A 72,089-nucleotide genomic window follows, 5' to 3' on the forward strand; every position below is an offset into this window, starting at 1 on the left:
AATTGAGTCACAGTTAGAGATTTTTGACATTTGAAAATGGGCAGATGCACATCTAGGAGTCAGGATGGATCATTTGTTTAGATAGATAGATACAGTGGCGCTTGAAAGTTTGTGAACCCTTTAGAATTTTCTATCTTTCTGAATAAATATGACCTAAAACATCATCAGATTTTCACACAAGTCCTACAAGTAGAGAAAGAGAACCCAGTTAAACAAATGAGACAAAAAATATTATACTTGGTCATTTATTTATTGAGGAAAATGATCCAATATTACATATCTGTGAGTGGCAAAAGTATGTGAACCTCTAGGATTAGCAGTTAATTTGAAGGTGAAATTAGAGTCAGGTGTTTTCCATCAATGGGATGACAATCAGGTGTGAGTGGGCACCCTGTTTTATTTAAAGAACAGGGATCTATCAAAGTCTGATCTTCACAACACCTGTTTGTGGAAGTGTATCATGGCACGAACAAAGGAGATTTCTGAGGACCTCAGAAAAAGTGTTGTTGATGCTCATCAGGCTGGAAAAGGTTACAAAACCATCCCTAAAGAGTTTGGACTCCACCAATCCACAGTCAGACAGATTGTGTACAAATGGAAGAAATTCAAGACTATTGTTACCCTCCCCAGGAGTGGTCGACCAACAAAGATCACTCCAAGAGCAAAGCGTGTAATAGTCAGCAAGGTCACAAAGGACCCCAGGGTAACTTCTAAGCAACTGAAGGCCTCTCTCACATTGGCTAATGTTAATGTTCATGAGTCCACCATCAGGAGAACACTGAACAACAATGGTGTGCATGGCAGGGTTGCAAGGAGAAAGCCACTGCTCTCCAAAAAGAACATTGCTGCTCATCTACAGTTTGCTAAAGATCACATGGGCAAGCCAGAAGGCTATTGGAAAAATGTTTTGTGGACGGATGAGACCAAAATAGAACTTTTTGGTTTAAATGAGAAGCATTATGTTTGGAGAAAGGAAAACACTGCATTCCAGCATAAGAACCTTATCCCATCTGTGAAACATGGTGGTGGTAGTATCATGGTTTGGGACTGTTTTGCTGCATCTGGGCCAGGACAGCTTGCCATCATTGATGGAACAATGAATTCTGAATTATACCAGCAAATTCAAAAGGAAAATGTCAGGACATCTGTCCTTGAACGGAATCTCAAGAGAAGGTGGGTCATGCAAAAAGACAATGGCCCTAAGCACACTAGTCGTTCTACCAAAGAATGGTTAAAGAAGAATAAAGTGAATGTTTTGGAATGGCCAAGTCAAAGTCCTGACCTTAATCCAATGGAAATGTTGTGGAAGGACCTGAAGCAAGCAGTTCATATGAGGAAACCCACCAACATCCCAGAGTTGAAGCTGTTCTGTACGGAGGAATGGTCTAAAATTCCTCCAAGCCGGTGTGCAGGACTGATCAACAGTTACCGCAAACATTTAGTTGCAGTTATTGCTGCACAAGGGGGTCACACCAGATACTGAAAGCAAAGGTTCACATACTTTTGCCACTCACAGATATGTAATATTGGATCATTTTCCTCAATAAATAAATGACTAAGTATAATATTTTTGTCTCATTTGTTTAACTGGGTTCTCTTTATCTACTTTTTGGACTTGTGTGAAAATCTGATGTTGTTTTAAGTCATATTTACACAGTAATATAGAAAATTCTAAAGGGTTCACAAACTTTCAAGCACCACTGTAGATAGATAGATAGATAGATAGATAGATAGATAGATAGATAGATAGATAGATAGATAAAAACTATATTTTGAACCCTTTATATCTCATAATTGTGCCTTTTTATATCCTGGAGGTTTTTGACATCTGCAACATAACATGCAGGGAGTGAAAACACTGGTGCTTTTCTTCATTGTATAAAATACCTAAGATTATTTTAAGATTATTGTTCCTACTTTCATGATTAAAAATTATCTTAGGAACATCATATGTGGTCCCTTTTACAAAATCTTGTTTTACACTTTAGTGCATATTGTGGCCGTGGTTGGCAGCTGGGTGGCACAGCATAGTTTAGCAGATTCATCATTATCCCAGGCCACATGGCAAATAGGTGCCTCAGCCCTTTTTTGCACACAGCAATATCACAGTTCCGATCTGTCACCCTTCACTTGCCGTAATGTGAGAAAGCAAGACGTGTTGCGCCTATTATCACTTCCTGGCAAGGCTGGCACGCTGATCCCCCTTCCCCAGGGAGCCAAGCAATATGGTGGCGTACGCTCACAGCTTACCAGCTAGGGCACCCGCTGTCACAACATATCAATGCTATGTCCACCATCCGGTCAAACAGAAGCAAAACACACACACACACACACACACACACACACACACACACACACACACACACACACACACACACACACACAAATGCACATCACAGATACTTAACATAGAACAAATATAAGAGATAGGATAGAAAAATAAAAAGGTACACAAAATTATGCTAATATTTTCATAACACAAGTACAGGGTGTTTAAAAAAATTGATATCTCACAATCTAATAACTTTGCCAATTCTCGTTCAGATCTCACAATCTAATAACTTTGCCAATTCTCGTTCAGTTGACCTCAAATTTTAACAGCATGTGTGGAAACAGGTCCAAATTTTATGTTTAATGTTTTTTGTTTTTATCTTTATTCACTGGAAAAGAAAACACATTTTGTGTGTTAGAGTACGCTCGAACACAGTCGAACAAGACTGTGCAGTGTGCATTTATGAGAGAATTCTCTAAAAATGCTCCAACTGCAATGCAGATTTGGACACGGCACAAAAAGTTCAAAGAGGAAGGCTGTCTATGTGTGTCTGTGTCTCAGGCAATGCACATATTGAAAATTTGTGAAATCGTTCATGGACTCCACATACCTTTGAATTTCTCATTCAAATTTTGAGGAATAAATCTTATATTGCTCAACATTAAGCCTGTTCAGTTTCATTTGCCTAGACTATGTAGTTTCTGGGATATTTACATCTCAAATAACATAAAATTTTTTGAAACACCTTGTATAACTACAGAAAAGCAGTGATACATTTTGTGATGCAGTATAGATATGATCAATGATAGATATGATTGGTAAAACCAAACAGTCAGTCAAATTTGTGGTCTATAAGCAATACCTCATATTTATATCCTCATTTTCAGTGCTGAGGCTAATATGGAGAATCTTTGATCTGATTTTTTTTTTCCCCGACAAGAGCTAGTAATCAAAATGGAGCTGTGGTTTTATATTTTACTGAAACTGAGTACATAGGGACAATTAGACTGAACAATTAGATTAAAAACTAATTCAGATTAGAGCTCATTTCTTGTTCTTTGTCACTTTTTGGTTCAAACTGTTTACTTTTTTTTATTTTGTACTTTAAAGATCCATCCATTATCCGGAACCGCTTATCCTGTGCAGGGTCGTGGGCAAGCTGGAGCCTATCCCAGTTGATTATGGGCAAGAGGCTGGGTACACCCTGGACAAGTCTTCAGGTCATCGCAGGGCTGACACAGAGACAAACAACCATTCACACTCACATTCACACCTACGGTCAATTTAGAGTCACCAATTAGCCTAACCTGCATGTCTTTGGACTGTGGGGGAAACTGGGACAACTGGAGGAAACCCACGCAGACACGGGGAGAACATGCAAACTCCACACAGAAAGGCCCCCATCGGCTACTGGGCTCGAACCCAGGACCTTCTTGCTGTGAGGAGACAGTGCAAATGTGGTAATTTTATACCCTTAATGTAACCACACTATTAACATATTACAAACATTAAAATTATTGCCGCAATTGGCTTTTCTTGTTTATGGTATGGACAGACGTGCACGGCAACTTAAAGTGGTGCTCATCTTAATTAAGATTACAAAACAGACTGCAAATGCAGTGATGCTCCTGTCTACAAAGCCAACAAAGCCAGGTCTATTCACAACAAAGCCCACACTGATTTTAAAATAGGTGCAAGTCATACATTCTTTTGACATTTCTGAGATGTTACCTAGTGTGTGTGAGATTAACCTGGAACTCTTGGAAAAACCGTGGTGGATTCTTGGTTTTCCAGGTTGCATCTACTCTCTACCACCACTTGCTGAATTTAGAGGCAGTAAGCAGAGGAAAGTGTTCATCCCAATTTTGTAAATCCTGATTATCTTTAAAATTGTTCAATTAAAATGTGTGACCATTGAAGACTATCTGAAGTACTTGTCTTGGTCACTTGCAGGAGACTTTGAACAGGACATGTTACACTTCCTTCCCATGATCAGTGTGAGTTTTGAGTTGTGCATCAAGGCAGGAAATGAAGTCAAACAGAAATCTTTTTGCCATGGTCTTAGCTCCTTGTTGACATAAGTGGAATGCTTCCACACAGCAGGTAACCCAATCGATAATGACGAGGACATGTTTATTTCCTGGAGAAATTTGAGGCTCATTGATGCACCAGCCAGGTAACTTTTCTCTTCCCACTGAACCTGCTGTCTTGGAAATAGTGGTGCTAGTGGGCAGACTAAAGAGCTGTTTTCCTTTCCAAAATGACCAGCTTGGAATAGTTAGCTAACATATAACCTTTGGTTTAAGGGAAATGGTTTGCTAGGTTGTAATCTCACAGCACACACAAGCACTGAAGTTTTCCCTGAGGCTCTGCACATCTCTGGGGCTGTTAGATGCAGATAGAATGCTAACTAGTATAAATAGTCAAAGTTCCTACCACACCAACGCCTGATCTTCCCAGGCATTCTTCCATTAAGTACTAACCAGGCCCTTAAGACATATTGGGTGGCACAGATCTCCATTTCAGTAGCCCTCAGCCTCTCACCTGTTATCTAGCTAGGGTTACAGGGGGCTGGTCCTCTGGTAACCACAAGAGTTTAACTCCCTACTCACATCTGTATTGCAGCATGCCTCACCAGATGGCAGTAGGTACCATTTTTATGATGGCCTTTGGTATGATCCGACCTTGAGTAGAACTCATGATCTCCTGGTTAAGAAGGGGACACACTACAGTTGTGGTCAACAGTTTACATACAGTGACATGAATGTCATCTTGGATATGAATGTCATGGCAATATTCGGGCTTTCAGTAATTTCTTTGAACTGTTCTTTTTCTGTGGCAGAATGATTGTACAGCATACATCTTTAATTAAAAAAAACACTTGAATTTGGTTCAAAAGTTTTAATTTTCTTTGGGTTTTCTGAAATCAACACAAGGTCAAAATTATACATACAGGGTCAAAAATTTACATACATTCACTTACATTATTAATTCAGAGATGCTGAAACTTCAAAAATGTCTCTTATCTTGCCAAGGCTGATGTCTCTTAACCTCCTGTTAGTGATCATGATTGACTACAGCTGGTAGTTTCTCTGTGCCTTCATAAAAAGGGTTTCTTTACAGCACTCACTGGATTGACCAACACACAGTAAAATGGGAAAGTCCAAGGAGCTCAGTGCAGATCTGAGAAAGAGGATGGCAGATATACACAACTCCGGAATGTCTCTTGGAGACATTTCTAAACAACTGCAAATTCCAAGATCAGTTAAAACAATTGTATCCAAGTTATTGTGAGGTGTAGTCACTTTGCCAAGCCACTTTGCTTCAAGAAAACCCAAACTGTCACCCTCAGCTGAAAGGAAATTGGTTTGGATGGTCAGGAACAACCTGGGAACCACCATGGCACAGCTCTGCCATGAACTGGAAGCTGATGGATCACTGTCTATAGTTCAGATCACCATGGACTAAGAGGCTGCTATCCAAGAAATAACCCCCTGCTCCAAAATTGACACCTTCAAGCTTAACTAAAGGTTGAAGCTGACCACACAGATAAAGAAAAAGCCTTCTGGAGGATAGCTGTATGGTCAGATGAGACAAAGATTGAGTTGTTTGGCCACAATGACCACCATGTACAGAGGGACACTGTACCAGCTGGTGGTGGTGGTAGCAGCATCATGCTCTGGGGCTGTTTTGCTGCCAGTGGAACTGGTTCATTGCACAAAGTGGATGGAATAATGAAGGAAGAGGACTACCTCAGAATTCTTCAGCATAAACCATCAGAAACTTGAGCACGACTCAGGACTTGGGAGTTACAACAGAACAATGAACCCAAACACACATCAGAGCTGGTTGTGGAGGATAAAGCAGCCTAACATTAAGCTTAAAACAAGTCCTGACTGCAACCCTATTGAAAATGTATGGACCGTGCTTATAAGTTGAGTTCATGCCAAGAAAAAAAAATGTAATTGAACTCTACCAATTCTACCATGAAGAGTCATGAAATATCCAACCAGAATTCTGCCAGAAGCTTGTTCATGGTAAACAAAAATGTTTGGTCAAGGTGAATCTTGCGAAGAAACATTTTACCCAAATATTAGGTGTGCGGTATGGTATGTATATTTTTGACCCTGTGTTGATTTCAGAAAACCCAAAGAAAATTAAAACTTGTGCACCAAATTCTAGTCTTTTTTTTAATTAAAGGTGTATGCTGTACATTCTGCCACAGAAAAAGAACAGTTCAAAGAAATTACTGAAAGCCCAAATTTTGCCATGACATTCATATCCAAGATGGCATTCATGTCACTGTATGTAAACTTCTGGCCACAACGGTAAGTACTAGGCCAGCTCGTGGTAAATAGTTACCTTAAATAATTACTAAATATTAACCTAAAGTATAGTGGGGTGAACAAGATTATAACTCTTTGGTTGTTTCTGGTGGTTTTTTTTTTTTTTTACCTCCACCAACTTTGTTGGAGTAGATTATGTTTTTGTCTCATTACTTGTGAAAATCGGAGATTTTTGCCAGTTTGTTGATCTGTCCCTTTGTTTGTTGGTGCTCTAGCATCATCATTTCTTGACCAACCTTCACCAAAATGCACAGGACAACTCACTAGGGTCACAGAAAGACATCATTAGTTTTTGGTTGGTCAAGGTCACCAAAGTCAAATCTTATAAAAACACCTCATCAGCCATAACTTCCATTTCTTTGTGATTTTTGCAAGTATTGTCTGTTTCTGAAACAACTCAAAAAATAGTGAACAGATTTTGATTACATTTTGAGGAAAGGTGGGCCATGGGCCAAGGAAAAATTGATTAGATTTTGATGCAAATCCGAAAATGTGGCTTGGTGGAGGTATGCTCTATCAAGTGCCCTTCTAGTTTGTTTATTTGTTTGGTTGTTTCAATTTGTTTTGTTATATTTTGTTTTGTATTTTACCAGATATGTATTCTCCTTGTATTTAGTTATCTAAACTGTATATGTTGCTCTAAATCCTGTCAAAAAAGTTCAGCATGAACTGGATAGTGGTAGGACAGTAACTACAATGACATATTAGGTGAGAAGGGTCAACTTTAGAACACAAAAATACAAGAAAAACTCACCAACACCTCCTGTTAGTCAACATAAGTTCTCTAGCTCAACAATTTCACAACTGGGTAAAGATACAAACCTCCAAGGAAGACAAATCAACTGACTCCATTAGTCCTGAATTCTTTTTCCTGTTATAGTGTTGTATCACACTGTTTCACTCTCACACTTTTTCCCTCTCTCCTGATTGGTAGCAGCACCATGTAGCTGGACTTCCTTTATGGCTAAAGTTAGAGAGTAATGATGCTTGATGCACCTGAGCTGGCATCTGCCATGTCTGTACATATTTCCTGCCAGATCCTCTCCTAACTTGATCACTTTTTTTCTTTTTCATTTTAATATATAAGCTTAGCCTCAATCCTGTGGTTTACTTCATGCTCATAGTTGAGTTAAGCATGCAAAGTGATGATTTATCAAATCAGTATTTTGACTTTCAGGCATAATTATGTACTTACTAGCGCATCTCAAAAAATTTGAATATAGTGAAAAAGTTTATTTTTTTGTAATTTAATTCAAAAGGGTAAACGTTCATATATTCTATGTTCATTACACAAAGTGAAACATTTCAAGCCTTTTTTTGTTTTAATTTTGATGATTATGGCTTATAGCTCATGAAAATCAGAAATACAGTATCTCAGATTATTAGAACATTTCCTAAGGTCAATCAAAAAAAGGATTTACAATACAGAAATGTCCAGCTTCTGAAAAGTATTTTAGTTTATACACTCAATACTTGGTTGGGGCTCCTTTACCATGAATTCCTCTTGATAATACTCCACAGATACTCTATGGGGTTTGGGTCAGGCGAGTTGGCTGACCAATCAAGCACAGTAATATCATGGTCAGCAAACCATTTGGTAGTAGTTTTGGCACTGTGGGCATGGGCTAAGTCATACAAGAAAAGGAAATCGGCATCTCCATAAAGCTTCTCAGCAGATGGAAGCATGACGTGCTCTAAAATCTCCTGGTAGATGGCTGCATTGACTTTGGAATTGATAAAACACAGTGGATACCAGCAGATGACATGGCACCCCCAATCATCACAGACTGCGGATACTTCATACTGGACTTCAAACACACTGTACCTCTCCACTCTTCTTCCAGACTCCAGGACCTTGATTTCCAAATTAAATGCAAAATCTACTTTCATCTGAAGAGAGGACTTTGGACCACTGAGCAACAGTCCAGTTCTTTCTCTCCTTAACCCAGGTAAGATGCTTCTGATGGTGTCTCTGGTTCAGGAGTGGCTTGATATTAGGAATGTGACAGTTGTAGCCCCTTTCCTGAAGACGTCTGTGTGTGGTGGCTCTTGATGCACTGACACCAGCCTCAGTCCACTCCTTGCGAAGCTCTCCCAAGTTCTTGAATTGACTTTTCTTGACAATCCTCTCAAGGCTGCAGTCATCCCTGTTGCTTGTGCACCTTTTTCAGCCAGCCTTTTCAACAATGACCTTCTATGGCTTACCCTCCTTGTGGAGGGTGTCAGTGATCATCTTCTGGACAACTGTCAAGTCAGTAGTCTTCCCCATAATTGTGGTTGTGTGTACTGAACTAGACCGAGAGATACACAGTATTAATACTGTTTTATGGGTTGTACAATATGGAAACCATATTGTTAAATTAAACCAAATTTCCATTTGCATCATTAGCCATTCTCTCAATTAAAAAATTAATAATAATAATAATAATAATAATAATAATAATAAAAACTGCAGATGGGAGTGGCCAGTTCTGTGGGTGATCTTCTAACAATGCAGAAATTAATGAACAAGGACGCAGTCAGTTCATTTGAATAATGACCAACACAATCAAACAAGAGCAGCACAAGGTTTGCGCTGTCTGTCCTTTGTGTATAAAATGGCATGTTTTTGTTTAACGGCTTGACACTACTGGAAAACAAAATCAAAACTCAGACACCTAAAAAAAAAACCTCTGAGGTGTGAACTACGTGTATGTGCTTTAAATAACGTGAATCGAGAGGTCAGAAAATTGACTTCATAACTTGCTCTGAATATGTATAACTTTTCATAGGCTTAATTCCTCAATTCTGAATAAAGCCCACTGTGCACAACAAAGTAACTGGGTAAATTATAAATGTAGACAAATAAAGAGACACATTCCTTCAATTGTCATATGCCTGATGTGTTGTATTTGATTGAAACATGAAGAAGATTAAAAACATAAAGTAGGAAGTTTATCACAAGTTCTCCGTTCATGCCTTCAGTATGCCAAAAGATGACAAGATTAACTGTTCCAGCAGACACTGTCTGCTAGATGTTAACAGAACTCACACAGCTTTGGTAGAAAGGTCAAGAGGGAAATGTGTCAAGTAGGATCTTCTGCAAAGACTGGGTGAGCCACTACACCAGGAGTCACCTTTTAAAGGCTGTTTGTATTTGTTGACAATACCGAATGCATTCTCAGGTTTCCCTATCGATCACAACTAACCCATGCTGGCACCTTAAACACTGGTGAATAACAGTGTGTGTTTTCTGAGAATGTGATTCACAGCAGAAAAACACTCCTTTTGCCTGCACGACCTGAGCTAACTCGTTCTTCCAACATGGCCTACCCTTGCGAACCTTGTGAGTGTGACCCATGAGAGAAGGTTGGTGATGAGGGTTTATAGCCCTGCATCACAGATCAGAAGGTTTAGGCCTGAAATTGATTTAATGGCACCTGATATGATGGGGAAGGGGCTGTCAGAAGGAGGGAAACAATAAAAAGGGCGGCTAGCAATCTACTGATACATCATATACCCCATATTTGGCTGCTGAAACTCCCATTAGCAGTGATAAGATGAAGGGATGACACATCTTCCCCTCAGGGCCCAGTACAGATTCCCAGTGCATGAATGAACACCTTGCATTTACACACACAGGCAGGTTTGGACAAACACCTACCCACAAATATAACACTATTTATTTATTTATTTATTTTTTATTTTTTTAAAGGGTGGGGGGCTAAAGTTCCTTATGAAGCTTGAACTATATATGGCTATCCTCAGATCAGTATCATTGTTTTTGCTGTTGTTACTGCTGCTGTTCTTGTTTTTTTTTCTCTTTGTTTTGTCTTTCTTTCTTGGTAATTTTACAGCATGTCACAGCCAGTTTTCATAAAGCAAAGTGAGGCAGCAACAATTTGCAACTCGTGGATTGCTATTGCATCATCTTATAAGGTGGAGATTACAGTAAATGCAGACTAAATCTGGAATGGGACGTAAGGCATATATGGGTGTGACGGTCAGGTGTCAGCAAACTTTTGGCCTTATAGTGCATGCAGTATATTGATTATTATATATAGCAGCCTTTCTCAACCGGGGTGCCGTCTGACTTCGTTAGGGGTGCCGTCAAAAAATTATATATTCTAACACTGAAATAAATAAAATGAATTAAAATTCCAAAAAATGGTAGTTACACTAATGCAGATCATTGCTGCCTCATGCATCATCAAAATTTGTCTCACGGCCCCCTTTCCCATGTCACAACGTCACTGCAGGGGCGCAGATAGGATTTTTGAACTGGGGGGGACTGAGCCTATGGAAATCCAAAGTTTACACATTATCATCACGCACAGAAATTGCAAAACTGCAAAACTAGTTTTAAAACCGCTAAGTTCCAACTGTTAAACATAGCAAGAGGCTGGGCTACGTGTGTGTGTGTGTGTGTGTGTGTGTGTGTGTGTGTGTGTGTGTGTGTAAAGTGTAAACCAGTGCATCCTGACTTTCTAACTATGCCTGTGTGTTGCGTGAGCGGCAGTCAGTCAACAACTCTTCGCAAAGTTTCCTTATGAAACAATATGCTCGCTGAAATTATGGCAGGGAACGCCAGATTAAACATTAAAACTGCCTTCTGAGCACTGTATCTACAGGCTACCACCGAAAGAAGGAGGCTACCAGAAAGGCATCTCTACTCCGTACGATTTTACTTTCACTACGACATTACTTTGAACAGACTATCAAAAAATTGCAAGGTGATATGATAAAGTAAGGCACAGTTTACTTACAGTCTTTTTTTTTTTGAAAAAACGATGCAATCGTTTTCTGCCTTTTGGCACCCTTCATCATGCCGTGTTGGGGTCCTGAACTAGGAGCTGTCCCCGATATGCCTGTCAAACTTGTTGTGGGTAACCATAGCAACCAAGCTCGAGCTCGCAACCTGTGCAGTCTGCGCAGTTGCAACTATGTATGTACTGCTGCGCACCTCAATAAACCAAATGGTAAGTAGTCTTTTGATTTTTCCGTGAGGTTTGCCTTATGCAAAGAAAGACAGCATAGACGTTTTTTCCTCCCTATAAGGGGGGGGGGGAACCGAACGAGGTGAATTTAAATCTGGGTGGGACGAATCCCCCCCGTCCCCCCCTCTATCTGCGCCCGTGCGTCACTGCCGGGGTCAGCGTATGGTCAGCATGACTGCGTATATTTTATATGGGGGTGCCTTGAGAATTTGCATACTTCTGAAGGGTGCCGTGACTGAAAAAAGGTTGAGAAACGCTGATATACAGTAATACACCCCATGGTATTCAGTAGACATCACACACCCCATGCCTGTTTTGTTAAATTAGGAAAATAACACAGTAACATGGAATACCATAATTATTCAGTTCATGCAGAAAAATTGCAGCCATTCTGTTTTCAGTACAAGAAAACATATACCCCATTCCCACTCACAGTGAAAATGGTAAATTTCCATTGTTATGCTGTAACAGTGTCCTATGGGAATGGGAGAAAAATGGCAAAGTTGAAACGTTAATCTATCCCCTGACAACTTAGTACCATTTACAGAAATATTTTGTCATGGCTCCAGTGGGAATTGTAACCATCAGAATTACATGTTGTGACTGGTTGTGATATTGCTAGCGGTGACATAAATGATGATGATGTAGTGATATTGCAACAGAGCCACTCAAAATAACAAGCAAAGAAAACATAAGCAGATACAGTGGGATTGCTATAGCCAAGAAGAAGAAGAAGAAGCCTTTATTTGTCACATGTACACTCAAGCACAGACACATAAACACAGTGAAATTTAACCCATCATCTGAACACACACACATGCACACACAATTGAGCAATGAGCACACACACACATACTCAGAGCAGTGGGCAGCTATGCTACATGGGGCAGCCATGGCCTGAGGTTGGGCTGAAATGCCCTTGAGTAAGGACACCTAACCCCCAACTGCTCCCCGGGTGCTGTAACATAGCTACCCACTGCTCTGGGTATGTGTGAGTGCATGTGTGTGTTCACTACTTCAGATGGGTTAAATTTCATTGTGTGCTTAAGTCTGTGCTTGACTGTACATATGACAAATAAAGGCTCTTGACTTGGCTTCTTCTTCTACAGTACCCAGGGAGCAGTTGGGGGTTAGGTGCCTTGCTCAAGGGCACTTCAGCCCAACCTCAGGCCATGGCTTTGGACTGTGGGGGAAACCAGAGCACCCAGAGGAAACCCACCCAGACACGGGGAGAACATGCAAACTCCACACAGAAAGGCCCCTGTCAGCTGCTGGGCTTGAACCCAGAACCTTCTTGCTGTGAGGTGACAGTACTAACGACTACACCAGCGTGCCGCCCTAGGGGGATATAAGGGAATGTGTATCCCACAGGGGATACGTTCCATGATCTAACAGACAGCTGAGACCACGGATAGGAGCAAACCTTATGTAAAGCTTGTTTTTCATGGACATACATACCTATGATAAAATTTTTTATAAACTGCACACAATTTGACATCAAAAACAGTAAGTGTCAGTACAGCCTGGAACTTCCAGATCTTAATCTGTGCCGTTGCGCTCTGCTCTGCATGTTTCCCCATTCTCCCCACGCTGCGTCAGCACACCTGCTATATGTTTGTCACCAGCTCCTCTATATAAACTCACCTAGGAGACTCACGCAGCGTGGATAAATACTAGTTGTATGTTTTGTCTTGCTCACGCTCATGTTCTCATTTATGCTCACGCTCTATTCCTTGACTTTGTTTACATTTCTGGATCATGATTTTTGCCTGCTGTTTTTTGGGACTTCTCATTGTGATTTTGGCTTCGGACTTTGTTTACGTTTTGATTACGACTTTGCTTGCTGTTTTTTGGGACTTCACGCCATCTTCCGGGAAATCACTAAATTGGTTTTGGACTGTGCTGCTGGGCCTGTCACCTGCCTGCCTGCCTCACGTATCAACTCTTCAGGTATGCTTCCTCTCATTTCCCGTAGTTGCACATTGGGTCCTATCTGTTTCCGTGGCCTTTGGGTCGTGACAGAATTTATCCACCACCACTATGGACCCAGCAGACTACAACCCCGATTCCAAAAACGTTGGGACAAAGTACATATTGTAAATAAAAACGGAATGCAATGATGTGGAAGTTTCAAAATTCCATATTTTATTCAGAATAGAACACAGATGACATATCAAATGTTTAAACTGAGAAAATGTATCATTTAAAGAGAAAAATTAGGTGATTTTTTAAATTTCATGACAACACATCTCAAAAAAGTTGGGACAAGGCCATGTTTACCACTGTGAGACATCCCCTTTTCTCTTTACAACAGTCTGTAAACGTCTGGGGACTGAGGAGACAAGTTGCTCAAGTTTAGGGATAGGAATGTCAACCCATTCTTGTCTAATGTAGGATTCTAGTTGCTCAACTGTCTTAGGTCTTTTTTGTCATATCTTCCGTTTTATGATGCGCCAAATGTTTTCTATGGGTGAAAGATCTGGACTGCAGGCTGGCCAGTTCAGTACCCGGACCCTTCTTCTACGCAGCCATGATGCTGTAATTGATGCAGTATGTGGTTTGGCATTATCATGTTGGAAAATGCAAGGTCTTCCCTGAAAGAGACGTCATCTGGATGGGAGCATATGTTGCTTTAGAACCTGGATATACCTGTCAGCATTGATGGTGTCTTTCCAGATGTGTAAGCTGCCCATGCCACATGCACTAATGCAACCCCATACCATCAGAGATGCAGGCTTCTGAACTGAGCGCTGATAACAACTTGGGTCGTCCTTCTCCTCTTTAGTCCGAATGACACGGCGTCCCTGATTTCCAAAAAGAACTTCAAATTTTGATTTGTCTGACCACAGAACAGTTTTCCACTTTGCCACAGTCCATTTTAAATGAGCCTTGGCCCAGAGAAGACGTCTGCGCTTCTGGATCATGTTTAGATACGGCTTCTTCTTTGAACTATAGAGTTTTAGGTGGCAACGGCGGATGGCACGGTGAATTGTGTTCACAGATAATGTTCTCTGGAAATATTCCTGAGCCTATTTTGTGATTTCCAATACAGAAGCATGCCTGTATGTGATGTCTAAGGGCCTGAAGATCACGGGCACCCAGTATGGTTTTCCAGCCTTGACCCTTACGCACAGAGATTCTTCCAGATTCTCTGAATCTTTTGATGATATTATGCACTGTAAATGATGATATGTTCAAACTCTTTGCAATTTTACACTGTCAAACTCCTTTCTGATATTGCTCCACTATTTGTCAGCGCAGAATTAGGGGGATTGGTGATCCTCTTCCCATCTTTACTTCTGAGAGCCGCTGCCACTCCAAGATGCTCTTTTTATACCCAGTCATGTTAATGACCTATTGCCAATTGACCTAATGAGTTACAATTTGGTCCTCCAGCTGTTCCTTTTTTGTACCTTTAACTTTTTCAACCTCTTATTGCCCCTGTCCCAACTTTTTTGAGATGTGTTGCTGTCATGAAATTTCAAATGAGCCAATATTTGGCATGAAATTTCAAAATGTCTCACTTTCAACATTTGATATGTTGTCTATGTTCTATTGTGAATACAATATAAGTTTTTGAGATTTGTAAATTATTGCATTCCATTTTTATTTACAATTTGTACTTTGTCCCAACTTTTTCGGAATCAGGGTTGTACGATGTGCTTAAATCTGCATTGGATAAGCAGGGCTCTGTCCTGGGGTCTCATCAATGAGAGATCATAGGTGTTCGCCAAAGCATGTCTTCCATCACTGATACCTTACAAAGATTCTCTGCAAAGATGTAGGGCCTCCAGGCTTCAATCGCAGGCCGACCAACATCAGTTCCACCCAGTCAATCTGCCACTTTGACCTTCACCCGTGAGCCTCAACTACCCGCTCCTCAGCCATACAATGGCACCCCCAGCATGTGCCATTCATTCCTCTCACAGTGCTCCTTGGCCATGGAACTTCAGGCATCTGCCTTCCCATCTGAGAACCCCTGAGTAGCTTATGTCATCACGCTTTTAACAAGAAAGGCACGGGAGTGGGGAACAGCCATTTGGGATGTGAGGGCACCTTGCTGTTCAAATTTCAAGAGATTCTCTAAGGAGATGCTGAAGGTTTTCAACTGTTCCCCCAAGAGCAGGGAAGCAGCAAGACAGCTAATGGGGCTGAAGCAAGGTGCCAGCTCCATTCATGATTATGCCATTGAGTTCCGGACTCTTGCTGCAGCAGTTGACTGGAACGCCAGCGCCTTGTACGATGCCTTCTCTCATGGACTAAATTATGCCATCCTGAATGAGATTGCACCTTATGATCTGCCTGACACCCTGGATGGCTTGGTAGTCCTGGCCAGACAGGTAATTGCACGTCTTCTGCTGCGCAACCAGAGAAAGGATTGGACATGGAACCGAAGAACCGAACCCAGAACTGTCACCCCTCCAGCGAAAGGTGCCACCCCGACAGAGTCAGAGCCCATGCAATTAGGCAGAACCTGGGTAACTCCCGAGGAGAGAAGGCATCATCGAGAGACTAACTCCTATTTTTATTGTGGACAGTCTGGACATTTCATCTCCGGCTGCCTTGTAAAAAGCTCTGCCCCACCAGTAGATTTGGGGATATGGGTGGGTGTTTCTATACATACTTCCCCCACTGTTAGGTCAACATTGACAGTTGAGATTTCGTTCCAGAATAAGGTCCAGTCTGTTCAAGCCCTTGTCGATTCTGGTGCCGATCAGAGCTTCATCAAGACTTCCTGGGCAGAAGAAATGGGCATCCCTGTGCATCAGCTAGACTGCCCCCTTGTCACCCAAGCTCTGAACAGGGCTGAACTCAGCCCCATCTCCTGTGTCTCTGACCCTGTTACATTGAAAGTTTATGGTAATCACGTTGAATCTATTATCTTTTTCACCATGAACGACTCCATAGAGATTATTGTCCTAGGTCTTCCCTGGTTGTGCCTCCACAACCCCCACATTAATTGGAGCAATGGGAACATTCTCTCTTGGAGTACTCATTGCCTGGCCTCTTGCCTATCATTGGCTCAGACTCCTCTGGCCCCTCTCATCACCAGTCCTGATGAGACTATTGATTTTTCTAATGTGCCTCCCGAATATCTGGACCTTAATGTGGTGTTCAGTAAGGCTCGCATCACTTCCCTTCCTCCACATCGACCCTATGATTGCGCCATAGAACTGCTACCCAGAACCACACCTCCCAGGGGCCATATTTACTCTCTTTCCCCCTTGGAGTGGGAGGCCATGGTCAAATACATCTCAGAGTCCCTAGTGGCTGGCATTATTCGCCCATCATTCTCCCCAGCTGGAGCAGGATTCTTCTTTGTGGAAAAGAAAGACAAGTCCCTCAGGCCCTGCATTGACTATCGGAGACTTAATGCTATCACTGTCAGGAATCACTACCACTCATGTCCACTGCCTTCAAATTACTTCAGGGCACACAGTTTTTGTTTGTTTGTTTGTTTGTTTGTTTGTTTGTTTGTTTGTTTGTTTGTTTGTTTCTTTTACCAAGCTAGACCTCTGCAATGCTTATCACCTAGTATGGATAATAGAAGATGAGTGGAAGATGGTGTTTAACACTCCTACAGGCCACTATGAATATTTGGTTATTCACTTTGAGCTCACTAACACCCCCTCTGTCTTTCAAGCCCTGATCAATGATGTCCTGCGAGACTTCATTAACCAGTTCGTTTTCATTTACCTCAATTATATCCTAATCTTTCCCCCACATTGGCGGTCCATCAGTCCCATATCAGACAAATCCTGCAATGACTTTTAGAAAACCAACTCTTTGCCAAAGCTGAAACGTGTGAGTTTCACAAGCACACAGTGTCCTTTTTGGGCTTTGTGATTTCCCCCATGGTGGTCCAAATGGACCCCGATAAGGTCAAAGTGGCCCTTGAGTGGCCTGTTCCTTCTTCCCGTAAGGAACTGCAATGCTTTCTGGGGCTCACTAATTTTTTCTTGAAGATTCATTGAGAACTATAGCACCATTGCCACTCCTCTAACAGAACTCATCCTCCAAGCATCCCTTCTCTTGGGCCAACCATGCTGAGAAAGGCTTCTCTTAAGACCAGATTCACCACAGCACCTGTCCTCATCATTCCAGACTTCGCTATTCGGTTTGTTCTCAAAGTGGACGCCTCTGACACTGGTGTCAGGGCTGTTCTGTCCCAGAGGTCTACCAAGGATAATAAAGTACACCCCTGTACTTTCTTTTCTCATTGTATGACCCCAACCAAATGCAACTATGGCATTGGGGATCACAAATTGCTATCAAGCTGGCCCTAGAAGAATGAAGGCATTGGTTGGAGGGGACTGAGATTCCATTTATCATCTGGACCATAAAAATCTCAAGTATCTCAGGACTGCCAAATGCCTCAATGCCCACCAAGCCAGATGGTCTCTGTTTTTCTCCCGCTTCAATTTTGCACTCTCCTTTAAGCCTGGTTCCAAGAACATCAAGCCAGATGCTCTTTCCAGGCATTTTTCTCAGAACTCTCAACAAGGTACCACTAAGCACATCCTCCCTGCCCATTGCCTTGTGGCTGCCTGACTCGAAATGGAAACCACTATCCAAAACACCCTGTCCAGCAATCCAGGACCAGGCATTGGCCCACCCAACTGTCTGTATGTGCCCTCCAGTGTGCGCTCCCAAGTACTTCAGTGGGGGCACAACTCCCTCCTAGCCCGTCACCCTGGGGCAGCCCGAACCTTCACTGTCCTCAGGCAACACTTCTGGTGGCTGACCATGTGGCAAGACGTTAGGACCTTTGTGGCTGCTTGTGACATCTGCTCCAGGAACAAGACTAGTAACCAACTGGCTGCCGGACTATTAAGGCCCCTATCTGTACCACACCGTCCTTGGTCCCTCATTGCAGTGGATTTCATCACTGGCCTCCCCAGCTCCAAGGGCAATACTTGCATCATGACGATCGTCAATCGCTTCTCTAAGGCAGCTCACTTTGTTCCCCTCCCTAAGCTGTCTTCAGCTAAAGAAATGGCAGAACTCTTAATCTACTACATGTTTAGGATTCATGGTCTGCCTACAGACAGTGTCTGACAGAGGTACCCAGTTCTCCACTCACTTCTGGAAAGTGTTCTGCAAGTTTATTGGGGCCACTCCTAGCCTTTCCTCGGGTTACCACCCCCAGAATAATGGGCAGACTGAGTGCACCAATCAGAAGCTGGAGGTTGCCTTACAGTGCCTAACCTCTGGCAATTCATCTTCCTGGAGCCAGGTGCTCCCGTGGATCAAATACACCCACGACAGCCTTCCCACTGGGCTGACTCCCTTTCAGTGTTGCCTTGGCTGCCAGCCCCCTCTTTTCCCTGAGCAGGAGGAGGAGGCATCTGTTCCTTCAGCTCAAGCCTTTGTCCAACACTGCTGCAGAGTTTGAGTATGTGCCAGATGTCACCTATTGCACGCCAATCATGCGTACAAGAAGATGGCAGATCGACATCGCAGGCCAGCTCCTGCTTACCACCCAGGACAAAAGGTCATGCTTTCCACAGCCAATCTCCCTCTCAGGGTCCCCTCACACAAGCTGGTCCCCAGGTTTGTTGGCCCCATCCCCATTTCTAAGGTCACTAACCCCATGACGGTTAGATTGACATTACCCAGGTCCATGCAGCAGCTCCACCCATCTTTTCATGTCTCTCAACTGAGACCCCGGTCTCCAGCCCCTTCTCCCCTCCTTCCAAGACACTTCCCCTTCCCAGGATCATCGATGGCAGAGAGGCCTACACAGTTAGGAAACTACTAAAAGTCCATTGAAGAGGTCATGGACTACAGTATCTGGTCGACTGGGAGGGCTACAGCCCAGAGGAGAGGTGTTGGGTGCCAGCACGTTTTATCCTCGACCCTGTGCTCATCAGTGAGTTCCACCGCAAGAACCCAGGAGCCCTGTCTGGGACACCCAGAGGCATCCGTAAAGGGTGGGGGTACTGTCACAGTCCAGCCCAGAACTTCCAGATCCTGATCTGCACCGTTGCGTTCTGCTCTACATTTTTTCCCCATTCTCCCCACGCTGCGTCAGTACACCTGCTATGTGTTTGTCACCAGCTCCTCTATATAAACTCACCTAGGAGACTCACACAGCGCAGATAAATACTCGTTGTACAACCCCGATTCCAAAAAAGTTGGGACAAAGTACAAATTGCAAATAAAAACGGAATGCAATAATTTACAAATCTCAAAAACTGATATTGTATTCACAATAGAACATAGACAACATATCAAATGTCGAAAGTGAGACATTTTGAAATTTCATGCCAAATATTGGCTCATTTGAAATTTCATGACAGCAACACATCTCAAAAAAGTTGGGACAGGGGCAATAAGAGGCTGGAAAAGTTAAAGGTACAAAAAAGGAACAGCTGGAGGACCAAATTGCAACTCATTAGGTCAATTGGCAATAGGTCATTAACATGACTGGATATAAAAAGAGCATCTTGGAGTGGCAGCGGCTCTCAGCAGTAAAGATGGGAAGAGGATCACCAATCCCCCTAATTCTGCGCCGACAAATAGTGGAGCAATATCAGAAAGGAGTTCGACAGTGTAAAATTGCAAAGAGTTTGAACATATCATCATCTACAGTGCATAATATCATCAAAAGATTCAGAGAATCTGGAAGAATCTCTGTGCGTAAGGGTCAAGGCCGGAAAACCATACTGGGTGCCTGTGATCTTCGGGCCCTTAGACGGCACTGCATCACATACAGGCATGCTTCTGTATTGGAAATCACAAAATGGGCTCAGGAATATTTCCAGAGAACATTATCTGTGAACACAATTCACCGTGCCATCTGCTGTTGCCAGCTAAAACTCTATAGTTCAAAGAAGAAGCCGTATCTAAACATGATCCAGAAGCGCAGACGTCTTCTCTGGGCCAAGGCTCATTTAAAATGGACTGTGGCAAAGTGGAAAACTATAGTTAGTTTTTTTTTTTCTTTTTTATCAGACATCTAATTTTTGGGTTTGTTTACCTGACATGTTTCGACGTACAACTTCCGTCTTCCTCAGAGTGTCACCGGATGTTAATTGGTGACGCATCTTTTATCAGCTGCTGTTTCTGAAGGCGTGGCCTTCCTGTCTGGATTGACAGGTCGGTCACGCCTTATACTGTCTGTTCGTCCCCTGCAAGATGTGACTCCAGGTATGGGAGAGCATGTATGCTCCCTCATCCCGGTTGATGGTCCTCGGGCTTCGCTTACGGATCTCTATGGCCTCCCTGATCCAGCGCTGATGTTTGTTATCTTCTGTGCGGATGACTCTGGCATTCCCCCAGTCCATAATGTGGTTTTCCCTTTTACAGTGATCTGTTATAGCTGACTTATAATTTTCCTGTTGTGCCTTTTCTTTTATTGTTCGGGTTTGTCTTGTAGCTGTCTCCTTTTCGCACTCTTTCTTATGTTCATGTTTTCTTGTGTTGAAACTCCTTCCTGTCTCCCCAATATAAGTTTTATTGCATAATTTACATGGAATCTCATATATGGTGTTGCATCTGTTGTCCGGATGTATTCTGTCTTTGGGATGCACCAGGATCTGACGGAGTGTTGTGTGTGGTTTGACCGGTGTGTTAACATTGTGTTTCCTCATTACTCTTTGAATGCGTTCAGTTATTCCCCTGATGTATGGTAATGTCACTACTCCCCTGTGTTCTTGTTTGTTAGTTTGTTTTTTCTCTTTCTTCTGTGTTTTGTTGTTCTTAACCTGTTCCGCCCCTTTGGATATTGCCCATTGTGGATATTGACATGCCTTCAGTGCATGTTGTATATGTTGTTCCTCCTGTTCTTTGTCCTGTGGATCTGTAATTATTGCTGTGCGTTCATGTAATGTTCTAACTACGGATATTTTGTGCATTATGGGGTGTTCGGAAGTCCAGTTTAAATATTGGTCGGTATGTGTGGGTTTTCTGTGTACTTTTATTTTGATGTCCCCATCTTCTGTGTGTTGTATTTTTAAATCCAAAAATGCTATTGACTGCTCCGTTTCTTCTTCATGTGTGAATTTTATATTGCCGGTATTGTCTATGGTGTTGAGATGGTCGGTGAGCTGTTGAGTGTGTCCCCTCTTTACTTTTTCCAATATGTCGTCCACATACCGTTTCCAGAGTGTTGGCCTGTATTCTGCTGGTATTGTAGTGAGTGCTTTCTGCTCCAGATCCTCCATGAAAAAGCCGCACATGATGGCTGATAGTGGGTCTCCCATGGCAAAACCTTCCTTCTGTCTGTAGATTGTATTCCTGAACTGAAAGTATGTGGATGTGGCGATGAATTGAAGGAGCTGAGTGATGTCTTGTACGGTGAGGTTTGTGCGTTTCCTGAGCGTCCTGTCTGTTTTTAATTTGTCTTGTACTATCTGTATGGTGGCTTCCGTGGGTGTTCTGGTGAAAAGAGATATGACATCATGTGAAATAAAAACTTCATCTTGCTGCATTTTGATGTTTTTTAGTTCTTCTGCCAGATGTTTTGAGTTTTTGCAGTGTTGGTCTGTGAGTCCTAGTAATGGTTTAATTATTTCGGTGAGTGCTTTTGATAAGTTGTATGTGACTGAACCAATGCTATCTACTATGGGGCGTAATGGTGTTCCTGGTTTGTGTATTTTTGGTGTACCGTAAATCCTGGGGATGACATTGGCTGTGGGTACTAAATGATTGTAATCCTGCTTATCTATTTTATTTTCATCGAGTAGTGGTTTGAGTAGTGCTTTAAGTTTCTTTTTCTTGTCTTCTGTTGGGTCTTTTTTTAATATTTCAAATGCGTTGTCGCTGAGTAATTCATTCATTTTTCGTTCATATTCATCAGTGTCCATAATAACTACTGTTCTGCCTTTATCTGCTGGGAGGATTGTGATATCTTTATTTTTAGCTAATGTTCTCATTCCTGTCAATCCAGACAGGAAGGCCACGCCTTCAGAAACAGCAGCTGATAAAAGATGCGTCACCAATTAACATCCGGTGACACTCTGAGGAAGACGGAAGTTGTACGTCGAAACATGTCAGGTAAACAAACCCAAAAATTAGATGTCTGATAAAAAAGAAAAAAAAAAAAAAAACTAACTATATTTAATATAAGACATAATGAACGTAATCGAAAGAAAGTGGAAAACTGTTCTGTGGTCAGATGAATCAAAATTTGAAGTTCTTTTTGGAAATCAGGGATGCCGTGTCATTCGGACTAAAGAGGAGAAGGACGACCCAAGTTGTTATCAGCGCTCAGTTCAGAAGCCTGCATCTCTGATAGTATGGGGTTGCATTAGTGCGTGTGGCATGGGCAGCTTACACATCTGGAAAGACATCATCAATGCTGAAAGGTATATCCAGGTTCTAGAGCAACATATGCTCCCATCCAGACGACGTCTCTTTCAGGGAAGACCTTGCATTTTCCAACATGACAATGCCAAACCACATACTGCATCAATTACAGCATCATGGCTGCGTAGAAGAAGGGTCCGGGTACTGAACTGGCCAGCCTGCAGTCCAGATCTTTCACCCATAGAAAACATTTGGCGCATCATAAAACGGAATATACGACAAAAAAGACCTAAGACAGTTGAGCAACTAGAATCCTACATTAGACAAGAATGGGTTAACATTCCTATCCCTAAACTTGAGCAACTTGTCTCCTCAGTCCCCAGACGTTTACAGACTTTTGTAAAGAGAAAAGGGGATGTCTCACAGTGGTAAACATGGCCTTGTCCCAACTTTTTTGAGATGTGTTGTTGTCATGAAATTTAAAATCACCTAATTTTTCTCTTTAAATGACACATTTTCTCAGTTTAAACATTTGATATGTCATCTATGTTCTCTTCTGAATAAAATATGGAATTTTGAAACTTCCACATCATTGCATTCCGTTTTTATTTACAATTTGTACTTTGTCCCAACTTTTTTGGAATCAGGGTTGTATGTTTTGTCTTGCTCACGCTCTGTTCCTCGACTTTATGTTTCTGGATTACGATTTTTGCCTGCTATTTTTGAGACCTTTCATTGTGACCTTGGCTTCGGACTTTGTTTACGTTTTCGGATCATGATTTTTGCCTGCCGTTTTTTGGGACCTCTCATTGTAACTTTGGCTTCGGACTTTGTTTACGGTTTGATTACAACTTTGCTTGCTGTTTTTTGGGACTTCACGCAATATTCCGGGAAATCACTAAATTGGTTTTAGACTGTGCTGCTGCACCTGTCACCTGCCTGCCTGCCTCACATATCAACTCCTCTGCTACACGTCCTCTCATTTCCTGTAGTTGCACATTGGGTCCTATCTGTTTCCGTGGCCTTTGGGTCGTGACAGTAAGTAATAATAAAATAAGACAGTGATACCAATATACAGTAATAAAAATTTTGTGAATATGGTCTCTGTTTTTTGAATGAATGTAATTCAGACATTACCACTTAATTTTTTTTTATCATTGTTGAGGCATGGAGACGGATGCAAGTGTGGAAACCTTTTTACACAGGATAGTCAAAGCAACAAAAAAACACCAGTCATGAAAACATAACAGTAGAAGAGAAACAGAAAACAATGAACATTGGCATGGAAAATAAAGAAAAACACAAGAAAACTAACGGAAGCCGGGGTTTAAATAAGGAGAATAATAAGTGAAAAAGTGAAAACAGGTGTGTGTGGGTAATGTTCTTTATAAGCAGGTTGTGTGGTTCGAGGGGTCATGCCTGTATACTTGAACGAGTCAGCTTATACAACAGTCTGTTTGCTTGAACAAAACAAATGTTCAGAAACAGGAAGAGAACTCTCTCACCAGAGACATGATGCAGCTCGACTCGTGCCATGTTGCTAACTAGCTAATATCTCAGTTTGGGCTTTTCACAACAATGGACTTGCCACCTCATGAATTATGTCATATCCAGTCTCGCATGTTTGGCGCTCTGTAGCATTCTGTTAAATACAGTCAGGTGGGATACACAACATCTGTTACTTTTCCGTTATGGAAGACTGAGTGGGAATTAATTTTTTTTATCTATTCCATGTTTTAAGCTCATACATTAATGGATTTTGTATGTGAAAGGGGCAATAGGAATGGTCTATGACCAGGTGGGGGAAACGTGAGGAATACCCCCCCCCCCCCCCCCACACACACACACACACATAAACAGCTTGGCTGATGGATAGGGAGTGGCAGAAGGCAATGCCAGAGCATGACAAGATTGAACTTTGGGGCATCTCTCCACCCGACAGCTTAAACAAGCAGAGGGCACCAGGCGGTCACCAGGGGCATGATTGAGGTCACCCATGGATAGCGCAGTATATCAGAGGGAGAAGGAAGGGAGGAAAAGAGAGGGGGAGGGAGACATATGGGGTATCACAGCATCACTGTAATGTCAGCCCATGTCATTTGTAATCAGCATTGGCTGTAATTTTCTGAGCAATTAGAGCGCTTATATTGAGAGAGCAGGCTGACAAACAAAGCCCTCTTGCAACCATGCAGGCAGTCACACATCTCCATGGCCAATCATACACTGCAGCCTCTGGTGTTGCCTGCTACAGCTACTTCTTTTTTTTTTTTTTCAAATATATTTTTACACCATCATCCTCATGATCTCCTGTCTGCTACATTCCACTACTTCACTGAGCCACAAACTACATTGTTTTTACCGAATACCAACGTCTCTCCTACCCTTGTATTTTTCTGACTGTTACATTTTTATCGAATGGCCGTATTTTCCCAGTCAAGATTTCTATTTCTTTCTTTTGATTCCAGCATTTGAAAAAATAATATTATTTTCATCATGGGTGGAAATACTGAAAATACTTGAGTAACTGTACTTCATTTGTACACTTGAGTATTAATTTAACATTTATATTTTACTGGAGTGTTACTGAAATTGAATGCTTGTATCTTTACTTAATTACATTTCTCAAAAAAATACACTTCTTACATTTTTATTTAGACCTTTAATGTACTTGATACAGATCACACTGGTTTCTTCTTTGGTTTCTTCAGTGGTCTCTCATTCAGCCAGTGACTGTATGCCAATATCAATGAAGCATTTCACATTCAATCATTTTCATTTAGCATCTTATAATAGAAAAAGCCCTATCAAGAATCATACCAGTACAGTGCTTATGAAAAGTCTACACTTTTTAACATGGGTATGTTAATGTTGCTGGGTTTTGTGATATAAAAATGAAACCAAGATAAGTCATGTCGGATCATTTTCCACCTTCGTTATGATTTTAATGCAAATTAAATGTCAATGATAATTGATATAGCAACCGACAAAATTCAAAAACACACACACAAAAAAAACCAATAGCTTGCAATGACCTGGTTGCATAAGTGTGCACTTCCTTTTATAATGGTGCATGTGGCTCAAAATGAACCCATCACTTTCAAACTCAGGTTCAAAAGTACAGTCATGGGAAAAGAAAGTACACTCTCTTCACTTCTATGTTTTAGTTATCAGGGCCAAAATAACAGTGGTGTGGGCTTCACCAACTTCTATAAAAAATAAAAAAATAAAAAAAAAACATCAGGTGACAATGAAAAAAAAAGATTTCATCCATCTATTTGTCCCTTATACCGCTTACCCTACTGAGGGTCACAGGTGAGCTGGAGCCAATCTTAGCTGACTTTGTGTGAGAAACAGAGTACACCCTGAAGAGATCACCTATCTATCGTGGGGCACAAGAGATTTCAATATGTAGTCATTTTTCCCCCAAAAAAGTACAACCCCAATTCCAGAAAAGTTGGGATGCTGTGTAAACTGTAAATAAAAGCAGAATGCAATAACATACAAATCACAGAAACCCTATATTTCATTGAAAATAGTACCAAGACAATACATCATATGTTGAAACTGAGAAATTTTATTGTTTTTTGAAAAATATATGTTCATTTTGAAGTTGATGTCAGCAACATGTTTCAGAAAAGTTGGGACGGGGCATGTTTACCACTGTATTTCATCACCTCTACTTTTAACAACACTCTGTAAATGTTTGGGAACTGAGGAGACCAGTTTCTGTAGTTTTGAAAAAGAAATGTTGTCCCATTCTTGCTGGATATACGGTTTCAGTTGCTCAACAGTTCGGGGTCTCCTTTGTTTTATTTTGTGCTTCATAATGCAACAAATGTTTTAAATGGGAGACAGGTCTGGACTGCAGGCAGGCCAGTTTAGCACCCGAACTCTTTTACTATGGAGCCATGCAGTTTTATGTGCAGAAAGCAGTTTGGCATTGTCTTGCTGAAAGAAGGAAGACCTTCCCTGAAAATGATTTTGTCTGGATGGCAGCATATTACTCTGAAATGGGTATATATCATTCAGCATTAACGATGCCTTCCCAGATGTACAAGCTACCCATGTCATGTGCACTAATGCACCCTCATACCATCACAGATGCTGGCTTTTGAACTGTGCGCTGATAACAAGCCGGATGGTCCCTTTCCTTTTTAGTCTGGAGGCTGTGGTGTCCATGACTTCTAAAAAGAATTTCTACTTTTGATTCGTCAGACCTCGGGATAATTTTCCACTTTGCCTCAGTCCACCGTAAAAGAGCTTGGGCCCAGAGAAGGTGGTGGCGTTTCTGGATATTGTTTATATCTGGTTTTAACTTGCATTTGTGGATGCAGTAATTAATTGTTTTCACAGATGATGGTTTTCTGAAGTGTTCCTGAGCCCATCCAGTGATTTCCACTACAGACATGTCTGCTTTTAATGCAGTGTTGCCTGAGGGCCTGAAGATCACAGGCATCCAATGTCAGTTTTCAGCCTTGTCTCTCGCATACAGAGCTTTCTCCAAATTCTCTGAATCTTTTAATGATATTGTGTACCATAGACGTGATCCCCAAATTCTTTGCAGTTTTATATTGAGGAACGTTATTCTTAAATTGTTGCAGTTTGTCCATGCAGTTTTTCACAGAGCAGTTAACCCCTCCCTAGCTTTACTTCTGAGAAACTCCGCCTCTCTGGGATGATCTTTTTATAACCAATCATGTTACTGGTCTGTTGCCAATTAACCAAATTATTTATTTATTTATTTATTTATTTAAGCATTTCACAACTTTTTCATTCTTTTGTTGTCCCATCCCTACTTTTTTTTTTTAAATGTGTTGCTGACATCAAATTCAGAATGAGCATCTATTTACAAAAACCAAAACAAAAACCAATAAATTTTCTGTTTCAGCATTTTGCTATGCTGTCTTTGTACTGTTTTCAGTGAAATATAGGGTTTGCACAATTTGCTAATCTTCACATTCTGTTTTTATTTATGTTTTACACAGTGTCCCAACTTTTTTGGAATTGAGGTTATAAATCAACATTCAGGAACCAGGTAGGAAGAAAAAAGTACACCCTATAATAGATTAACACGTAGAACCACTTTTAGCAACAATAACTTGAAGTAAACATTTTCTGTAAGAGTTTATCTGTGTTGGGTATTTTGTTTATGAATGTGTATTTTTGAACAGAGACGTGTCTGAAGGTCTGTTTTAGTGTCAGATCGACTCATACCACACTCAGAAATAGTAGAATTAAAGTTCATGATTATGCTTATTCATTCAGTTGAATCTTAGGTCATGGCTTCATAAAGGCTATGAAATACACTGAAATATATTGAAATATACTATGGTAATGATTAATATTAGTTTTATAGATCCCGTAATTAATGAATACATTCCGTGATTAATGTTAGTTTCATAGTTCTAGATTAGTTTCATAATGACATTATAATTATAATTAAGATCTCATGATTCTAAGGATTTTTAGTTTAAGAGCATTAACCTAATTTAGTTATAAGTTTAATCCTGTTAGTGGTTTAATTGTTCTCTCTCTTTCAGACATATTCTCATTGTACTTGTGGTTAAGTTGTTCTTTTTTTATGTTTATTCTCTTATAACATTCATTATTAAGAGCTGATTGTTATTTGTTAATTACTTATGTTGATGGAATCAAGATAATCAAGATGTAATTTACTGACTGACCACACATTCATGTGTTAAGAATTATTCATGTTAATTATTAAGAATTAGTACGATCCTTTCTGTGCAAACTAGTGTTTTTTGACCTTCTTCGTAGGCAAACATTAAACATTATCTATGTTTATACATTCCAAACTATTCCACGAAGAATCAGACATAACATCTATCTGTACCTTATTGTCAGCAAAAATATGTTATTATATTATTATGATTGATTCAAGATCATTACACACTTCTACATAGACACACACACATAGACACACACACACACACGAAGACAAAACATAAACACAGCAACACTATAAGACATTCCCACAACTGTTTTCATTCAGACGAAGTGACTGGGCGAATAAACTGACATGTGAACAACTCCCTTGTGTTCCCTTGTCTGTGTTCGAGCTGTTGATTCGTCTACCTCGGGCCCGAGGGAAAGGCATTCACGAAGGAATCCAGGGTCTCTTTCTGGGCGAACCCAACAATTTGGTGTCAGAAGTGCGATACTGCCAACCAGGTGAGTAAATTTAATTTTAATTTATAATTTGATTGGTTATAGGCTGGTAAACCTCGTAATTTGTTTACGGGACGGTGAGCCTCGTGAAGACACTTCAAGGGGGAGAACTGTCACGAGAAGAGCGCGCTTTTAATCTTTGATTCCTTCGTGCGGCCATGGGGGGTAGTTGTGGTAGTAAAGAGGTACTCAGACCCGATTCTGAAGACACTCCACGGGATTGGATGAATCGATGTGATTTGGGATTCTATACTGCTCCTTGGCTGGACCTTCTAGCTGATTGGTCTATGAAACAATTTCAGTCTCGGTTAATTTATCCTCGTGCAGGGACTTTTAGACCAGAGTATCTCATTTCGGCACACAAACAGATATATGAAGGATTTGGCAACCCAGAATGGGACTATGATTACATGACCAAAGGTTATTTAGAGTGGATTAGAATGAAGCCAATTTGGGATCATTTTCGTAGAATTAAAGAGACGAAAGAACAAAAGAATTCAATACCACGTCCCAAGCGTAATGCAGAGGTGAAACCTGCTTTATTTAGATCCCTAGCCTCTGCTCCTCCGCTGGTATCCGAGGAAACAAGAAACATTCCTGTAGATACACCGGCGAACGCTTCATGTCCCGCTGATAACGTTCCTAGCGTATCTCATAACACAGGCGCTAGAAGGAAAACTGTAATGAGCAGAAGAAACGAGACGAACGGCTCTAATACGGATTCTGACAATGAAATAAACACAGCTTGTGTGTGGGCGCGAAGAGGAAAAGGATTTAAGATCTATCCGCCTTCAGCATCAGAATTAAAAGACATTATCAAGTTATTGCCTTCGATAAACAACCCAGTCAATTTCGTAGACATGCTCGTAAGAATGTGCAGGCACAAACAAATGGTTGGTGCGGATTATCGTCTTCTCATGCATGCTGTTCTTGGTGATAAATATGATGAAGATGCATTACTAGCCGCCGTCCCTTGTCTAAAACCGGAAAATGACGACTATGCCGTGACGGAGGTTAAGGAGGAGGAAAACGGGCAGACTACGACCAAACAAGTAATGAAGTTTTACTGGAAAGATATTGATAGAGCCCAAGCAATGTCCAGCCGGACCTAAGGTCATTTCAAACTAAATTTTAACACAGAATAAGCTAAGAATCACTATTTCACTAAACTTACATATACCTACATATATCCTGATTTAACCTACTGATTCATATTCTGATCATAATCTACATATAATAAATTTTTTGACCCAACAATCTGTCTCTCACATAATTTTAGAGAAAATTTTGCCCACTCTTCTTTACACCATTGCTTCAGTTGATTGATGTTTGAAGGCATTTTTTTTATGCACACAATATACACACAACATACAATCTTGATTTTTTTGCTTCTAACTGAAACTTGGCTGGATCAAGCAAATAGTGCTACCACCTTTATTGAAGCAGCTCCCCCAAATTTTAATTTCATGAATGTTACCCGACAGGGGAAAGGTGGAGGGATCGCAAATATATTCAAAGTCTCTTTTCAATGTAAACAATCCTCACTTGGTGATTTTACATCCTTTGAACACTTATGTGCACTTGTTACATGCTCTCCTAACATATTGTTATTAACTATTTACAGGCCTCCGAGACATTCAGCCAAAGTTTTTCTGGAAGAGTTTGGTGAACTGTTGTCAGTCATTTGCTTAGAGTTTGACTGTCTTATTATATCTGGGGATTTTAACTTGCATGTTGATAATCCTGAAAACATTTATGCCAGAGAACTACTTGCACTTATTGACAACTTCAACCTAGTACAACATGTACAGGGGCCCTGAGTTTGCATCCTTCTTCAAAGGTAAAATTGATAAAATACGGCAGAATATTACTCATAATATATCTCAGTTGCAAATAATTGAAAGGCTGCAATCACCAGTGACACAGACAGATAACTTCAACACAATGTCAGAATTTTGTTTAATTGATTATGAGACTCTTGAAAAAACTACAAAATCTCAGTTCCTCAACATCTGAATTGGACATTCTGCCCATCAACTTTTTTAAGTCTGTTCTTCATCTTATAATTACAGATGTGCTTCAAATCATAAATACATCCCTAGAGACTGGCATTGTTCCTGTGTCCCTGAAAAAAGCCGTTGTAAAGCCCCTACTTAAAAAGAATAATCTGGATGCTTCAGTATTAAACAACTACAGGCCAATATCAAATCTACCATTCATCAGGAAAATCCTTGAAAAAATTGTCTTCAATCAATTAACTGCCTTCTTGATATCAAACAGCTGTTTTGATAACTTTCAGTCAGGATTTCGTGCCAATCATAGCACTGAAACAGCGCTGATTAAAGTTATAAATGACATACGTCTTAATACTGATGCAGGCAAAACATCGGTCCTAGTGTTACTGGACCTCGGTGCAGCTTTTGATACTGTTGGTCACAACATACTGCTATATCGACTTGAACACTGGGTTGGGTTGACTGGTAAAGTTATCAATTGGTTAAAATCATACTTAAAAGATAGAAGCTTCTTTGTTACCATGGGAAATTGTACCTCAACATCAATGTCCTTGACCTGTGGTGTCCCCCAGGGGTCAATTCTTATTCAACCTTTATATGCTCCCAATTGGACAAATTATCAAGAACAACTCAATTTTGTATCACTGCTATGCAGATGACACCCAAATTTATTTTGCTCTATCACCTAATGATTATGCCCCCCTTGAATGTCTCTACTAGTGTATCGACCAAATCAACAACTGGATGTCACAAAATTTTCTTCAGCTGAACACAGATAAAACAGAAGTAATTCTATTTGGGGAAAAAAGATGAAAGACTCAGGATTACCACTATTCTTGACACAAAGGGGATTAAAACAAGATATGGTTAAAAATCTTCTTAGTGTTTTCATTGACAGCGAGCTAAACTTTGACAGTCACATGAAAGCAATCACTAAAACGGCATTTTATCACCTAAAAAACATTTCCAAACTAAGAGGACTTATGTCAAAAAATAATCTGGAAAAACTTATACATGCCTTCATCTCTAGTAGGGTTGATTACTGCAATGGCCTTTTCACAGGCCTGCCAAAAAAGACCATCAAACGACTTCAGCTGGTTCAAAATGCAGCGGCTAGGGTTCTCACACGAACAAAAAGAACAGAGCACATTACTCCAATTCTAAGGTCCCTTCACTGGCTTCCAGTAAGCTACAGAATTGACTTTAAAGCATTGCTGCTGGTGTACAAATCTCTAAATGGTACAGGGCCCAATTACCTCTCTGATATGTTGCAGCGGCCTAACCCAATCAGATCTACCAGATTGCAGCAGCAAAATTTATTGGTAAAACCTGTTGTTAAAGTGTGGTGAAGCAGCTTTTACATGCAGTAAAGCTATGGAACCAACTCCCAGAGGACATCAAAAATGCTCCTGCTGTTGGCAGCTTCAAATCTAGACTAAAGACCAAGCTGTTTTCAGATGCTTTCTGCTAAATGATTAATATTGTCATCTTTACATGTTTTAAACTTTCTTAACTTTTACAGTCTCTGCATGTTTTAACCTTTACTTAACTTTTATTCTATTTTATTCTGCTGTTTTTTTTACTGAACTTTTACTTCATTTTATTATTTTATTTCTACTATTGTTTAATTCTTATTATTTTTCTTCCCCATTTATTTTATGTAATTTTATTTTCTATTGTTTACTGTTTTGCTTTTACTTCTGTAAAGCACATTGAACTGCCACTGTGTATGAAATGTGCTATATAAATAAACTTGCCTTGCCTTGCCTTGCACAGCTCTCTTAAGATCCTGCTATAGCATCTCAACAGGGGTGAAGTCTGGACTTTGACTTGGCTATTCCAACACCTCCATTTTTTTTTCTTCTTTAGTCATTCAGATGTAGATTTGTTTGTGTGCTTGGAATCATTGTCCAGTTGCATGACCCAATTTCGGTCCAGCTTAAGTTGCTGTATGGATGGTGTCATATTTCTCTGAAGAATATTCTGGTATAAAAGGGAATTCATTGCTGTCTCAATGACTGCAAGTTTCCCAGGCTCGGTGACTTTAAAACAAGCCCAGATCATCACCCTAAACTACCATGCTTGACAGTTGGTATGAGGTGTTTGTGGTGATACACACTGTTTGTTTTTCACAAAACATGGTGCTGTACATAATGAACATCTATACCACGGTCTCATCAGTCCAAAGGATATTGTTCCAGAATTTGTAGTTTGTTGAAATGCAACTTTACAAATCTATGTTGTGCTCCAGTTTCCTTTTTGAGAGAATGGGCTTTTCATAGCCACTTTTTCATGAAAGCCATACTTGTTCAGTCATTTTCTGATTGTGCTCTCATAAAAATAAACATTTAATGTGCTTACAGAGGCCTCTAGGTCACATGATGTAACTACTTATATCTTTGAGCATTAAATGGTCTGATCTTGGGCTGAAATTGCTGGGATGCCTATTCCTTGGAAGATTGGCAACTGTCTTGAAGGGTTTCCATTTGTAAACAATCCTTCTCACTGTAGAAGGATGAATTTAAAATTGTTTGGAGATGGCCTTCTGACCCTTCCGAGATTAGTAGCAACAATTGCTTCTCTGAGGTCATGGCTGATGTCCTTTCTTCTTGGCATGATGGTTACTCCCTACATGTGACAAAAGCTATAGGGTGGCTATACAGAAGCTCTTTTTCAATAAAGCAAATCCAAGCCAGCCTAACTCACCCCAAACCATGTAGCAAAATATGTTATAGTTATGGTCTGATGAAACCAAGGTAGAACATTATGGGCATAATTCAAGAAGGTATGTTTGGTATAAAAACAAGACAGCTTATCACTCAAAGAACACCATCCCCACAATGAAACATGGGGGTGGCAGCATCTATGGGACTATGGGACTGCTTCTCTTCAGCTGGGACTGGGGATCTAGTCAAGATAGAGAGAATCATGGATAGATTCAAATTTCAATCTAATATGTTACAACAATTGCAGGCCTCTGTTAGACACCAGAAAAAAAAAATCTACTTCCAGCATGATAATAGCCCAAAGGACAAATCAAAGGAATGGCTTCAGAAGATCATCAACATTATGAAATAGGCCAGTCAGAACCCAGCTCTAACTACTATCAAAAACCTATGGTATGACTTGAAGAGGGCTGTACACAGGCCCCTCAGAATTTTATAGATCTGGAACACTTTTGCAAGAAAGAGTGAAATACAATTGCCAAAGTGGTGTGAACCTGTGACCCTTACCCAAAATCTGAGTGCTGTATTATAAGCCAAAGGTGCTTCAACAAAGTATTAGTTAAGGCATGTGCACTGAAAAAAGAAAATTGTTGGATCAACTTAAAGGTCCCCTTGCATCGTTTTTTTGGGCGTGGCCGAGCGTCGGTCTGTGAACGGAGGGCGGAGTCAGGGAAGATAAGTGGCAGAATCACTGCACCTGACGGGAATTAACATGCGTTTGTGTGTCTTCCCCAGTGACCGCGCCCTATAAGAGGAGAGGGAGAGCAGAGGAAGGGAGCTCTCTCCCCAACCAGAACGTGTGTGCGTGCGTGCGACTGGGAAGGAGTCGTTCGTTTGTTCATTCATTCATTCATTTATTCATTCATTTAATTAATTAATTGAATACTCCCTGCGGCAGCGGCTCTCATCAAGGCACGAGGCACGGAGCGGAGCTCGCCTCGGGGGGTGTGGGGGGAATAACGTCCCCTGGCTGGGAGCTGACAGGCCCTGGCAACGCTGGTTCATTCGGGAGAGGGCAGGGGTCGCTGGCTGCCAAGTCTGGGGAAGCTGGGACTTAGGGTTAGTTGAATTACGTCCCGAGGCGCGGAGCTAGCCCACCCAGGGAGCACTCTTTCGTTCAGGAGAGGGCAGAGGCCGCTGGCTGCCAAGTCTGGGGAGGCTGGGACCTCCCCTGCCTGAGTTATGAGCGTGCAAAGTCGGGTTGGAGCTGCCATTAGAAACGAAACTGATGCGGAGCACCGCGCCACGCCTCGGGGTGAATTATGTCTCTCTCCTCGCGCTTTCTTCCCATGGGCGGTCACAAGCCAAGGTGGGCGAGGCCATGAATACTAATTTTCGAAGTGATGTAACTTCGTATGGCTTTTTCTGATCCGCTCGTTTTTCCGACAATTTTCTTTCATAAGCTAATACAGGGAATGGGAGTAGAATTACATTTTCACATGCAGCATGCATATGCAACTCGGAGTGAACTATGGTTGTGGCAGCGGGGGCGTGGTCAAGCGCCGGTCTGTGACAGGAGGGCGGAGTCAGGGAAGGTAAGTGGCAGAATCACTACACCTGACATCAATTAACCTGTGTTTCTGTGTCTTCCCAGTGACCGCGCCCTATTTAAAGAGGGAGAGCAGAGAGCAGAAGAGAGCTCATTCCCGAACAAGACGCCAGTCTTGTAATTCACCTAACCCGTGTGTTTAGTGGGAAAAGTTGTTAGACTGAAAAGTATAGCAATAAACGCTTTTGGTGAACCTGATCTCTGTCCTGCTGTCCTCTGTGCTCCACCCACTAACGCGAAACCGCTACAGTGGTGCCGAAACCCGGGAGTGGAGCACCAATGCCGAACCGCCCCATGGAGTCTTCCCCGTTCGCCGACCTGGTCCACGCCCTCGCCACAGCCCAGCAAAGCCAGCACCAGGCGCTAGTCATGCTCCGTAAGGAGCAGCACTTCGAGGCCCTGGTGTTGGCCCAGCAAGAGGACCGACAGGCGTTCCGGCACCTCCTCGCGTTGGCGGGGACAACCGACGCTTCCACCGCGGGCCTGTCCTCCCTCACCCTGACAAAGATGGGCCCACAGGATGACCCTGAGGCCTTCATCATGCTCTTTGAGCAAGTCGCGGAGACCTCGGGGTGGCCAATGGACCAGTGCGTGGCGCGCCTCCTCCCCCTGCTAACGGAAGAGGCACAGCTGGCCGTGCTACAGCTCCCCGCCGATCGCCAGCTGGCCTACGCGGACCTTCACCGGGCCATCCTCCAGCGTGTGAGGTGCACACCCGAACAGCAGTGCCAGCGCTTCCGCGCTCTGCGCTTGGAGGAAGTCGGCCGGCCGTTCGCGTTTGGCCAGCAACTCCGGGATGCCTGCTGGCGGTGGCTGAGGGCCAACAACCGCGACACCGAGGGGATCATCGATCAGGTGGTGCTGGAGCAGTTCATCGCACGCTTGCCAACAGGAACCGCGGAGTGGGTCCAGTGCCACCACCCGGCATCGCTGGATCAGGCCACCGAGCTGGTGGAGGACCATTTGGCGGCTGTTCCGGCGGCAGGACAGCAGACCGCCTCTTCTCTTCTCTCCTCTTCTCTCTCTCTCTCTCTCTCCCCCCCTCCTCCTGTCCTCGCCCCACTCCCCCACCACGGAGGCAGGGGCCGGCACCACCCCAGCCGGCCCGCCGCACCTGTGGTGCCCTCCCGTTTCTCCCTTCTGTGTCTGTCTCTCCCCCCACTCAGGTGAGTGAGCCCCAGAACACCGGTGCAGAGAGGAAGCCCGGGCCGGTTTGCTGGCGCTGCGGGGAACCGGGCCACCTCCAACAGCAGCGCACGGCAATGGAGGTGGGCGCGGTGGTTCGAATCCCCGATGCGCCAGAAGCCACCCTCGATCGGGCTGGAGCATATCGCATACCGGTGAGTATCCAAGGGGATACATATCAGGCGTTGGTGGATTCTGGTTGTAATCAGACCTCAATTCACCAAAGCCTGGTGCAATATGAGGCATTGGGGGGAGCACAGGGGGTGAAGGTGTTGTGTGTGCACAGGGAAGTTCACAGCTACCCTTTGGTGTCAGTCCACATTTTTTTCCGAAGGGAAAAATTTATAGTGAAGGCGGCGGTTAATCCTCGCCTTACCCACTCTTTAATTTTGGGGACTGATTAGCCGGGATTTTGGGGTTTAATGACACGCTTAGTAGAGAGTGGGTCCTGCCATTTAACAGGGGGAGGTCCCAGTGTCGCTTTGGCGGGAGCAGCTGTCACAGAGCCGTCTATGTCATCTCTGCGTCAGAGTGAGGAGCCGCCAGCCCCTCCTCTCTCTATTGGGGAATCCCTCACCGATTCCCCATTAGCGCAGTCGCGAGACTCGACTCTGCGACATGCGTTTGACCAAGTGAGAGTAATCGATGGTCAAACGCTCCAGCCGAATGCCACCCCGCCACCGAGTGACGCAGGACACTCAGACAAAAGAGCGAGTCACACAACTTTTAATTCCAAAGAGCCGCCGGGAATTGGTATTCCAGGCAGCTCACTTTAATCCCATGGCTGGACACCTAGGGCAGGACAAGACACTAGCCCGAATAATGGCCCGATTCTATTGGCCGGGGATTCGTGGCAACGTTCGTAGGTGGTGTACGGCGTGCCGCGAATGCCAATTAGTAAATCCAGCGGCCATTCCGAAAGTGCCTTTGTGCCCTCTACCTTTAATCGAGACCCCATTTGAAAGAGTTGGGATGGATCTCGTCGGACCATTAGATCGGTCAGCACGAGGGTACCGCTTTATATTAGTTCTGGTGGACTATGCAACGCGATACCCGGAAGCAGTGCCTCTCCGCAATATATCAGCACACAGTATTGTGGAGGCACTCTTCCGCGTTATCTCCCGAGTTGGAATCCCGAAAGAGATTCTGACTGATCAAGGCACCACGTTTATGTCACGGACACTGAGCGAACTGTATGGGTTATTGGGGATTAAGCCGATCCGCACCAGTGTGTATCATCCACAAACGGATGGTTTAGTTGAACGGTTCAACCGCACCCTCAAGAATCTCATCTCATCTCATTATCTCTAGCCGCTTTATCCTTCTACAGGGTCGCAGGCAAGCTGGAGCCCATCCCAGCTGACTACGGGCGAAAGGCGGGGTACACCCTGGACAAGTCGCCAGGTCATCACAGGGCCGACACATAGACACAGACAACCATTCACACTCACATTCACACCTACGGTCAATTTAGAGTCACCAGTTAACCTAACCTGCATGTCTTTGGACTGTGGGGGAAACCGGAGCACCCGGAGGAAACCCACGCGGACACGGGGAGAACATGCAAACTCCACACAGAAAGGCCCTCGCCGGCCCCGGGGCTCGAACCCAGGACCTTACCCTCAAGAATATAATTAAAAAATTCATAAGTGAGGACGCACGTAATTGGTATAAATGGCTTGTGCCCTTGTTGTTTTCAGTGCGAGAGGTCCCCCAAGCCTCCACGGGGTTCTCCCCGTTCGAATTATTATATGGGACTAAATCGCGCGGCATTCTAGACGTGCTGCGGGAAAATTGGGAGGAGGGACCTTCACAAAGTAAGAATGAAATTCAATATGTTATGGACCTGCACACAAAACTCCACACGCTCACCCACCTAACCCAGGAGAATTTGCGGCAGGCCCAGGAACGGCAAGCCCGCCTGTACAACAAGGGTACATGCCTTAGGGAGTTCACGCCAGGAGATAAGGTACTCGTACTGTTGCCCACGTCAAGCTCCAAATTAATCGACAAGTGGCAAGGACCCTTTGAGGTCACACGGCGAGTCGGGGACGTTGACTACGAGGTGAGGCGAATGGACAGGGGTGGGGTGCTACAGATTTACCACCTCAATCTGCTTAAACTCTGGAATGAGGAGGTCCCCGTGGCGTTGGTGTCGGTGGTTCCGGAGAAGGCGGAGCTGGGGCCGGAGATTCAAAAAGGGGCATTGGCATCACGCACCTCTCCGGTCCCCTGTGGAGACCACCTCTCCCCGACCCAACTCACGGAGGTCGCCCAGTTGCAGACCGAGTTTTCAGATGTGTTCTCGCCCCTGCCCGGTCGCACTAACCTCATAGAGCACCACATAGAGATGCCCCTGGGGGTGGTAGTGCGTAGCCGCCCTTACAGGCTACCCGAACACAAAAAAAAAGGTGGTTCGGGAAGAACTTGAGACCATGCTTGAAATGGGCATCGTCGAGGAGTCCCACAGTGACTGGAGCAGCCCGGTGGTCTTGGTACCCAAGGCCGACGGGTCGGTCCGGTTCTGTGTGGACTATAGAAAAGTCAATGCGGTGTCTAAATTTGACATGTACCCAATGCCTCGTATTGATGAGTTGCTCGATCGACTCGGCACTGCTCGCTTTTATTCGACACTGGATTTGACGAAGGGATATTGGCAGATCCCCTTGACTCCACTATCCCGAGAAAAAACGGCCTTTTCCACACCGTTTGGTTTACACCAATTCGTCACACTTCCGTTTGGGTTGTTTGGGGTGCCCGCTACGTTTCAGCGGCTGATGGACAGGGTCCTCCGACCCCATGCCACCTATGCGGCCGCTTATCTCGACGACATCATCGTCTATAGCAATGACTGGCCGAGGCACCTCGAACATCTAAGAGCCGTCCTTAGGTCGCTGAGGCGAGCGGGTCTCACAGCCAACCGAAAGAAGTGTGCGATTGGGCGGGTGGAAGTACGGTATCTGGGCTTCCACTTGGGCAACGGGCAGGTGCGTCCCCAAATTAACAAGACCGCAGCAATTGCGGCCTGCCCGAGGCCCAAGACCAAAAAGGGGGAGAGACAGTTCCTGGGGCTGGCTGGCTATTATCGTAGGTTTATACCTAATTATTCGGACGTCACTAGCCCGCTGACTGATCTCACTAAAAAGGGGGCACCAGATCCGGTCCAGTTGACGGAGCAATGCCAGCGGGCTTTTTCTGAGGTAAAGGCTGCACTGTGTGGGGGGCCACTTTTACACTCCCCTGACTTTTCTCTCCCCTTTATGTTGCAGACCGATGCGTCGGACAGAGGGCTGGGGGCGGTTTTGTCCCAGGAGGTGGAGGGGGAGGACCGCCCTGTCCTGTATATCAGCAGGAAGCTGTCGGTGCGTGAGGGGTGCTACAGCACCATAGAGAAAGAGTGTCTGGCCATCAAGTGGGCGGTCCTCGCCCTCCGGTACTACTTGCTGGGGTGCCCTTTCACCCTCTGTTCGGACCACGCGCCCCTCCAGTGGCTCCACCGCATGAAGGATGCCAACGCGCGGATCACCCGTTGGTATCTGGCACTCCAACCCTTTAATTTCAAGGTGGTCCACAGGCCGGGGGCGCAGATGGTCGTGGCGGACTTCCTCTCCCATCGGGGGGGGGAGTCGGCTGCAGGCCGGATGGCCGCCCGGCCTGAGACGGGTGGTGGGGGTATGTGGCAGCGGGGGCGTGGTCAAGCGCCGGTCTGTGACAGGAGGGCGGAGTCAGGGACGGTAAGTGGCAGAATCACTACACCTTACGTCAATTAACCTGTGTTTGTGTGTCTTCCCAGTGACCACGCCCTATTTAAAGAGGGAGAGCAGAAGAGAGCTCATCCCCGAACAAGACGCCAGTCGTGTGTGTGTTTAGTGGGGAAAGTTGTTAGACTGAAAAGTATAGCAATAAACGCTTTTGGTGAACCTGATCTCTGTCCTGCCGCCCTCTGTGCTCCACCCACCAACACTGAACCGCTACAATGGTATTTCAAAAAGAGCCAGTATTAAACGTTTTTGGTTGAAGGGCACCTTTAAAAAAATTACTTCAATTGGTAACACACAATTTAAGTTTTTTCAACTTAAGTTTACAAGTTAGATTAACACAACTGATTTGAGTTAGGTACAGTTAATAATTTGAGTGCTTCCAAATCAACAGTTTACATTAATACAACTTAAATTTAAGGCACGTCCACTTAAAAGTTTCCAATTTTTCAACTCAATTATTTGCTTTACCCAAAAGTAAAATACTGTTGTTTAACAACCTAATAGTATGGTTTGAGAAAAAGTAGTTTTTATAGTAACCTCAGTGTGTAATTTTAGGTTGTTAAATACATTTAAAATACTTTCCAAACAATTAAAATTTTAAGTTGTCTGGGGGGGTGGCACGGTGGCGTAGTGGTTAGCACTGTTGCCTCACAGCAAGAAGGTCCGGGTTCGAGCCCCGTGGCCGGCGAGGGCCTTTCTGTGTGGAGTTTGCATGTTCTCCCCGTGTCTGTGTGGGTTTCCTCCGGGTGCTCCAGTTTCCCCCACAGTCCAAAGACATGCAGGTTAGGTTAACTGGTGACTCTAAATTGACCGTAGGTGTGAATGTGAGTATGAATGGTTGTCTGTGTCTACAGTATGTGTCAGCCCTGTGATGACCTGGTGACTTGTCCAGGGTGTACCCCGCCTTTCGCCCGTAGTCAGCTGGGATAGGCTCCAGCTTGCCTGTGACCCTGTAGAACAGGATAAAGCGGCTACAGATAATGAGATGAGAGATGCTTAACAGTCTCGACACATACAATGTTATCACACCAGTATGGAAAAAGTGCACAACAGAGTTGGGTGATAAGGTAATGTTTCCTATTCAGAAACCCCTTTAACTAGCTACTGCTAGTGAATATTATGCAACTTACGGCATTATTGGACATTACATACAATGAAACATAAAGGCACTTTTGACAGTGTAGGACTTAAAAATATATACAGTATATTTAATTTTATATATCAGACAACCAGCCTTTTTCCACTTTCCTGGCAGCCAACAGTTTCAGTTCATGGCAATACAACTAAGTTACCTCAAATTCTTTTACTGAACATATGATTACGGGTCTAGGCTGTTGGTTGGACAAAACAAGACCAAGCGCCTTGGAATCTCGGGACTGTGGACTTCTTTAAAATATATTTTGAAATCTTGTATACCAAATTATGTAAATTATGTCATGCTTTCAGAATATTTTGATATTCAGTTGCAGCCCACTTCAGGTAAATTTCTCATCTCATTATCTCTAGCCGCTTTATCCTGTTCTACAGGGTCACAGGCAAGCTGGAGCCTATCCCAGCTGACTACGGGCAAAAGGCGGGGTACACCCTGGACAAGTCGCCAGGTCATCACAGGGCTGACACATAGACACAGACAACCATTCACACTCACATTCACACCTACGGTCAATTTTAGAGTCACCAGTTAACCTAACCTGCATGTCTTTGGACTGTGGGGGAAACCGGAGCACCCGGAGGAAACCCACGCGGACACGGGGAGAACATGCAAACTCCACACAGAAAGGCCCTCGCCGGCCACGGGGCTCGAACCTGGACTTTCTTGCTGTGAGGCGACAGTGCTAACCACCACACCACCGTGCCGCCCTCAGGTAAATTTAATTTTCTTAATACTTCATACTACACATACATATATATAACCCCGATTCCAAAAACGTTGGGACAAAGTACAAATTGTAAATAAAAACGGAATGCAATGATGTGGAAGTTTCAAAATTCCATATTTTATTCAGAATAGAACATAGATGACAAATCAAATGTTTAAACTGAGAAAATGTATCATTTAAAGAGAAAAATTAGGTGATTTTAAATTTCATGACAACAACACATCTCAAAAAAGTTGGGACAAGGCCATGTTTACCACTGTGAGAAATCCCCTTTTCTCTTTACAACAGTAGGTAAACGTCTGGGGACTGAGGAGACAAGTTGCTCAAGTTTAGGGATAGGAATGTTAACCCATTCTTGTCTAATATAGGATTCTAGTTGCACAATTGTCTTAGGTCTTTTTTGTCGTATCTTCCGTTTTATGATGCGCCAAATGTTTTCTATGGGTGAAAGATCTGGACTGCAGGCTGGCCAGTTCAGTACCCGGACCCTTCTTCTACGCAGCCATGATGCTGTAATTGATGCAGTATGTGGTTTGGCATTCTCATGTTGGAAAATGCAAGGTCTTCCCTGATAGAGACATCGTCTGGATGGGAGCATACAGTGGTGCTTGAAAGTTTGTGAACCCTTTAGAGTTTTCTATATTTTTGCATAAATATGACCTAAAACATAATCAGATTTTCACACAAGTCGTAAAAGTAGATAAAGAGAACCCAGTTAAACAAATGATACAAAAATATTATACTTGGTCATTTATTTATTGAGGAAAATGATCCAGTATTACATATCTGTGAGTGGCAAAAGTATGTGAACCTCTAGGATTAACAGTTAATTTGAAAATGAAATTAGAGTCAGGTGTTTTCAAATCAATGGGATGACAATCAGGTGTGAGTGGGCACCCTGTTTTATTGAAAGAACAGGGATCTATCAAAGTCTGATCTTCACAACACATGGTTGTGGAAGTGTATCATGGCACGAACAAAGGAGATACCTGAGGACCTCAGAAAAAGCATTGTTGATGCTCATCAGGCTGGAAAAGGTTACAAAACCATCTCTAAAGAGTTTGGACTCCACCAATACACAGTCAGACAGATTGTGTACAAATGGAGGAAATTCAAGACCATTGTTGCCCTCCCCAGGAGTGGTTGACCAACAAAGATCACTCCAAGAGCAAGGCATGTAATAGTCGGCAAGGTCACAAAGGACCACAGGGTAACTTGTAAGCAACTGAAGGCCTCTCTAACATTGGTTAATGTTAATGTTCCTGAGTCCACCATCAGGAGAACACTGAACAACAATGTTGTGCATGGCAGGGTTGCAAGGAGAAAGCCACCGCTCTCCAAAAGTAACATTGCTGCTCGTCTTCAGTTTGCTAAAGATCATGTGGACAAGCCAGAAGTCTATTAGAAAAATGTTTTGTGGACAGATGAGACCAAAATAGAACTTTTTGGTTTAAATGAGAAGCATTATGTTTGGAGAAAGGAAAACACTGCATTCCAGCATAAGAACCTTATCCCATCTGTGAAACATGGTGGTGGTAGTATCATGGTTTGGGCCTGTTTTGCTGCATCTGGGCCAGGAGGGCTTGCCATCATTGATGGAACAATGAATTCTGAATTATACCAGCAAATTCTAAAGGAAAATGTCAGGACATCTGTCCATGAACCGAATCTCAAGAGAAGGTGGGTCATGCAGCAAGACAACAACCCTAAGCACACAAGTCGTTCTACCAAAGAATGGTTAAAGAAGAATAAAGTGAATGTTTTGGAATGGCCAAGTCAAAGTCCTGACCTTAATCCAATCAAAATGTTGTGGAAGGACCTGAAGCCAGCAGTTCATGTGAGGAAACCCACCAACATCCCAGAGTTGAAGCTGTTCTGTATGGAGGAATGGGCTAAAATTCCTCCAAGCCGGTGTACAGGACTGATCAACAGTTACCGTAAATGTTTAGTTGCAGTTATTGCTGCATAAGGGGGTCACACCAGATACTGAAAGCAAAGGTTCACATACTTTTGCCACTCACAGATATGTAATCTCATCTCATCTCATTATCTCTAGCCGCTTTATCCTTCTACAGGGTCGCAGGCAAGCTGGAGCCTATCCCAGCTGACTACGGGCGAAAGGCGGGGTACACCCTGGACAAGTCGCCAGGTCATCACAGGGCTGACACATAGACACAGACAACCATTCACACTCACATTCACACCTACGGTCAATTTAGAGTCACCAGTTAACCTAACCTGCATGTCTTTGGACTGTGGGGGAAACCGGAGCACCCGGAGGAAACCCACGCGGACACGGGGAGAACATGCAAACTCCACACAGAAAGGCCCTCGCCGGCCCCGGGGCTCGAACCCAGGACCTTCTTGCTGTGAGGCGACAGCGCTAACCACTACACCACCGTGCCGCCCCAGATATGTAATATTGAATCATTTTTCTCAATACATAAATGACCAAGTATAATATTTTTGTCTCATTTGTTTAACTGGGTTCTCTTTATCTACTTTTAGGACTTGTGTGAAAATCTGATATTGTTTTAGGTCATATTTATACAGAAATATAGAAAATTCTAAAGGGTTCACAACCTTTCAAGCACCACTGTATGTTGCTCTAGAACCTGGATATACCTTTCAGCATTGATGGTGTCTTTCCAGATGTGTAAGCTGCCCATGCCATACGCACTAATGCAACCCCATACCATCAGAGATGCAGGCTTCTGAACTAAGCGCTGATAACAACTTGGGTCGTCCTTCTCCTCTTTAGTCCGAATGACACGGCGTCCCTGATTTCCATAAAGAACTTCAAATTTTGATTCGTCTGACCACAGAACAGTTTTCCACTTTGCCACAGTCCATTTTAAATGAGCCTTGGCCCAGAGAAGATGTCTGGGCTTCTGGATCATGTTTAGATACGGCTTCTTCTTTGAACTATAGAGTTTTAGCTGGCAACGGCGGATGGCACAGTGAATTATGTTCACAGATAATGTTCTCTGGAAATATTCCTGAGTCCATTTTGTGATTTCCAATACAGAAGCATGCCTATATGTGATGCAGTGCCGTCTAAGGGCCCGAAGCTCACAGGCACCCAGTATGGTTTTCCGGCCTTGACCCTTACGCACAGAGATTCTTCCAGATTCTCTGATTCTTTTGATGATATTATGCACTGTAGATGATGATATGTTCAAACTCTTTGCAGTTTTACACTGTCGAACTCCTTTCTGATATTGCTCCATCATTTGTTGGCACAGAATTAGGGGGATTGGTGATCCTCTTCCCATCTTTACTTCTGAGACCTGCTGCCACCCCAAGATGCTCTTTTTATACCCAGTCATGTTAATGACCTATTGCCAATTGACCTAATGAGTTGCAATTTGGTCCTCCAGCTGTTTCTTTTTTGTACCTTTAACTTTTCCAGCCTCTTATTGCCCCTGTCCCAACTTTTTTGAGATGTGTTGCTGTCATGAAATTTCAAATGAGCCAATATTTGGCATGAAATTTCAAAATGTCTCACTTTCGACATTTGATATGTTGTCTATGTTCTATTGTGAATACAATTTCAGTTTTTGAGATTTGTAAATTATTGCATTCCGTTTTTATTTACAATTTGTACTTTCTCCCAACTTTTTTGGAATCGGGATTGTAGCTACTCACTGAAACCAATGGCTTCATGGAAGGAAGGAAAAGGCGTTGCATGTTATGGTATGCTGTTGGAAATTGTCACCAGCGATGTTAACTGTATATAATTGTGGTAACCCCACAAATACAAGGAAACACGTTTAGAGAAGACTACAAACTCTGGCAAAATCTGTTGCAAAATCAGTCTAATGGCATTTCACATTGTGGTTTAAGGAATATTTGTAGTTTATATTGCCTCTTGGAGCATACAAAGGCCCAACATCCAAAAGAGGCTTAATCTTTACATGCTTCTCACCATTATGCTTCCGTAGCATGGCACAAGACCATTTTTTGACAAGAGGAGCTAGCTATTTGCTTTGCTGTACAGGCACTACGTGCTGTGTAGCTGCTTTCTGGAACAAGTTTAAACTGAAGTCAAACCTCTCCCCACAAATAGAAAGAAACATGTTTGGAGAAAACCATAAACTCTTGCTCCCACAAAAATCAAAATCAGTGCAATAGCATTTCACAATGTGGTTTGAGGAATATTAGTTGTGTTTATATATTGTCTCTTTGAGCATACAAAGGTCCAATATCCAATAGAAGCTCAATTTACATGCTCCACACCATTGTGCTTTCATAACATGGCACATGGCCATTTCTTGGCTGAAAGGAGCAATCATAGTGTGTTACTATTGCAAGCCTTGAAGGCTGCCGTAGAGATTTTGGACTTTGGGGGACATCTTCGGCTGCTCAAGCTGCATGATGATTTTCTATAGCACTTCAAAAGTGAAACGAAGGGGTTTGGGATATGCTAGGTTGAGCACATGATTTTCTGTAGCACTTCAAAAGTGAAACAAAAGGGTTTGGGATATGTTAGGTTGAGCACATATATCAAACTTAGAAGCATGGCACAGGCTGAGGCGACCGAGGTCAGTTCATTCAACACCTCCACACCCTCAATGACGATGCCAGTGTCTTCAGGTTGCTCCCGTAGTCCTTCCCCCTCTTTCCAAATGACAAAAATTGCCATGGTGAGCTGCTCCAGGTCATTCTCAGCAAGTCCGGCTCCAGAGTATAGAAGGGTACATGACATGATCACAAAACACCACTGGCATCACTTCATGCTGTTATACGGTAACTATGCACTTGGTATGGGATAAAAATGGCACTGGCCTGAGTCATATTCTGTCATAACTTAATTATTCTGATGTCTCATCTTGATCATAACATAATCTACCACCACAGTTTTTGAAAGGCTTTTTTCCAAGGCTTCACAATTATTGAAGATAGTGGCTACATAATTATGACTAATATTTCACTGAATGATGGCTCATGATTGGCCAAGTCTGGTATTAAGCTGTTGCAAAAGGGTCAAGGTGAAGTAATTTAAGGGTACTTTGTGTCTTTATTGTTTAGTTCACTTTGATGATTTTGCCGCTTGTCAGTTTTTGTTTGATGTAAGAAAGTGTAAGACAGTGTGTGTTATAATAGTTGTAATCTCCCTTTTACTGCATTAGATTTAAATCTAGAATATTTGTGTTTGTCCCTTTGGCAAGATGTGCTAACATGCAGATTACTGTTGAAACTTACAACATATTCCTTGATCAGGTCAACTGCATCTTCTCCCAGGAAGATGATGAAGGCTTTCAGGACACACTCTCTCTGAAGATGAATGTCCTCAGTCTACAACAACATACTCTTGATTAATTTTACCTTTTCAAACCTCTGAAAAAAAATGCCCTTACACTTACAGTTAAATTCCTACATTTGCTAATCAGCCATTTTTGATGCTAGTGTTTAAAAAAAAAAAAAAAAAGGGGAATGTGAGCTCAATGGTGTAGCTTCTGAGTGGCTGAAAACATGCCCTGCATACTATATAAAAGACACTGTTGGTATACTGGCTGCCCATTGACTGTAAATAAAGTTGGATGCTATGTCTCCACTCCCTCCGCTGTACAAATATGAAGCCAAATTATTCCAGAGCCGCACTTCCGAGTTCCCACCCATACAGCCAGCGAGCAGAGCTCAGCGGTCAATCATGACAATGAAAATGAACACTTGAACACAAATCAGTGTGATAAGAACTTCCTAAAATGACGACAACCCTCTTTGGAAAAAAAAAATTGATGTGTACTTTGAATTTTTAGTTTGGCCCATGACACATCTATTAAGACAGCAGGTTGTATGATCTATGCTGAAGCTAGCCACCAGAGTGGGGACATTTTGGGTTCACTTTTGGGGAACTGACATGCCAATCTTTATATATGCCAATGGTTTGCCCATGTTAATGTATCAATAAGGATACAGAAAACCGTGACATCCATCTTAGCTACCAAGAAAAATCAGGATCTCCTCTGATGATACAGATCTACCTTGTCCAAAGTCTCCATAATGTCTGCTGTCTTTTGGCATGTTGCTCCTTCTTTGGCACGGCTGACTCTAATCAGCTGAGTGGAGTGCAGGTCTAACTGTGCCATGAACTTCTCCTCAAGAGGAACAGCCATGAGCCTCAGGAAGTCTGCATTGATCTACAACAAATGACATGCAGTATCCTGAATCAAAGGAAATGCAACAGGTCTCAGGCATGTGATTTGGCAAAGTACAAAAAAGGAGGAAAACATAGAGCCGGATTAATCCGGAAGAATCACATCCCTGGATCTGTAAATAATCTCAGTTTTAACAAATTAACCACTTAAGCATGCCTGTAAAATTGCCAAAATGTCAATATACCAAAAAGTATTACAAATATAGAAACTCAACTGTAAATTCTGTCATGTTGAACTTAATCTCAACTATATCAAATTATGACCAATTCTTATAAGCTCACTATATCAAAACCAAGACACTTCAGTTCCATTATTACCTCTTTCTGTTGGAATAGTGCAGGCCATCTGTCCTTGAAGTCCTTAATGCTGGGTTCTTGGTTTACCACCTCCTGTCGTCTGTAGGCAAACGTGTGAACCATTTTGTCTGCGATGACCCTGTCACTGTTCCTTATCTCAATCTGTGTCAGAAGTTCGAGTCTCATTTTTTCAAGGCTTTCCAGAGTCTCAGCAATAGGGAAGGATGGATAAAAGTTAGCTTCAGCTCATTTCGGCCTTTTCACTTTTTTTGCAGGGAAAGCATCTGTAGTAGCTTTGGATTTCAGGGAATTTACTGACAGCTCTGGACATCCCTGCAATTTGAGCTGAGTCCTGTAGTTTCCCATTTTGTACTTCAGTCTCTGTTTCCAACCATAACAGCCATTGAATGAGCCAGGTTCTCTCAAACAAGGGTGCTTCTTGATTAAGGCCTCTGAAACTACGCAGAAATGTGCATCCTCTGGATAAGCCTTGTATGTCTAAATTTCTTCTGCTAGTCTATTCAGAATATCAGACATGATTCTGGAGCTGACAGTCAACAGTTTTTGGCTTGCATGGTACTCAGAATTCCCCTTCTCTAGTTGGAGCTCTGTGTCATACAGTGGTGCTTGAAAGTTTGTGAACCCTTTACAATTTTCTATATTTCTGCATAAATATGACCTAAAACATCATCAGATTTTCACACAAGTCCTAAAAGTAGATAAAGAGAACCCAGTTAAACAAATGAGACAAAAATATTATACTTGGCCATTTATTTATTGAAGAAAATGATCCAATATTACATATCTGTGAGTGAAAAAAGTATGTGAACCTTTGCTTTCAGTATCTGGCGTGACCCCCTTGTGCAGCAATAACTGCAACTAAACATTTCCGGTAACTGTTGATCAGTCCTGCACACCGGCTTGGAGGAATTTTAGCCCATTCCTCCATACAGAACAGCTTCAACTCTGGGATGTTGTTGGGTTTCCTCATATGAACTGCTCACTTCAGGTCCTTCCACAACATTTTGACTTGATTAAGGTCAGGACTTTGAATTGGCCATTCCAAAACATTAACTTTATTCTTCTTTAACCATTCTTTGGTAGAACGACTTGTGTACTTAGGGTCGTTGTCTTGCTGCATGACCCACCTTCTCTTGAGGTTCAGTTCATGGACAGATGTCCTGACATTTTCCTTTAGAATTCGCTGATATAATTCAGAATTCATTGTTCCATCAATAATGGCAAGCTGTCCTGGCCCAGATGCAGCAAAACAGGCCCAAACCATGAAACTACCACCATCATGTTTCACAGATAGGATAAGGTTCTTATGCTGGAATGCAGTGTTTTCCTTTCTCCAAACATAACGCTTCTCATTTAAACCAAAAAGTTCTATTTTGGTCTCATCCATCCACAAAACATTTTTCCAATAGCCTTCTGGCTTGTGCACATGATCTTTAGCAAACTGAAGACGAGCAGCAATGTTCTTTTTGGAGAGCAGTGGCTTTCTCCTTGCAACCCTGCCATGCACACCATTGTTGTTCAGTGTTCTCCTGATGGTGGACTCATGAACATTAACATTAGCCAATGTGAGAGATGCCTTCAGTTGCTTAGAAGTTACCCTGGGGTCCTTTGTGACCTCGTCGACTATTACATGCCTTGCTCTTGAAGTGATCCTTGTTGGTTGACCACTCCTGGGGAGGGTAACAATGGTCTTGAATTTCCTCTATTTGTATACAATCTGTCTGACTGTGTATTGGTGGAGTCCAAACTCTTTAGAGATGGTTTTGTAACCTTTTCCAGCCTGATGAGCATCAACAACGCTTTTTCTGAGATCCTCAGAAATCACCTTTGTTCGTGTCATGATACACTTCCACAAACATGTGTTGTGAAGATCAGACTTTGATAGATCCCTGTTCTTTAAATAAAACAGGGTGCCCACTCACACCTGATTTGTCATCCCATTGATTGAAAACACCTGACTCTAATTTCACCTTCAAATTAACTGCTAATCCTAGAGGTTCACATACTTTTGCCACTCAGAGATATGTAATATTGGATCATTCTCCTCAATAAATAAATGACCAAGTATAATATTTCTGTCTCATTTCTTTAACTGGATTCTCTTTATCTACTTTTAGGACTTGTGTGAAAACCTGATGATGTTCTATGTCATATTTATGCAGAAATATAGAAAATTCTAAAGGGTTCGCAAACTTTCAAGCACCACTGTATGAAGATCTGGGAATTTGAAAGTCTTCTGGCCACTGTTGTTTTCGAGATGACACAGACTCGGGGGATGAGAGGATTACTGTGTTATTTGATGCTAATGAACCACTGTCATCAGACTCAAGTGAAAGAGAATGAGATGATGTGGTCTCAGTGGCACTAATCCAAAGTGGATTTGTTTGCTGGTGGATTACCTTGATTGTCCCCAAATCCTGAAGTTCAGTGGTAGAATTTAGATTGAAAAAGTCGTTTCCAAAATCTTGGTCCATGTATTGCAGTCTGATGTTGCTGTTCAGTACAAAGGTAGTCTTTATCTTGCTGAGAAGGTCATAGTGACTCTGGTATGCCATTTGGGAGAGTTAATTTTTCAATGTTGTTCTCCCCCAAAATCACCTTCAGTCTAGCAGGCGTTGAACCAGCCATGGTAGTCTGAGAAAAGAGCACAAGCAGAGTTAGTAAGGTTCAAGATGTGAGGCAAATTGAAGGGATCTGCTCTCACAGGACAGCCACGCGACCAATATATGACCTTACAGACCATGATACATCACTGTAGATTAAACTAGCCAACAGTATATAAAGTAGTTAAAATGAGCTCAACCTTAAACATACACATTAATACAGCAGTAATATTAATCCATCAACATCAGACATAGTAAATCAATGACAGGGAATATTTTACTGCACAATGGATACTTTTCCTTTTAATACTTAAAGTAACTTTTGCTGACAGAATTTAAATACTTTTATTCAAGTAAAGGCTCTGAATACTTATTTCACCACTGCTAACTGCTAAGTGAGTTTAGAGGTTAAATGATAAAATAGGGTTAAAGGGCACCTATTATGGAAAACTGACTTTTTAAGGGTATTTGCACCAACATTTGGGTCTCTGGTAGGGCTACTAACAAGCCAACTTGGAAATAAATTAACCCAGCCAATTTCTTGTGCGCTGCTGATTTCTGCAAACATCTGTTTCAGTGAGCCGTTCCAGACTTCCGTCCCTCCGTGACGAAACAAGGAGTCGTGTCAAAATAATACCATGCCCTTAACTCCACCTACGCCTTACAGAATCAAACTGCGCCACTCATTTAGCTAACTTGCTAGCATCATGTCCAAAGGACCACCACGGATAAGAAGCTACCCTGTTGTCGGCTGCACAGAGCCACCCAAATCTTTATACCGGCCCCAGCCTCAGAGGACAGAATGGCCGAGTGGATAAGGTTTACTTTTGATGGAGACATCCTACCTACCATTAGTAAAAAGCTGCTCACATGTGCTAACCACTTTGTGCCTGTCTGTTTTTATGAACCTGGGTCAGTACAACGCTGGACTGTCCACGAAACTTTTATTGAAAGCTGGATCAGTACTAATCATCTGTGAGAAAACTGCAGAGTAGGGAAATGCAAGTATTTTTTAATATTTATTTTCAAGTTTAATGAGTTGTGTGTGTCTTTTGCCGTCTAGCCGTAGCTAGCCAGTGCTAACAGCGGAGGTAGGGAGGGCAACCTAAAATTTCCGGAGATCAACAGGAGCAAAATATTTATAATATCAATTTAACCTTAAATAAATGTGTTGTGAACAGCAGTTGTTCCTATGTGTGATTTTAATGCAACAAACTGGCTGTTTTTGTCACGATTAACCCTTTGGTGACTGACCCCTTGAAAATGGTTCCTCCAGGAACGATGACGTTTCAGTTGTCAAGACAACAGAAAAACTAAAATACAAAAACAGAAAGATATGTCACAATGCTCTTGTGCACAAAACAAAATGCTCTTGTATTTGTATTTTAGTTTTTCCGTTGTCTTGACAACTGAAACGTCATGGTTCCTGGAGGAACCATTTTCAAGGCGTCAGTCACCAATTAAACACACAGTACTTTTCCAACATTCCATCATTGTTCAAAGCCGGATCCTGACGGCACCAAAACACCGATATTTCAATCAGTAGTCTAACGTTTATTAATAAAGGATACTATCGTAGGATTTATGCCGTTTATTGAAGTTTGAAGAAGTTGTTGGTGCCATTGCAACAGCTGAACATTGTCATGCTTAGCTCTATAGCCTATAGTTCGAATGGCTAAGTATAAACCAAGCTAGCAAGTTAGCGAGTGGTGCTAGCTTTTAGTGCGTCTTTGCGACTCTGGGAGAGGGGCGGAGTCGGCTGTTGAGTTCTGTACATGCATTGGTCTATGAAGCTCTGAAGTGAACAGGTTATTTGCATGGTACATCCCACTTGCTGCAGACACAGAAATGGCGCACTTAGAAGAAGACTGAAAAATAAACATTTTGAGACATGCAAAAATGTTTATTCTGAGTGTTATTTTCTACAAAAAAAAATCATAGACATATTTTGGGGACCCCAGAGATCAATATTAACTGGTTGAAAAGGGGCATAATAGGTGTCCTTTCAGCAAATGTAGCAAAAACACACTGAAAATAATTTCTTATTAATCACATGGTTAATTTAACATCTTACAGATGCATTATCCTACTTCTGTGGATTGACTTAATAAATGGCAATTTAAGTACATCCTTGTTCTATAAGTATTTGCTGACTGGAGTCCAGCTGCCAACATGAAAAAAAAAATCCTAAAATAAAAGAAAGCTGCATTAGTCACACACACATCACATCACATTATCTCTAGCCGCTTTATCCTTCTACAGGGTCGCAGGCAAGCTGGAGCCTATCCCAGCTGACTACGGGCGAAAGGCGGGGTACACCCTGGACAAGTCGCCAGGTCAACACAGGGCTGACACATAGACAACCATTCACACTCACACCTACGGTCAATTTAGAGTCACCAGTTAACCTAACCTGCATGTCTTTGGACTGTGGGGGAAACCGGAGCACCCGGAGGAAACCCACGCGGACACGGGGAGAACATGCAAACTCCGCACAGAAAGGCCCTCGCCGGCCCCGGGGCTCGAACCCAGGACCTTCTTGCTGTGAGGCGACAGCACTAACCACTACACCACCGTGCCGCCCCTGCATTAGTCAAGTTGGATAAATATGCAAAAACTGGAATATTAACATTTGAAAGCTGATGGTTATTAAAACCTGGGCCAGTTAAGACAAATCATTTTTAGCTGCTTTAAAATGCACACAAAACAAATGTGTAGGTCTTTTGCAGATTCAGAGTATCAACTGTGACTATAGTGCTCTCAGAATTTGTGCTGTTATTTACCTATTATAAGCATTTGTAGTTCAAATCATGAAGACCACATTTGATTGAAACATCACTTTGGCTTACAGTATGAAATAAATGTTTTGAGAACACAATAGAAGTGTATGTGTATAGCTTTTGTTTTCCCACATTATAAAATAACACACATTACCACATTCATAGGCCTCACCCTTTAAACATGGATATATCTTTTCAATGTGACAAGACGCATCCCTCCAATTTTGTAGTTTGACAGTGGGTATGTGTCATGTAGTTTTTGTGGCTCAATAAGTTCCACTTCCTTGCCTGGTGAACTTTTCAGATCATAAGCTCTATAGTGTTCAATATACCATCCAATGAGCTTCTTCATAATGAAGATTAACTTGTCCTGCAGTATCACCATTTGGATGATTTCACTAAACTCTGGCAGTCCTCTCAGTGGGCCATGGATCAAAATCATCCCGCACTTGTAGTTTAGTCCATTATGTGTCACAGTTTTTGCCAAGCACACTGTGTCCACATTTGAAGACTTCTGTCTCAGTTCATTTGAGATTTCCTTGTTAAGAACCAGTGTTGTTTTTGGCAGCCATTTTTGATTTAGTTTTAGTCTTAGTCTTTTGGACGAAATGCTTATTAGTTTTAGTCACATTTTAGTCAATTCCATCCTTGATAGTTTAGGTCTAGTTTTAGTCATTCATTTTAGTCAAAAAATTACTTTAAAACATTAAATTAGGCCAATACAGAGATAGGAAATTGTAATCGAGGCTGACAGGTTGTGCATAACATACTCTCAAAACAGTGTCTCAAAACAAACTTGTTTCACTTGAACGTAAAAAGTATGTCAAATATTTGGGTTTAATAATCGATGACGGTCTTTCTTGGAAGCCTCATATTGATTTTATTTGCAACAAAATAAGCAAGGTTGTCAGCCTTTTGGCCAAGCTTAGACATTTTATTCCACTACATACCCTTATGACATATCCCTCTCTGATTCAACCTTATTTAACATATGGTCTTAGTTCTTGGTGACGGGCTTGTAAAACTCATATAAATAAAGTATTAATCCTACAAAAACAAGCTTTAAGATTAATCCATTTTGTTGATAATAGAGAAAGTGCCCTTCCATTGTTTTCCAAAACCAATATTTTACCAGTAAATCTTCTTTTCTATGAATGTATTTCTAAATTAATGTATGACGTTGTTAATCAAAGTGCACCCTCAAACATTTGTAAATTATTTTCTTCTATTTCTAGTATCCATTCTTATAACACTAGGTCATCTTACTCCAAGAATTTATATACTCCGTATTCTCGTACAAATCTACAAAAGAACTCATTTTCCCGTGTCGGTGTTAGGGTATGGAACCAGATTCCAACTTCTATAAGTGCTTCATCTAAATTGTCGTTCAAGAAAAAAGTCAGCCACCACCTTTTTTCTGATTTAAGTAGATATGGATATGATGTTGACATCTCCAAACTTTCTTTCTACATAACTTTATTTCTATATATAATTAAGAGCTATATATATTTATTTATTTATCTTAGTTTTAACTTTAAATATTATTTAATACCATGCATGAATTATTATTATCAGTATGACAAGTATACCTCTCTCTCTATATATTTTTTTCAATGTTATTGAATGACATATTACTGTACCTTTATATTAAATAACAAGTACTGTCTCCTCTTTTTCTTTTTGTTACCAAATAGTTGTTAATTTGTCAAGTATGTTTTATTATCTTTTTCATACATATTTAAGTATTATATTAATTCATATAAAAAAATTTTGTAAACATGAGTCTGCCTTGATTAGCAGTGCGCTATTTGCAGACTCGTGTAGTCTATTATATGTTTATATGTTTAATACCATGCATGAATTATTATTATCAGTATGACAAGTATACCTCTCTCTATATATTTTTTTTCAATGTTATTGAATGATATATCACTGTACCTTTATATTAAATAACAAGTACTGTCTCCTCTTTTTCTTTTTGTTACCAAATAGTTGTTAATTTGTCAAGTATGTTTTATTATAGGCGGCACGGTGGTGTAGTGGTTAGCGCTGTCGCCTCACAGCAAGAAGGTTCTGGGTTCGAGCCCCGGGGCCGGCGAGGGCCTTTCTGTGTGGAGTTTGCATGTTCTCCCCGTGTCCGCGTGGGTTTCCTCCGGGTGCTCCGGTTTCCCCCACAGTCCAAAGACATGCAGGTTAGGTTAACTGGTGACTCTAAATTGACCGTAGGTGTGAATGTGAATGTGAGTGTGAATGGTTGTCTGTGTCTATGTGTCAGCCCTGTGATGACCTGGCGACTTGTCCAGGGTGTACCCCGCCTTTCGCCCGTAGTCAGCTGGGATAGGCTCCAGCTTGCCTGCGACCCTGTAGAGGATAAAGCGGCTAGAGATAATGAGATGAGATGTTTTATTATCTTTTTCATACATATTTAAGTATTATATTAATTCATATAAAAAAATTTTTTGTAAACATGAGTCTATTTGCACTCATGTAGTCTATTATATGTTTATATGCAATTGAAATAAAAGATTGATTGATTGATTGATTGATTGATTGAAGTGCACATGCTCTCTACATAAACACTGTCTAGTGTGTATGCTCTCTACATAAACACTGTCTAGTGCAGACATCCCAAGTCTCCCGGAAGTTCCCGGAGTCTCCCGCATATTGATAGTGGCTCCCTGATGCCTGCAAATTGGAGAATATCTCCTGGAATCTAGAGCAAGCGAGCAAGAGCGTGCACGCGAAACATTAATGTCTGCATCGCGCATATGACGGAGTGCGTGAGGGAGAGCGAGAGACACTGTTCATGTAGCACATGCTAGACAAAGAGCATCCTGATTGGTTTACAGACATCCAAACTCATTTCAAGGAGGTGTCGTGACACCCCCCGCTGATGGGAAAAAAGTCATGCGTCACGATACCTCCCTGAAATGAGCTTCTGCAGGCTGGGATGTCTGCTAGTGCGCATGCTCCATTGTTCACAGACTCGTGTTTCTGCCTCCGTTTAACATGTCGCAATATATTAAGGCACAGCAACAGGTCTGAAAAGCTACATTTCCCCCTGTATGTTTCACAGTAACTCAAATATGGGTCAATATACGACAAAGCATTCAGTTGCTGTCCCACCAAAAATCCCTGCAGGACAAGTTTTACTCATGACATGTTAATTGAATTTAAGTTAGCTTAACCAAGCCAACTTTAGCATGAAGCTAGCGGTCCCATTAATTTTCGCCAGGTCATGGTGTTTTGGAAAACTTCATAGGAAATTCATCACAGCCCAATTGTTGAGTGACATTAACCAAAGCTAGCAAACGTATGCATGATCTGTTAACAGGACTTCTTGTAAAGTTAACTTACCGTCGCAGAAATAGCAGCATGGTGAGCCTTTAGATGACTCTTGAGGTTGGTCATGTTCTTGCCACGTAGTTTATAGCCATAGCGTGTACCTCTGTCTCCCACTACAAGGCATTCTGTTTTATTTCTGCTGGATTATATGTAAAGCATGTCCATAAATCATTGTGTCTTTTCTGCCCACCAAGCCCTTGTGCTGGCGTTGCAGCCGCCATGGTCCATGAACTGTGTGCACTGTGCCTGGTGGGCGTGGCCAAACAAGGACAGGATGCAGGTGCATTGCTGATATTTTCAGCATTTGGCAGACAGGTTGCACGCGCCGTTGGAGGAAATGCCATGCATTTTGATAGTCCTATAGCCAATCCACTAACATTTTCGTCTCGTCTTGTCTCGTCAACGAAAACAACAGATACGTCTAGTCATATTTTCGTGATCAAAGAGTTATGTTTAGCTCGTCACTGTCTCGTTTTAGTCATGAAAAAAAGGTGCGTTGACGAAATCATTTCGTCATCGTCATCGTTAATGAAAACAACACTGTTAAGAACATCGATGTGCACAGTGGAAACATTTGTCACTTCCAGTGGAGGTCTGGTGAAAGTACATGCATGCAAATGATGTGCAATCTGATACTGATGCCTCTCTGAAAGGGAAAGGAGCACATTTTTGAAGCATCTGATATTCCTGGCAACTCTTTTAAAAAAGCTATGCTTTGCTTCAAAACGCATAGTCCATAGGGCAACTAGTAGACCATACTGACAGATCGAGTATGGATAATGTTCCAAGAAATGGTGTTTTGGTTTAAGTTGATAGTCAGGAAAGACCTCTTGAAATCTAATTCTGTGCTCCGAGATCTTAAAATCAAGACATGCAATAGAGTCCTCAGTATGAACAGGACTGACAACAAGATCAACAATGTCCTTCAGGTCTGTTAAGATCTGCCAAGCCGGCTCCTCACATGGAACTCTCTGCCCAATCAACAAAGGCAAAAATCTGATTAGACTCCAGTTCTTGTGGGCATTTTCCCCAACAGTTTTTTTGGATCCAAAACTGAGAGGCACAGGATGAGGTCGATTAGTTTTGTCAGACCATTTAAAGTTGAAGGATGATATTGCTTCATTCAGTGTTAATAATGTGAAATGCTTTTTTTAATGAATACATTATGGCAAAGTGCAAGCTCAAAAGGAACAATTCCTTCAAAAAGATCGTGAAAGATATCTGGAGGAAACCCAGTGGTAACATCAAAATAAGACAGGTGCTTTGACAAAATACAAGTTGATTTCACACCATAACAATTGGGCAATTCATTTTCCTCAAGTATTCTTAAATGATCTCCATGAATGTCTTTGGTTCTCAAAGTAAAGACTCCACTTCTAACTTCTTTGGTCTGGAACTCTGATCTTTCTGCAGTGCACAATCTACATACATATGATCCTGAGAAATTTTCTACAAATCCAGCAATGCTGTGTGCACCAAGGTTGTCAGTGACCACACACTGAACAGTGCCCTTTACTGTTCTGCCCAACTTTGTTACAAATACCCCACTCCATTCCAAAATTACAAGATTATTAATTACAGGTTCTAACACTTTGTCATACCATAACACTTCAGATCATTGCTTTTGATTAGAGCAGCCAAATATATGGAAGACAAAGCAGAGTTACAGTCAGGTGGCAAATTACCTAGAATCCAATACAAACCACAAATTTTATGCTTCCTCTTAGATGTACCAAGGGGATTACATATTTCAAATTCATCAATGTATAGTATCAATGAAATCCTTTCCTGTTTAGACAACAGTCCATTTTCTTTGAAGAAGGCACCATCAAACAAAGATTTGTGTATCTGCACACAAGTTCTCTGTGGTTGTTTATCTACAGTATTCAAATTAGCAGCCTGGTCTAAGATTGTCTGGCAGTCAAGAAGTTGCTGCAAAGAGTTTAAAAGTGAAATGTATTGGAATGACTATTCTTTCAGTCAAGTCCAGTGGTTCCATTACATTAAAGTGTCTCTTATAGTAAGCCTATCACCTCCAAGCACTGGAAAGTGGACCTTTATCACTAATTGCCTTTTTAACAGGATTTGTCTCACAGAGTGCACTGGCTAGCTTTTCAACAACTGTCTGGTCAAACTGACATCCACCATCTTGCAATACTTGACTAATAGTCTTCTGAGTAATCGGCAATGAAAGAGAGCCAATCAAAATGTTTAACTTCTGCAAAAGCTCATCTACAGCTGCATTAGACACAAGATATATGTGTTCTAATTTAAGGAGGACTGAAGCAATTTTAAGCTCAATATCCTTCTCAAAGTTTTCACATTTCCCAAAGTCAAGAGCAGACTCTAAATCAACATTGCTCTCTATGCTTTCCCCATCCTGTGATGACCTGGTGACTTGTCCAGGGTGTACCCCGCCTTTTGCCCGTAGTCAGCTGGGATAGGCTCCAGCTTGCCTGCAACCCTGTAGAAGGATAAAGCGGCTACAGATAATGAGATGAGACTTTCCCCATCCAAAATATCGCAGGCAACACTGGCACAAGATTCTTCAACAGAATGTATCCCAGGCTTAAAGACATTCCCTGTGCCAGAGTGTTTTCTGTATTTATGACTTCTGAAGTTCTCATAGATGTTGGTTTTGTATTCACAGTTTTGCAACACACATGTTACAGTCTCCTTATTTTTAAGATGCTGAAAGATGTGTTGAAAATATTCCCTTTCGGTGGAGAGTTGATTATGGCCACAAATATGGCATTTGAACGCGGATATGGCTTTGTTGACTGTACATTGGGCAGGGTGATTTCTTGACAAATGGCTTAGTAAGGCATTCCAGGTCTTGAATCTACATGTGCAATTTAAATAAGTGCATGGATATGAATGCCCCCTTCCATAATGCCGATGATTGAGGCTACGTTTACATTACGTCGAATCAGCGGATCATCAGATTAACGTTCTTAAAACGATTCGCGTTGACACTAAAACCGTTAGCCGTGCACACAGCAACACCAATACGCGGATACGCTCGGCTCCGCAGGCATCCTGCGCTCCAAATCACTCCGCCCTGAACAGCGAGTGCCCTCTGGAGGGTGCGCACTCCGGCCCTGCGCAGCTCACAGAGCGCGCGAGTGAAGTGAACAAGCCACGATTCGGGACTGAGCCGCTGTGTGTGTGATCCCAGCGCATATCACTTATTACTTGCAAGTGGAAGGATGGCAAGCCTAAAGACAATCATAACTACACAATGGGCAGTATTTGCATCAGTATTTGCAGTATTTTCATACTTTTATACTCTTTAATGAAAGGTGATACAAGGCGGAAGTCTGCGCCGTTTTTCAGCAGTCGCGTCACATGACCAACGCCAGCGAATCAGGAAGGTGGATGTCACAGTGACGTTGTCCAATGAGACGCCAGCTAGAGCTCAGCACAGCGTATTCGCGTATTCTCAATGTTTACACAGCACCGGAGCTGATACGATCTAGATTGAATACGTGGACGCTGGCGGATTCCCGTTTCCCCGCTTTTTCAGGGGGGTTAATGTAAACGGACAGTGCGTCCGCGAAGAAAACGAGACAGATACGGTCTAGTGTAAACGTAGCCTGAGTTTGTAATGCTTGAGCAGTTCAGATCTTCTTGTAAATGCCCTCTCGCAGTCTTTGCATGTCCACATGCAGCACAACACTGGAGAAACAAAGCCAATCATTTAAAGACAACAGTCCATCTCATCAAGGAGCAGCAACTCAGCTCAGACTAGGTAAAGTTTCCAAAGAAATTTTAGCTAGGACTAAACCAACACTGGCACGTTTGGTGCTTGGTCAGCCAATTAATCCAAATATATTTTTTTATTATTAGAAATAGAAAAGCAAACCATTTAACACTTTTTTTTACCAAGAAAAAATGCCTTGTATTTTTATTTTAGCTTTTAAAAACATAAATCAAATATACGCTTTTTTGTTAAAATGTCCATTTCTCAACAGAAAATCAGGTAACCAAAATATGCTCACATATGGGTTATTAATTTGTGCACTTTACAACTTTTGCAAAATTATTAGCACAAGCTGTTGCTGAAGCTCAGGTTAAAAACTCATGTTCACTACAACATCACCTTAACTGTTGAAAGTATAGCTATTTTGTTCACTTTAAAAACAAACTGTTCTGTACATACAGCCTCATTACAGCTTTGTCAATAGAGCTGTTTTGTTCTATTTTAGGGGTATAACATACCTTGTGTAGTCCAGTGAGTCTTGAGTACAGCCCTGAAGAAACAACAATCAGTCCAGGACAAAACCCACATGTAAAAACAGTGAATCCAATAAGTTTTATGTTCAGGCCTGAAGTGAACCACCATCAGTCCGGGAAGAAACCATGAGAAGAACATAAAAACTCCAGTAATATTAGGGGGGAGGAGAAATTTCTATTCATTGTTAAAGCTTGAGTTGAAGCAGTATTACACGTGGCTGTCACAGTTCATTAACTAACTGTAAAACTGTTTAAGTACCAGTGAAAACGAGAGAGTACGGGACTCTGCAGTAGTAGCTAGTTGACAAACCAACACAGCTGTTCATTGGCACACTGGCACAGCAATACTGAGCTGAGTAGCTTAGCTTAACGATAACCACCGAACGAATTAACCGTGACGCTTTCACACAAGGGGCATTTATCACCGTCGTTGTCATACTTTCCAATGTAAATACGGTACAAAAGCAGCCCAGCCATCGAGGCCAGCTATCACTACAGCTCACACACAGGGAGGTTTGCTGTCCTTAAGTCACCCCAGCGCGACTAGCCGGGCCTGCAGACCGGCAGACGTCAGCCCCTCTCCCCGTGATAATGCCCGGATGCTGTTAAGCCAGTCAAGGTGGAAAGTGAGATAAGTGACATCTCGTAAAACCAGCACAGTTTGTCAATGCATCGGAAGACACTGGCATTTAAGCACTTGACGGGAGCAATGCGTAACATTACCACACCAAGCACAGGCATGTGGTTGTTAAGCTGTAGGAAGCACTGCTAATGTTAGCCACACTCAGCAAACAGCAACATCAGCAGAGTTCACTACGTTAAGCACTACGTCCTACTTTTGCACCGGCTCATAAATAAATCACATCGACTCACAAAATGTAAAGACAGTAAATACTTGAGTTATAGTCAGTCCCTGACCAGTGGCTCTCACTCGTTCTAGATCATCAACAGTTATATGAGCCAAATAAATTGACAAAAAGTGCTGAAGCCTACCGTTAGACTCCAAGTAATGTTACACACGGTCGACCCTGAGGTGGTAGGGTGTGAATAGAACCGTGTGCACGGCCTCGATGAGCATGGTGGCAAGCAGCCACCCTGCTTACAGTAGCTGCTAATGTACTCATAAACAGCTACACTAGTACACAACATAAATACACAACTTTCAGTAACGCTATTAAACCGTGAGTCCCGCTCGTGAATTACTAATCTAATGTTAGTTAGCTACTGTACCTGTTTGCTAGCGAACCAGCAAATTGCATCAAAAATGTTATGCTGACTAATTTAAAACTTGTTACCATTAGCTTAACAATAGCCGGTTCAATTTGTAAGACAACTTAAACAACACAATTTAACCAATTAAGTTAGATAACTATATATCTAAAATAATACATTATTTGATCACAAATATTTTGTCTAGCATTAAACTTGCGTTCTTTTCCGAGTCGACAAGAGAAAATGGCGGTTTAATGGCTCAACTGGTGAGGGAAAAATCCGAAAAAGACGTCATGACGTCAGACGCACAAAAACGAAACCTGAAGAAACCTAACTCACGCGCTTTGATTTGAATAAGAAAAGCAGGTTAATTGGTCAAGATGCAATTTCAAGTTGATATAGTCCACAAAAGTACACTGCTATGACTAAAGCAGAAAACTGAATGAGACTCATGCAAAACATTACATTACTTCAACTACTACACAAATACATTTTTTAGAGTGTGCATACCTGTGCAATCAGGTAAAAAAAAACAAATTTTTCTCTCAAAAACCTACAATTCAAAGAGGGATGTGTAGACCTTTTATAGCCACTGTAGCTAACTGTGGGTCTGAATATGAATCTTCTTTTGGCTGCTCCTGATTAGGGGTCGCCACAGCAGATCTTTCGTCTCCATTACTCCCTGTTGTTATGGTTTTGCTGGGAATCGAACCCGGGTCCACAGTGTAATGATCCAGCAAACCCCCACTAAGCCACTAGGGAAATGACTTAAGTGCAGAGGTGTGAGGCAGAAGTAGAAAGTAGCAAAAAACAGTTTATTCACAATATATACACTATTTACAATCCAGGGCAAAAACAAAAAGTATAATCCAAAGGTTCTGGGGCAAAAAACAAAAAGTATAATCCAAAATGCAAAACGCTAAGAAGATTGATCAAAGAAGAAAATCCAAAAGTTCAAAGACCAAATAAGACAATGGCAAAAAATGTAAACGCTCAGAAGATACCAAAGGTTAAGTGAAAAATCCAACAAGAAAACAAAAGGCCAAAAGCACAAGGGCAAAAGCAAGGACACGGGACAGAGGTTCTAACGAAAAGCATTACAGCACAAAGACTCCGTGACTAGGGACCAAACTGAAGAGGTATTTATACACAAACTAAATAGGACACAGGTGACACTAATGAGGACTAGGCGGGGCACAAGACACATGGAAAACAACAAACATAAAACACAGAAACAGTGGCGGCCTCTAGAGGCCAAAACAAACATGACAAGAAAAGCAATAACAGCGGCCTATAGAGGCCAAGACAGTACCCAGTCCTAACAGCACCCCCCCTCTAGGAGGGTGCTGGAACAAGGTCAGGAGGACTCTCATTCAGACTTCCAGAGCCAACCAGACTCAGGCCAACCGCCATAGAAGGCCTGCCCACGTTTTCCGCCCTGGGCAGCGGGTTTGGCTGTCCACCAAGGACCTTCCGCTGCGGGTGGAGAACCGCAAACTTGCTCCTCGCTACATTGGCCCCTTCAAGGTGGTGCGCAGGGTGAACCTTTATCTAAGACGTCCCGAGCGGGAACCCAGCAGCGCTCCTCAGGGCCATAGCCCTCCCAGTCCACTAGATATTGAAGGCCCCTGTGGACCCGGCGGGAGTCCAGCAGGCGGCGCACGGTGAAAACAGTCTGACCCTGGAAGATGCGGGGGGGCGGGGGATTCCTAGGGGCAGGGGCATACGTGGATGTCAGTACGGGCTGCAACAGGGAAACATGGAATGTGGGGTTGATCCTTAGAGTCCGGGGCAACTGGAGCCGGTAGGCGACAGGGTTCACCCTGCGCACCACCTTGAAGGGGCCAATGTAGCGAGGAGCAAGTTTGCGGTTCTCCACCCACAGCGGAAGGTCCTTGGTGGACAGCCAAACCCGCTGCCCAGGGCGGAAAATGTGGGCAGGCCTTCTATGGCGGTTGGCCTGAGTCTGGTTGGCTCTGGAAGTCTGAATGAGAGTCCTCCTGACCTTGTTCCAGGTCTTGCGACACTGTCTGACGTACTGGTTGACCGAGGGCACCCCAGCGTCCTCCTCCTGTTCTGGAAACAAAGGTGGCTGGAACCCGAATTGGCACTGGAATGGCGACAACCTGGTGGCCGATGACTGCAGGGTGTTGTGGTCGTACTCCGCCCATGGCAGCCAGGTGCTCCATGATGTCGGGTTATCCTTCACCATGCCTCGCAGGGTGGTTTCCAGGTCCTGGTTGAGCCTCTCTGTCTGACCATTGGACTGGGGATGGAACCCAGAGGACAGGCTGGCAGTAGCCCCGATGAGCTTGCAGAACCCGTGCCATACTCGGGAGGAGAACTGGGGCCCCCGGTCTGAAACGATGTCCTGTGGGAGACCAAAAACTCGGAAGACATGAGTGAACATGAGTTTGGCAGTTTCCAGGGCAGAAGGGAGCTTGCACAGTGGTATGAAGCGGCAGGCCTTAGAGAATCTGTCTACTATGACCAAAATAACAGTATTACCTTGTGAGTCTGGAAGGCCAGTGATGAAGTCGACCGCCACATGGGACCAGGGACGCCGGGGAATAGGCAGAGGATGCAGGAGACCCTGGGGATGCTGTCGAGGGTTCTTGGTTCTGGTGCATACATCACAGGACAGGACGAATGACCTTACTTCCTTCTCCATGCTTGGCCACCAGAAGCGTCTTTTCAAGAAGTCCAGGGTCCTCCAAGCTCCCGGGTGGGCGGTGAGAGGGGAGGAGTGACCCCACTGGAGAACCTTGGCCCGGGCTTGTCGAGGGACGTACAAGAGGCCCGGTGGCCCCGTCCCAGGACCGGGGTCCTGGCATTGAGCTCGTCGGATGGCCTCCTCGACACCCCAGCGGACAGGGGCCACAATCTGGGACACAGGGATAATAGGTCCAACCTCACTCTCTCTGTTGGTGGCAGAGAACAGCCTGGAAAGCACGTCAGGTTTGGTGTTCTTAGAGCCGGGGCGGTACAATAGGGTGAAGTCGAATCGACTGAAAAACAAGGCCCACCTAGCCTGTCGTGGGTTCAGTCTCTTCGCTTGCTGGAGGTACTCCAGGTTCTTATGGTCTGTCCACACCAGGAATGGATTTTGCGCTCCCTCCAGCCAGTGCCTCCATTCCTCAAGGGCCAGTTTGACCGCTAGTAGTTCTCGATCCCCCACATCATACCGGGACTCTGTAGGGCTCAGGCGGTGGGAGAAGTATGCGCAGGGGTGCAGCTTCCCTTCTGAGCGTTGAGAGAGCACCGCGCCGACACCATTGTCCGAGGCATCCACCTCCACGATGAATGGTTGGGAAGTGTCCAGGAGAACCAGAATGGGTGCCATGCAAAAGCGGTGCTTGAGGTCCTTGAACGCCTTTTCCGCCTGAGGGGACCAGACATAAGATCCACCGGTACTTTTGGTGAGATCCGATATGGGTGCAGCTACGGAACTGAAGTTCCTGACTAATTTGCAATAGAAGTTTGCGAATCCTAAGAACCGCTGGACCTCTTTAATGGACTTGGGAGTTGGCCAGTCCCGGACGGCCAGGGTCTTGGCTGGGTCCATTTGGAGTTGTCCCGTCCGCACAATAAAACCCAGGAAGGAGACCTCGGGGACCTGAAACTCGCATTTCTGGGCTTTAGCAAACAGATTATTCTGTAGAAGTCTCTGGAGGACTTGGCGGACATGGTGGCGGTGCTCCTGTAAGGTCTTAGAAAATATCAGGATGTCGTCGAGGTAGACGAAAACGTATTGATTGATCATATCCCTCAAGACGTCGTTGATACGGGCCTGAAAAACAGCTGGTGCATTGGTGAGTCCGAAGGGCATCACCTGGTACTCGTAGTGCCCTGACGGGGTGTTAAAGGCGGTCTTCCACTCGTCTCCCTGTCAGATACGGACGAGGTGGTATGCGTTCCGTAAGTCCAACTTGGTGAAGACAGTGGCACCTTGGAGCAGATCGAACACTGTGGACATCAGCGGAAGGGGATAGCGGTTGCGTACAGTGATCTTGTTCAGGCCCCTGTAATCAATACACGGCCGGAGCCCCCCATCCTTCTTGCCGACAAAGAAGAAGCTGGCACAAGCAGGTGAAGTGGAGGGTCGAATGAACCCAGAGGCCAAGGCATCCTTGATGTACTCCTCCATGGCCTTGTGTTCTGGCTGAGAGAGGGAAAACAGTCTGCCATGAGGAGGGGTAGTACCAGGGAGCAAGTCGATGGCACAGTCGTAGGCACGGTGCGGAGGAAGAACGGCGGCCCTGCTCTTGCTAAAAACCTCTTTCAGATCCCAGTACTCTGTGGGAACTTGAGATAACTCGGTGAGATCAGGAGGCTCAGCAGGAGACACAGGAGAGCTAGAGAGCAGACAAGAGGCATGGCATGCAGGACCCCATTCCACAACCTGGCTTGTTACTCAGTCTATGCGAGGGTTGTGGCGAGTAAGCCAAGGAAGGCCTAGAATAACTGGGAACTCAGGTGAATGAATAAGGTGCAGGGATATTTCTTCTTTGTGACCTTGAGACTGGAGAAGGACTGGAGAAGTAACTTGGGTGACTCTTCCATCACCTAAGGCTTGGCCATCCAGGGCAGACACAGACAGTGGGACTTCAAGAGGAGCAGTCGGGACATTGATACTTTGGGTGAAGTGAACATCCATAAAGTTTCCAGCCACCCCGGAGTCTAACAAGGCTTGACAAGAGTGGACGGACTCACCCCAGGAGATGGAGACCAGGATGTAGACTCCTTGGCCAGGGAGTTCAGGAGAGAGGGTAGGCCCCGTCACAACCCTCCCTCGGCTGGACGGGCCGGTCCTTTTCCCGAGAGCTCGGGACATGATGCTCGGAAATGGCCAGGCTTGCCACAGTAGAGGCAGCATTTGTCCCTCCTTCTGCGCTCCCTCTCAGCTGCGGAGAGACGAGTACGGCCAACTTGCATGGGCTCTGGACAGTCACTGGAGGAGGTAGACGGGCTCCAGGTCGAGGCAGTGAGGCCGGGGAAGCTCAGGACTCAGCGGCGCTCTCTAATCCTGTTGTCAAGATGAGTAGAATGTGAGATCAGAGTTTCGAGGTCACTTGGGCATCCGATAGAGGCCAGGCCGTCTTTGATGGGGTCAGACAAACCATGGTGAAAGGCTGAAACCAGGGCAGTTTCATTCCATCCACTTACTGCTGCGAGCGTCCAGAACGAGATGGCGTAGTCTGCGATGCTTCCTCCTTGCCGGATGGACATGAGCTTTCTGGCTGCGTCTTTACTGATGTCTGCTTGATCGAAGACACGAAGCATCTCCTCCATAAACAGCTGGAAATCAGAGCACTCGGGTCCCTGTCTCTGGCAGATGGCTGTTGCCCAAGCTCATGCCTTACCAGCTAACAAGGTTATCATGAAGGCAATCTTGCAGTGATCCGTAGTGTAGGTGGTAGGATGGAGCTCAAAGGTGAGTTGGCACTGGGTAAGGAACTCCCCACACTCACTGTGCTTGCCGTCATACCTCTGTGGTGCAGGAAGGCTGGGTTCGCGAGGTGAAGGAGGCAGCATGGCAGGAAGCACTGGAGCGGATGGTGGAGCAGGAGCAGATGGGGGCAGAGAAGTCAGCTGTGCCATGGTTTTCCCAATTTGCTGAAGCAGTACCTCGTGGTGAGCAAGGGTCTCACGTTGGCTTGCAAGAGTCCGTCCATGAGTGTCCATGGTGGATCCGAGGCGTGTTAATGCGGCCATCATTCCCTGAAGGTTAGCCGGGTAGACAGTTGAAGAAGCCTCTGCTGAGTCGGTCATGACGGAGTCTTTCTGTTATGGTCTTGCTGGGAATCGAACCCGGGTCGATGGTGTAATGATCCAGCAAACCCCCACTAAGCCACCAGGGGAATGACTGAAGTGCAGAGGCGTGAGGCGGAAGTAGAAAGTAGCAAAAAACAGTTTATTCACAATATATACACTATTTACAATCCAGGGCAAAAACAAAAAGTATAATCCAAAGGTTCTGGGGCAAAAAACAAAAAGTATAATCCAAAATGCAAAACGCTAAGAAGATCGATCAAAAAAGAAAATCCAAAAGTTCAAAGACCAAATAAGACAATGGCAAAAAATGTAAATGCTCAGAAGATACCAAAGGTTAAGTGAAAAATCCAACAAGAAAACAAAAGGCCAAAAGCACAAGGGCAAAAGCAAGGACACGGGACAGAGGTTCTAACGAAAAGCATTACAGCACAAAGACTCCGTGACTAGGGACCAAACTGAAGAGGTATTTATACACAAACTAAATAGGACACAGGTAACACTAATGAGGACTAGGCGGGGCACAAGACACATGGAAAACAACAAACATAAAACACAGAAACAGTGGCAGCCTCTAGAGGCCAAAACAAACATGACAAGAAAAGCAATAACAGCGGCCTCTAGAGGCCAAGACAGTCCCCAGTCCTAACACCTGCCCTCTGCATCCTTCTCTACCACACCTACCACTTTCATGTCCTCTCTCACCACATCCATGTATCTCCTCTTTGGCCTTCCTCGTTTCCGTGTGCCTGGCAGCTCCATCCTCAACATTCTCCTTCCAACATGCTCTGCATCTCTTCTCAGGATGTGCCCATACCATCTCAGTCTCATCTCTCTTAGCTTAGTTCCCAAGCTCTCCACATGTGCTGTCCCTCTGATGTGCTCGTTCCTTATCCTATCCTACCTTGTCACTCCCATCGCAAACCTTAACATACTCAACTCCACCACCTCCAACTTTGCCTCCTGTCTCTTCGTTAAGGGTACCGTCTCCAATCCATACATCACAGCTGGTCTCACTACTGTCTTATACATCTTACCTTTCACTTTTGCTGGGACTTTCCTATCACAAATGACTCCCGAAATCCTTCTCCAACTGCTCCACCCTGCCTGCACTCTCTTTCTCACCTCACTATCGCAGCCCCCATTTTCCTGCACAGTTAACCCCAGGTACTTTAATTCACCAACTTTCTTTACATCTACTCCTTGCATCTTCACTACACTCTCATCCCCATTCTCATTGATGCACATGTATTCTGTTTTGCTACTGCTCACCTTCATTCCTCTTCGTTCCAATGCATACCTCCATCTCACCAAACCCAGCTCAACTTCCTTTCTACTTTCACCACATATCATAATATCATCCGCAAACATCATGTTCCATGGTGACTCTTGCCTCACTTCGTCCGTCAAGCTATCCATCACTATGGCAAACAAGAAAGGACTCAAAGCAGATCCTTGATGAAGTCCCACCTTCACCTTGAACCATTCAGTTGTTCCAACTGCACACCTCACTGCTGTTTCACTGTTCTCATACATGTCTTGCACCACTCTAATATACTTCTCATTCACTCCACACTTTCTCATACAATACCATAACTCATCTCTCGGCACTCTATCGTATGCCTTCTCCAGGTCTACAAACACACAATGTAGTTTTCTCTGGCCTTCTCTGTACTTCTCGTTTAACATTCTTGAAGCAAAAATTGCATCCGACGTGCTCTTCCTTGGCATAAACCCGCACTGCTGTTCACAGATTGCTACCTCTCTTCTCAATCTCGCCTCCAATACTCTTTCCCATAACTTCATGGTGTGGCTAATCAATTTTATCCCTCTGTAATTACTGCAGCTCTGTACATCTCCCTTATTCTTGTATATTGGAACTAGCACACTCTCCATTCATTCAGCATTTTCTCATTCTCTAAGATCTTATTAAACAATCTTGTTAGGAACTCCACAGCTGTCTCACCCAAACATCTCCAAGCCTCAACTGGGATACCATCTGGTCTGACTGCTTTCCCAGTCTTCATTCTTTTAATGGCTGCCCTCACCTCATCCGTACTAACCAACTCTACTTCCTGATTTGTTGTCTCCAATGAATCTGACCTTTTCTCTCTTGGATTCTCCTCATTTAATAAATCCTCAAAGTACTCTTTCCACTTTCTTAATACACTCTCTTTGTTTGTCAGCACATTTCCATTTACATCTTTCATCACTCTTACCTGCTGTACATCCCTCACTTCCCTGTTTCTCTGCCTAGCTAGTCTGTACAGGTCCTTCTCTCCTTCTTTGGTCTCCAGTCTTTTGTACAACTCCTGGTATGCATCTGCTTTCACCTTCGCTACCGCTCTTTTTGCCTTCTGTCTCGTCTCTCTGTATAACTGCCTGCTTTCCTCATCCCTCTGATCGTCCCAATTCCTCTTTGCTAGCCTCTTCTCTTTTATAATTTCCTGCACTTCTTTGTTCCAACACCATGTCTCCTTGTCTTCCTTTCTCCTTCCCAATGACTACCCAAGCACCTTCTTTGCTGCCTCTCTTACTAGTATAGCAGTAGTATCCCAATCTTCTGGCAGACTTCCATTACCACTCAATGCTCATCTCATTTCTTCCCTAAACTCCTTCTGAAGTTCAACCTCTTAGTTTCTACAACTTAATCTTCAGCTCCACTATTTCATGCTTCCTCTTTTTCACTTTCAAGCTCATCCTGCACACGACCACTCGATGTTGTCTAGCTACACTCTCCCCTGCCATCACTTTACAGTCTCCAATCTCCTTCAGGTTACCCCTTCTGCAGAGTATGTAGTCCACCTGTGTAGATCTTCCTCCACTTTTAAATGTCACCCTGTGCTGCTCTTTCTTAAAGTATGTATTCACTATTGCCAAATTCATCCTCTTTGAAAAATCAACCACCATTTTGCCCTTCCACATTTCTCTCTCTTACACCATATCTGCCCATCACATCCTCATCTCCTCTATTTCCCTCACCAACATGTCTGTTGAAATCTGCTCCTATCAACATGCGCTCCTCCCTTGGTATACTTTCTACCACTTCATCCATCTTTTCCCAGAAAAATTCTTTCTCTTCATTTTCACATCCAACCTGTGGGGCATACGCACACACAACATTGATTACCACTCCTTGAATCTTCAACTTCATGCCTATCACTCTATCTGACACCCTCTTCACATCAATCACACTGTTGACCAACTCTCTCCTCAAAACAATATCAACACCATTTCTCTTTCCATCGACTCCATAATAAAACAACTTGCATCCATCTCCAATGTTCTTCGCCTTGCTTCCCTTCCACCTCATCTCCTGCACACACAATGTCGAACTTGCTTCTTTCCATCATACCTGCTAACTCTCTCGCTCTGCCAGTCAGTGTTCCCACATTCAGTGTTCCCACCTTAAATTCTAAGCTCCTTCCCTTCCATCTTTCATGCTTTCTCCTAACACGCCTCCCCCCTCTCTTTATCCTTCTCCATTTTAGCGCAACGGTAGCATACTTTC

This window comes from Neoarius graeffei, chromosome 14, assembly GCF_027579695.1.
Source record: "Neoarius graeffei isolate fNeoGra1 chromosome 14, fNeoGra1.pri, whole genome shotgun sequence".
Taxonomy (NCBI): Eukaryota; Metazoa; Chordata; class Actinopteri; order Siluriformes; family Ariidae; genus Neoarius; species Neoarius graeffei.